The sequence below is a fragment of the Apostichopus japonicus genome, chromosome 1 (genome assembly GCF_037975245.1).
Source record: "Apostichopus japonicus isolate 1M-3 chromosome 1, ASM3797524v1, whole genome shotgun sequence".
NCBI lineage: Eukaryota > Metazoa > Echinodermata > Holothuroidea > Aspidochirotida > Stichopodidae > Apostichopus > Apostichopus japonicus.
Window position 1 is genome coordinate 782501 of NC_092561.1, and position 53736 is coordinate 836236.

General features: G+C 37.6%; 4 protein-coding genes across 7 annotated transcripts in view; 2 read left to right on the forward strand and 2 right to left on the reverse strand.

The window, feature by feature from the left end:
- Positions 1 to 9653, forward strand: part of LOC139970420 (cytochrome P450 2C30-like) — a 10123-nt gene extending 470 nt beyond the window's left edge. The window contains exons 2-7 of the mRNA XM_071976109.1: positions 181 to 513; positions 1179 to 1326; positions 3325 to 3740; positions 4363 to 4590; positions 5141 to 5338; positions 8376 to 9653. Coding sequence (XP_071832210.1) covers positions 189 to 513; positions 1179 to 1326; positions 3325 to 3740; positions 4363 to 4590; positions 5141 to 5338; positions 8376 to 8566 — 1506 coding nt within the window. The 5' untranslated portion in view covers positions 181 to 188 and the 3' untranslated portion in view covers positions 8567 to 9653. The remainder of the gene's footprint in view (positions 1 to 180; positions 514 to 1178; positions 1327 to 3324; positions 3741 to 4362; positions 4591 to 5140; positions 5339 to 8375) is intronic.
- Positions 9654 to 14116: 4463 nt separating this feature from the next.
- Positions 14117 to 20170, reverse strand: LOC139970465 (sterile alpha motif domain-containing protein 3-like). The gene is made up of 3 exons (XM_071976243.1): positions 19799 to 20170; positions 17260 to 17712; positions 14117 to 16953 (listed from the first exon to the last, which is right to left on the reverse strand). Exons 2-3 carry the CDS (start codon positions 17629 to 17631, stop codon positions 16648 to 16650), a joined length of 678 nt encoding a protein of 225 aa, XP_071832344.1. The 5' UTR covers positions 17632 to 17712; positions 19799 to 20170; the 3' UTR covers positions 14117 to 16647.
- Positions 20171 to 23849: 3679 nt separating this feature from the next.
- Positions 23850 to 42669, reverse strand: LOC139970539 (prostatic acid phosphatase-like). 2 transcript variants are annotated; one of them, XM_071976358.1, is made up of 10 exons: positions 42436 to 42669; positions 38700 to 38795; positions 33377 to 33625; positions 32924 to 33019; positions 30017 to 30109; positions 29177 to 29303; positions 28410 to 28501; positions 27598 to 27713; positions 26682 to 26866; positions 23850 to 25385 (listed from the first exon to the last, which is right to left on the reverse strand). In XM_071976358.1, the coding sequence occupies exons 1-10, from the start codon at positions 42520 to 42522 to the stop codon at positions 25252 to 25254; spliced, it is 1275 nt and encodes a 424-aa protein (XP_071832459.1). In that variant the 5' UTR covers positions 42523 to 42669; the 3' UTR covers positions 23850 to 25251. The 2 variants fall into 2 exon arrangements, with proteins under 2 accessions (XP_071832459.1, XP_071832525.1); XM_071976424.1 differs by having other exon boundaries at positions 26682 to 26863; positions 42436 to 42668.
- A 2052-nt stretch (positions 42670 to 44721) lies between these two features.
- LOC139970646 (long-chain specific acyl-CoA dehydrogenase, mitochondrial-like) lies at positions 44722 to 53016 on the forward strand. Of its 3 annotated transcripts, none has more exons than XM_071976554.1 (10): positions 44723 to 44880; positions 45841 to 45894; positions 46277 to 46408; positions 47466 to 47603; positions 47941 to 48108; positions 48541 to 48607; positions 48994 to 49158; positions 49329 to 49553; positions 51327 to 51454; positions 52362 to 53016. In XM_071976554.1, the coding sequence occupies exons 1-10, from the start codon at positions 44798 to 44800 to the stop codon at positions 52537 to 52539; spliced, it is 1338 nt and encodes a 445-aa protein (XP_071832655.1). In that variant the 5' UTR covers positions 44723 to 44797; the 3' UTR covers positions 52540 to 53016. The 3 variants fall into 3 exon arrangements, with proteins under 3 accessions (XP_071832823.1, XP_071832655.1, XP_071832739.1); XM_071976638.1 differs by having other exon boundaries at positions 46280 to 46408; XM_071976722.1 differs by lacking the exon at positions 49329 to 49553 and having other exon boundaries at positions 44722 to 44880.
- Positions 53017 to 53736: the final 720 nt, after the last annotated feature.

Below are 53736 nucleotides of genomic sequence, written 5' to 3' on the forward strand. Positions count from 1 at the left end.
CGCTCATCTCAAATTCTTGATCCACAAGACAGTTCTCCACCCCTCCCCCACACACTTAGATTCCCTTATTTTCTTTCATAGGTCATATTTCGTTATTTCATAGTTTGTCTAAGAAAGAATTTTTCAAAAAGGAAACAAAAATTGATATTATTTTAATTGTTTCTCCGTGTTTTAACGAAGGGTAAGAAATGGCTCTGGTTAGTATATGCCTCGCCGTCCTATCCATTGGCATCACCTTGGTCCTCTATATACGAAGCAGAACTAAAAGATGCACCATACCAGGACCGAAGGGGTGGCCTTTTATCGGTATATACCCTTCAGTTAGCCACGAAGTTTTCAAAGATTTCGCGGAACTATCCAAGCAGCACGGTGACATATTTTGCTGCCGATTTGGTACAGCTGACGTGGTTGTGATGAATAAGCACGAGATTGTAGACGAATTGTTCCGGAAAAGACAGGGAACGTTTAATGATCGGTTCATCAGCATTCCAGAAGATTTAGATATTCCAATTGGTTAGTATTCTGTTATTATTAGTTGCTGAAAATCATGGATAGTGGGCAATCTAAATTTCATTTTGGTTAAGGGGAATTGGGAAGGGGAAGTTGGAGGAAGCAGGGGGGGGGGGGAGCGGAGAGGAGAGAAACCTCCAAGCCTTTCCACCAAATTGAAACTTTGTATATTCCGTACCACACATTCATGCTACCGATGTGTGTTTGTCTTTTAAACAAATGCAGGGTACTCTCTTAATGATACTGTTTAAAGCAACAAGGTAATTTTTAATTGCATTATGTTGTCAATTTTTCATACTTTTAAAATACAAAAGGGTATGACGGGTTTTACTTTTATACCCAAAATGGGGCACTTGATTGTAAACATCTAGAGAGACATCTCACGTAATACTTTGAAATACTGCTCTCTGTTTGTCGTTCGTTACTGTGTTGAAACAAATAAAAATTAAAATACTTCCACTACAGTTAATTGATCAGTTTGTGTTTGTGCAGAAAAATGCTGCAATGGGCAACAAATCAGATTTTCCGTGTAAGAAGGACAACGAAGTTAAAAAATAATTTAAATATGTCTGACCTGCCAAAAAAAAAAGCCTTTATAAAGACTCAAAAGTTTTACAGTGTGTGCAACGATAAACTTTTATTTTTTGTATTTTTACGTATCTTCAAAGGATTTGGCGAATTGCAATATGGTGAGAAATGGAAAGAACTTCGTTCTTTTACGATTGGTGTAATTAATAACAAAAATCTAGGTGACAGGACGTTTGAAGATCTGCTAAACGACGAAGTGTCTCGGTTCTACGACCACGTTAAAGACGGGTGAGTACCTAACTCAAACAGCAATAAGTTACCATGGTAACACGGTACGGTTTGCCCATCTCAGTCAGTGAAATGACTTTCTAAGATGAAAAGATTCCAAATTTTGAGTTAAAATGTTGAATTTTTTTTTGGAAGCAACCCGGCGACGTGAAAGTTTCTACCCACATTTGTGGTCGCTTAAGCGTTGTACAAATAACTGCTGGTTATTAATATTATTTTAAGTTCCATTTTTTATGTACTTCATTATCCTATATTTTTACATCATCATCGTATGCATTGGATGCGTTGGAAGGTTAACAAGGTCACCGGTAAGAAGTAGCCTAGGCTTACACTATCACATTGCCGATCATCAAAATAAGGAATTCTTTTCTAGCCTTATTTGACAATGACAATGAAACTGTTTATTTCCAACACAAAAAGTAAGTACATTTTCAACAAAAATTCAATACATATAATCAAATAATCATGGTATTATATATAATTCAATGAAAACTACCAAAGATCTAATGTGTGGAAAAGGAGAAAAACTGAAGTGCAATACTTATGAATCGTTTTCCTCCAAATATGTGTTGAAAAGTATAGACAAAAGAATTAGTCAAGACAGGTTAACATACATAAAGTTACAAAAATAACAGAAAATCGAAGGAAAAAAAGAAAAGATTGAGAGAAAAAAGAAAAGAAAGAAAGAAAAAATTGGGCATTTATACATATTTGACATTAATGGAGATAATCAATTTGAAATAGCAGTAGATAACAACATTTGTTTGTACATTTTCTCAAATAATGACTGGGATCCATTGTTCTTCAGTTTATCATCAAATGAATTCCAGAGTTTAACACCAGAGATGGAGATGCACATCTGTTTTTTGGTTGTTCTTGCAAAAATTTGTTTAAAATTATAATTCTTGTGTCTTATATTATAAGTATCACTAGATGCAAAAGAAAAATAGCTTTGTAGAGTGGGTGGTAATAACTTATGAAAAACCTTATACATGAATACACCTGTATAGAAATCAATTAGTTTGGGTACAGTTAAGATTTTTAAATTGTAAAACAGTTATTTCGCAAAATAAGCATTAATTAAAGAAATAATGTCTAACTCATGCATATAATTAACTTAATTTTAGATATTTCGTTGTTCAGCCACATGATTTTGCATACCGCGTGCCATTAACAGCATATATCTCATTCCTACTACAAACATATCGAACTAATTTCAACATGTCCTTCGAACTAGTGTAGCCTAATTCGAAATGAAGCACGTCATTTGTCCATGTCGATGGCCTGTACTGCTATTGTAGTTTAGTATTTTGGTATCAACTGGCATCAAACGTTCAGTACCGGATTCAATGTAAATAAAGTGACAGCTTAAAAGATTTGTTTATCACGCGTATAGAAACTGATCTATATCAGGTTGTTTTGTCTCGTGAAACTGCTACACACATCATACCATACCTGATCCAATCCTCTCTTCAATTCTATTCTTGCCTGCCTATTGGTTGTTATCAGTTAGCCTTCATGCACCCGATACACACAGAGAACACAGTTACTACTGTAAATCTTAATGTTTTGTACCAAGTAAATAACTGGATCGTGCTATAAACTGTAGCATGTGCTATTTAGGATTACAGTAAGAACTGAGGATATGTGTAATCCCAATAAATCCAGTTAATGCATGCATTTGTCGGAATTACACATATCCTCAATTTGTACTGTAAACCTAAATAGCACATGCTACCGATTTTATTATATATGTGTCAGCACAATTCCAGTTTTTACTGTGAATACAAAGTTGTACGATTTTACAGTATAGTTACTGCACTAATCTCTGTATGAAACGGTGGTTGCTTCATAACAATTAGGATAGTTACTGTACTAATCTGTGTATGAACGGCGGTTGCTTCATAACAATTAGAATAGTTACTGTACTAATCTGTGTATGAATGGCGGTTGCTTCATAACAATTAGTCTAAATTATACCTTCCTCGTTTCTGACAGATATGGAGACAAAGCTTTCAATCCCAAGCAACTTTTACTTCACTGCATGGGTAACATCATCCTTAGCCTAGCCTTTAGGAAGCGGATTGAATATACTGATAGTCACATGCAAGACTTACTCAACGCTGCTCATAATCTTCCCCAATGCCTCGATCCTGCTATCTTCTTCGGGGTACCCACTGTAGTTCAGATTTTAGCTCGGTTTAATATCGTCCCAATTAAAAAGTTTCGTTTGAGCCAGCTAGCAATGTACAAAATTACGGATGAATGCCATGGAGAGATTGCTAAACATTCAAAGGAGAACCTTAGTACAGACGAAGAATCAGCTAGAGATCTTGTCGACCTATACCTATCAGCTGCAGAATCGAGAAAGAAGGCTGACAAGAAAACATTCCTGACCGAAAATACACTCAAAGGTAGGTTATAGGTAGGTCGGTATATTTTTCAAGAAATAATACCGGGCCCGTTGGAAAGCTGCGAGTATATTGCAATTGCGTTCTCATTTTTCACGCAATGTTCAACTGAGTTCTTACAGCCATTACACGAATAAGCTTTCTGTTCGTGCATACGTACGTACGTTCGTGTGTTTGTTCTTGGTGTATATTTGTAGGTATCATATTTCGTGTGTGTAAGGAATTTGGCCACATTTGTGAGACTCTTTTCATATACTCTATCCCGTTTTGTAATACGGGATTGAATAAGATTCCGACCTGCGCTGTCTTGAAAGCCACAAAGTACGACGATGCGAAACTACGCCAGTCGAAAATGTTAGTAATGGTTAAGTCAGAACCACCTTGAGAAATATCATTATAGCCCTCCCTCTATATGCAGTATAATGAAGCAACATATTTTGCGATAAATCGAACACGTTTTAGGTCATCCGCGCGTTAGTATGTCTTGATTTGATTTTTTGTCTTTAGAGTTTTCTTGAATTTGATAATGAACCGTAATGTATAACAGTTTTACTTTGGTTATTTTACTTTGGTTATACTCTACCTTAACTATTGATTTTAATTATTCCACTTCTGACACCAATAGGTGTTGCTACCAATGTGTTTGCGGCAGGACTCGACAGTACGGCCACAATGCTGATCTGGTTCGTCCTGTTACTAACCAAGTATCAAGATGTTCAGAAGAAATTGCGTGAAGAGGTTATCAATGTTATTGGCACTGGAAGGCTACCCACTCTCAAGGATAGAGACGCAATGCAGTATGTACATGCGGTCATGCAGGAAACTCACCGCTTTGTGAGTGTTGCACCTATGGGTAAGTCACCGTCCATTTACAGATAATTCGTGGTTTGTAAAGACAAAACTTTGTTGCAAACTCAGAGCATTCAGAAGAAGTGTCTTACAATGCAAGCACCCTCATTTGATCCTTCTTTTTGCCTCTACTTTCCCTCTCCTCGCTCTCTCATCACCTTTGCCTCCCGGCCCCTCCAATCACCCTCCACTCACCGTCCTCTCACAATCCCCATCTCTGATTCTTTCCTTCCCTCATCTGTCCCGCCCATCCCAATCCCTTCTTACATTCTCGTCTCCTCTTATAAATCCCTCCCTCTGTAAATACAGGTCCAGGTTTAAGGAGAAGATGCTCCCGGCCCTACACCCAACCTCCACAAACACATGGGAAGTGTCAGCTACAACGATCCTATTGGATAGCTGAAACCGACTTTCAGGGCCACATCCCCTTTATAAAAATCCTCAATACCCCTCCCACTCCCTCCCCTATTACTAAACGTTATAGTCAGTTACCATGCATGTCTTGCAAAGCCTTACCTTGTTTCGTTTGTTACTTTTTTTCCTTTATCTGACAGCGATGTTCCACATGGTGAAAGAAGATGCAGAATACGAAGGCTATTTTATTCCTAAGAACACGTACATGATTTCAAACCTTTGGGGAATGCATCACGACGAAAGAATATTCCCAAAACCATTTGAGTATCAACCAGAAAGATTCATCAACGATGCAGGGGAATTTGTGAAGAGTAAATACGTAACACCATATGGCATTGGTAAGCAATTAGAACAGTGACATAACCAGGCAAGCGACTCGGGCATCGTCCCCGTCGCCCCACCCCCACACCCCCTTGAAGCTTTAGCCCACTAAAATATAGCATCAAACGTTTTTTCAGTGGAAATTTGATTATAAATATAAATCTATGAGAATAGTTGTGTCTGGGGGATCAGGGGCCGATCCAGGATTTAAACATGGGGAGGGGGCGTGGCCGTACGGTGTTTGAAGTCGACTCCCATGTAGGTGTAGGAAGGGGGTGGGAGGGGGGCGTGAGGTTCCCACTGCCCCCAAATTAAATTATTAACAATTGAAATGGTGCTAGTAAGTACTTATAACGTTTAGTGTCACCCAGTATGGTGACGAAATGTTGAAAAACTGAATGAAGTTAATTATTATGCCCTAATGCCGTAACTGTCCCTAATAAGCGAGTTCAGAGTTTGCATTGCGCAATGGAGGTCAAGAGGTCAAATAAGAATACTCTCGTTGCGACGAGAGTTGTATGCTTGCGTACCCACGTTAACTTAATGAGCACTTACAGTAAACATTAGAAATCGCATAATTTACGTCTAAATTTACTCTGTTTTTTCGCTTTGGGATGGATATTCCTACAAGTTTGGAAGAGTTTAAACTTTGGAAAGTTGACAGACTGAAGGAATTTTTAAAGAAACGAAAGTTGAAGATGAATGGCCGGAAAGAAGAGTTGGTTGCTTTAGCGTATGCTGCCGTTCAGATGAACATTGCTGAAGTTAATAAAGCAGATGCGCGAAATGAAAAGGCAGATGACTACGCATCGGTACTTCAGGTTGAAGGAAAGACCATGCCCGATCCTCTTTCGGATTTACCACTTGCATAGGAGGGCGAAATTGAAATGAAAAAATGGCCGCCTTGCATGTACATTGATATTGCGCATTATTTTACCAGTATTGATAACATTGAACTGAAGCAAAGACTGATGACGGACTATAAAGATGGTAAAGTCTTCAGCTATCATAGAGTCTGGGTGGCTCAGGGAAATATTTTACAATGTCATTTCTGCCGAGTCAAGGTTGTGCTCTCTAAAGGCAGAGTGTACACCATCGCAGCGTATTAATAATATTCCTTGGAATAACCCCTGGAAATCCCCCCACCCACTATTATTTTTTTATAATGTTCTTCGCCAAATAAAATAAATATTTTTATTTATTTTTTTCGAACAAATTGAACCCACCCTATAAGAGGACAAACAAAAACGAATGACAGCGAATGACCGAATGACAATTGACTTTGTACAAGGTTAATTATCATTCGCGAATGACAGCGAATGACAACGAATAACAACGAAGGACGGTGGTGAGTGGATATAAGAGGGATAAGAGCAAGGGCGTAGGAACCGGGGGGCTGGGGGGGCGCCAGCCCCCCAGTGAAAAATGTGGAGGGGCGGAAGTATCATTCCGCCCCCCCGCTTTGCAAGTCAGAAAACCCCTTTTTCATTTCCAAATGAGAAAAAAAATCTCATTTGGAGCACCAAATTGCATCTAAGGCCTGGTGAAAATACAAAATTAAGTTTACAAAATGGAGTGGGTGTTGAAGTGTGCTATATTGCACCAAATTGCATCTGAGGCTACCTGGAAATGCAAAAAATTCCAAAGGGGAGGGGGACACCCCCTCCCCTTAGACCCCTCCCCCAGGCCGGCCATCAGTCTTCAGCCCCCCACTCAAAAGTACCTTCCTACGCCACTGGATAAGAGAGAAGAGGTCCCACCTTTATGATCAGTCTGGGAAAAGAACCTCCGCCAGGGAGGCGACCGTCCCCTTGCCCTGGAGGGGGGGGGGGGTAATAAAAACAATAATTTTTATACAGCAATATTTTTTTTCAATTCCCCTAAGTTCACGGGGTAAAATCCCACAGGACAAGTCAAACATCTTGCTCAAGAATTTACCGAAAACACCGGTCACAGTCGCAAAATGTCAACTCGAATTTTTGCGATTTAAACCACAATTTTCCGATTTTTTTGCGTGGCTTTAATATACCCACAAAGTCTGAACTGTGATATCCGGTTGAAGCAAATGTCTGTGCTGTCATTTACTTTCATTCGTTTTAGTCAACGCAATTTTTTAGTGTGTAGGCCTACAACATATCGTCATTCGTTATGTGTAACGCAATTGTCATTCGTTTTAGTAACACCCCCCTATAAGTAGTAGGAATATGCCAAGAATAAGACTAAGCTTATTTTAAATCACGCATAAAAATGAAGAGAACTAATATTTCTTAACATGAAAAACCATGTAGTTGCAACTACAAGATACCAATGCCTCTACTATGCAGTGTTCGTTGATGGACGTAAAAGCAACGAGTATGAGGATAGGTATATGTAGGCCTATTTAGATCTACAGTTCTGTCAGTGTCACTGTTAGTATTTTAGACTCGAGTTGCTTACGATATTCTCTAAAAAACAGTTCAGGCTCATAATGACAAACAAAAGGGCAAAATAGTTTGTTCCATGCTATATTTTAAATTCATTTCCGAAAATTATCAGTTAGAACTTCCGCGAAGCATTAAGACACCCGCAACCACGTAAGGTCGCGTAACCCATACGAAGGATACAGTCACATATACTCCTTTTTCCCGTTCGTAGGCCTATATCAGACTAACTATTTCACGTGCGATACGGACCTGTGTTCCATTATATTATTATGAAGTAGTTTCAGTCAATTTATACACGTTTTTAAGTCGTAAACACACCGAAATATGCACTAGAAATAAATTCCGAATGTCGCAGTAACCCATTCTTAGTGCGATTATCGTTATGAAAAGCTGTCATTGTTTACGTTTTCCGAGGATTCAATTCTCAGTTGACCTGACCCCAAGTGAGAATCGGGCATGCGCACTCGTAACTCTGAACTCGCTTATTAATATTCATTTCATAAAAATCTAAGGATTTATTGATTGATATTGACAAACTACAATTTTATTTCGAGTAGATTCACACTTGACATAGGTTTCTCAAAAAAACAAAAAACAATTTGTTTACAAACGTTTTGTTCTATTTCGACAGGCAAACGAGTGTGTCCAGGTGAAGTTCTTGCTCAGAGGGAATTATTTCTGTTCGTGACACAGTTAGTGCAGCGATTTGAACTCTTGCCTGCAGAGGGGACTGGTACAGACAGTATTTCAACAGACGGAGTGTATGATGGCGTCGGTTTCTTCCCTCCGGAATTCCAGACTCGTTTTATACCATTCGATTAACAAATGTTCATGATGGACTTGGATAGAAGGGGTGGAGAGGGGGGGGGGGTTGCGATAGGTAAATATGATGGGAGGGGGAATGGGGAGGACAATATTAAACCGATAATAAACGTATATATCATAGATATATGCAGATATTTCTACGCATATATCGCCGGCCTCCCCTAGGAGATATGAAGCAGGGCTTGGGAGGGGTGGGGGGGGGGGGGTGATAGGGCTTCAGAGAAACTAAAAGGGGTATATGATCTATGTAATGGGCTTCTATCAAATTTCCGTGACCTTAACATTCCAAGAGAGCATTGCTTCATATAATGTAGCCTACCCACTTTATGTCGAATGTATATTGGCATTTGAAGATTTACGACCGTGGTGCCACTGTCTGCCTTCGGCGGGGTAGGGTTATACTTGGGGTGGGGGAAGTTGACAGGGAGCGTCAGGTGGATTTTCTCAAAAGAATATTTTAAGACAGACCTCTTTTTAGTCATTCGCATAGTCCTCTAAATTTATAATTGGGAGAGAGATTATTGCTCCAAATCAGTGTACATATGCCATGTGACGTATACTAGTAGTTTATACGAACTGCAGCGATATATAGCGCTATGAGTTAGGTTATGTGGCAGTGTGTCTTACGTATATATATAATACGGTGAGATGGATGGGGCGGTGTAGAGAGTGAAAGAGAGCTCGGGGAGGAGGGGGGGGGGGAAGGTGTCCATGAAAAGCATAATAGCGTCACATCTGGGTGACAATTCCAGAAAACGAGGTATAACATCATTTCGTTACATATATACGTTTGAAAAAAATATGAGAAATTGCTCATATTTTGTATTGCCATTTTGTGTTTTCAGTGAAGGAGTATTCATTTGTTAAGCTCTTAATTAAAATGTTACTATGTGGTACTCATCTTATTACTGTAGACGTGTCTTTTTGTGAATAAACTAATAATTGAATTAAGATACAATTTGAGGAATTCTTTTATCGCCTTACTTCCAACGAATTTGTCAAATTCTTTAAGTTAGCTAAAGACATGTCAAAGGTCAGGTTTGTTGGATGACATCCTAATAAAACTCATATGGAAAGAACTCAATGTAATGTGTATCTGAGTGTGTCTGTGTGTGCATGGCTGTCCTTTCCTTTTCATGCCTAGGCTATTACACTATTAATCATGTTATGTTTGTTATGATGTATTAATTATCATCTGCAATGCTATAGCCATTATGCTAAATACATTTAAAAAGGGGAGGGGTTTTAAACTCTTATCAAAATATTACATTTTCATTACTGCTTCCGACACAGAATCTTACTTCACGAATATTCTATCAGGCGGGTACCGGTATATAAACTTCTGCAGGGGCAAAGAGAAACGCAGAATCCATGGAAACTAGCAATTTTAGACAGATTGGGGACATGACCAAAATGTCGTGAATCCTTCTTCAACCACACATAAAAATTCGAAAGTATAGTTCTTGTCAAAATGAACACCAAGGTTACGAACAATTTAGTCAAAACGTACACAATCAAGAGTGTTAAGAATAACACCCTTGATACGAATCAGTTTTAATATAGGAGGGGGACCAAAATACAATTATTAAGGTCTTGCCAGGGTTGATCAGTTGCAAATAGTATTTTCGCATCCAACGTTGGATACAACCAAAGCAGGACTGCTGAGAATCAACCAGAACAGATCCTTGATTATGGTGCCTGAAGTGTTTATAAACCTGGTGATCCCAAAAATAAGTCAATGAGTACTCATAAGTCATTAGTCACCCTCAAAAGAAAGGTTTCCGAACTATGGTGTTCTTTGTAAGCAGATTGGAAGTATTGAGGCTATTAGAATGCATGTGATTTTCAACCGTTCAAGCACAACTCTTTCAAACAATTTACCCCAAAAAAGATAGATTGGAGATTGGTCTATAATTTTTAAAATTGTTATGATCAAAGCCATTCCCTTTGATGACAGGAGAAATATCAGCAAGTTTTAGACCATCCATACTGCCAGTAATGAGCGACATATCAAGGATCAAGGAATTTATCCACAAATTTGTAAAGGGCTTTGAAACTTGGTTCCAAAGAAATCCCTCGAAAGAAAGCCATCGTCGCAGTGTCCTTTCTAACATAATCAGGCGCGTAGCCAAGGGGGGGGGGGGCGAAGGGGGCAGCCGCCCCCCTTGAGCATATTTAAAAAAAAAATTAATGTTTTTATGATATAGTATTTTCAAAAGAGAAAATGATAAGATGCAACTTACAAGGCCTGGGAAGTGCCATTTCCAGCGATCTGGGAGGCATTTTCAGTCAAAATTTTCTTCTACGCTTCGCGCCAACATGGTGGCGCTACGCTTCGCGCCAATCATGGTGGCGCTACGCTTAGATAGTTTGCAATGCCAAATCTACAGTTTCGCCCCTCCCTTGACAAATTCCTGGCTACGCGCCTGAACATAATTGAAGATAGACGTCTTTGTCAACAGTTAGACCAAATTTGTGCCATTTCCTTTCAGCTTTCTTGCGCAGATGCCATTGATTTACATAATCAGTGTCAAACCAAGTTGCTTTGTTAACAACTTTAATTCTTTTGGTCACTATAGTGGCGCGCATGCATGTTTATCTATGTCACAACTCGTTCTGGGATAACCCCCCAAGAATTTTATTGATTACTTTACGTGTTTAGTTAATTGGATGCTAATTATTTAGCCATGGTTTTGTGCATCCTTAAGCATTACGTAATCATTCATTTTTAACGAGTATCGGAATTCCGTCGGCATGAGGGTATAAGTAAAGCCACGTGTGCTCTCTCTTTTCTATCTCGAGATCGGGCTTGAACCGAAAACAAGCAAAACCATGGCAAAAGAGGCAGGGAAGGAGATAAATTAAAGCTGAACGAGGAAGAAAGAAATAGAACGGGAAACTAAGAAAATGAAAAGACATATGAAGCCTACACGAAATGAAGCAATATACGACGCCATGGACAAATGGCGTTGTATGCTTCATAAAACATATCTTGGATAGTTTCAGGGTCAATGCCACAAAAAGTACGAAGACTATTGTCTATGACATTTATATTATTAAGGTATTTATTAGTAGGGATGATCCTGTGAAGTACCGTATTCCAGGGCGGCGATTTGTTTCAAATATTGGGGGGACATTTGCTTGGGTGCAGGCGCGTAGTAACTTCATCCCCAAAATTGTTCGCGCGCTTCGTGATATTTTGTATATATACCAAATTTCATTACGGATGCGGTCCGTCTCATGGGGCGCAGATCAGTCTTGGATAATGATGGGGACGCGTATCTGTTACTGATACTATCTAAGCGGAGCGCGACCATTTTTTTTTGTGGCAAATTTACCTCCCAGATCGCCGGAAATAACACTTCCCAGACCCAATAATGCTCCAAAACCTCCTTTAATTTGAGATCTCATGGCTTAGAAATTTAAGTTGGGGGAGACATATGGGCGTCTGCAGAAAAAAAGGGGGAAATAATCCAAGTAGACTTTTGTATACGATGGGTCTGGGGTCCTCTCCCAGAAAACAATTATAGACTGCCGCAAATGCGATTTCCTTCCAAAATTTAACTACTGTGGATAAATGTTACAAAGTGAGAACTGCTGCATGTCATTGCGCAATGCTGGATCAAACTGCGCCAAAGTTCAATACAGGGAAATTTGCAATGCAGCGTTTGGTCTAGACAAATTGGTGGGGACACGGTATATAATGTCCCCACCACTGAAAAAGTTGGTGGGGACACGTCCCGCTGTCCCCACCAAGATCTGCGCCCATGGTCCGTCTAGCTAATTCATTTCGAAAATAAGTAAAAACTACTAAAAACTACTAAGAAATTGAAATTGTTTAAATTTATTTATTTACAACATTGAAGTAACTTGAGAAACGAAAACTGAGCAATTATAACCAAACACGAAAAGTGCAACGATTATTTTTGACTAATACGGGAATTCGAAGAAGACATAATACAAATAAAAAAATTGTAAAAAATTATTCCAACATCAACATGGCATCACAGCAACTCCGTATAATTGAAAGACACGCTCAGTAGGTGGGACAAGCAAGAAGAAATGGCACATGTGCACGTGGATCGTTCTGTCAATTGGGCGTTAATCTTGGGGCGTTCGAGTGTTAATCTATAAAGAATGTCAAGTTCTATTGTTCTTTACCAAGGCTATTCGTCTGAAGGTGGTTGAACGGTTTTGCATTGCATCGTGTGTTGCGTTGTTTAAAAAGTAAGTATGCAGTTTACACTATGTAAATTTCTTGTGTGGAAGCTCTTAGATTTTGGCCTAGATTTTCCCGTTACTTTTTTTATATTTTTTTATCAGGCTATTTTGTATTTTATAATTTGGCTTTAAAACAAAAACAGTTCATAAATTATCCCTGTTTATATTATTAAATTATTGCAGCTAGTTTAGTGGTAACAGCTATGATAACGTTTCATAAAGTAATGATTTTCGAGTGCGGGGCGGTATGAACATGTTCCAAATATTTACATGCAAAAGAGTGAATACTGCATGGAGACTGAGTTGGGGATGGATGGTGGTGGGGAGGGGTGGGTGGGAAGAGGTGGGTCCGGGGAAAAGATGCTGCCCTGTTACTTTGGAATGCTCTTACGAATACTGTTTGGTCGATCGAAGTAAAAACGAGAACCAAATAAACAAAGAACTTGTACAATAACACGGGAAATCATGTAGAGTGGTTGAGGTTTGGATCAAAACATGACAGAATGGTGTCAGTTGGTATTATTTCTTCCGGTCGGGTCACGTTTACGGGTGAGTTCTTATTTTTAGTGGTTGACGGTGTTGTGAAGGTGGGTGGGGGTGGGCCGGCGATCTTCTCTACAACAATTCACTTTTCATATCATTGGACTTGCAGTTCGCTGCATGCGTGCCCAACGGTGCCCCCTTTTTACTTTGTTGTGTTCACCCGTTGTGTACTTAACGTATGTTTATTGTATGTACTTTTCCTTAATTCTTACTTCAAGCTTGTTCTCTCCATTTTTTCTGTTTATCTATCCATCACTTCTCCTAGAAATGGAAGCGTTTGGCTCTTACATCCCAGTTTTCCTTGTTGTTGTAATAATTTGGTTATTCATAAGAACCAATCGTCGACGTTGTACTCTGCCAGGACCGAAAGGGTGGCCATTGCTTGGCACAGGGCCGGATTTAGACAAGTGGAGGCCCGTGGGCAACCTTCAGTGGTGGAGGCCCCCCCTCCAGTGATCGCCGTCCTGGGGGAGGTGTGTAAGGGGAGGGGTATTGGATTTTTTTCCAATAATTAAGGGTTCTTGGATGCGAAATGCACTGTAAAAAAAAAAGGGTCAGGTTACCCCAAAAAGTGGGTGCAACCAGGCTACCACCAGTTTTTGGGGTAACCAGGTTTCCGCACCCGAAGGGAAACCTTGACGTTTCCTTCAAACTTGGGGTTTTCGTCAAAATTAGATTTCCTCAAGTTAAGTAGTATTGTTTCCTTCGGTATTGGGGAAACCTAACATTTCGTCACATCCAAGGGTTTTTTGCTTTCCTCAAGTTTAGGGGTAACGTATCCTAAAACCAGAGGTTTCCCGGCTTGGGGGGTAACATACATTCCTTAAAAAGCTGGGGACTATTACACCAGTATCTGAGGTAACTAAAGGTTTCCTCACTTTCTGGTGGTAGCAAAAGTTGCAACCGAGGAAGTGGTGTAACCTACAGGTTACACCAAAATCTGGGGTAAACTACACCAGGATGTACTATCCCAGTGTTGCTGAATAAGTAACAAAGAGTATATTTTCAAAAAACAACTATTTATTGTTACAACTTCAAAGAACGATTTAAACAAGCTTTGATAAAAAGAAAAACAGTAGGATTACTATAACAAAATAATAAGTATATATGTTTAATAAATACACATGTAATACATACCCCCCCCCCCTTCCACCCCCTTATTTCAATTTGTCGTTCTTAAATATATAGTGGGTTAGGCCTTGAGCATGAAATGTTAGGAACTTATAGTCGAAATATTAATAATATGCAAGTGAAATATTACATGTTACTACCTGATCAAGATATGTGAAAGAGAATGTAACTTTTAACTAGTCACCAGTTAGAGAAGAGCAATAACAATATCATACATTTAATATTTTGATGACCTCAACCAATGGGACCATGTGCTAGGAATAAAAATCACAAATAGCCATGGGCATATGCTGTACTGTGTAAATCCCTTACACATGCATGTGTGTATTCCTTTTAAAGACCATTTAAAGATTATAAATAGACTGTGGTTTCGGAGTGTGCGCCTGTCCCCTACCCCCCTCCTCTACATTAAATACTAAATTTGACAGGAGTTACTTGTAATGTAATAAATTGATACAAATAATGAACTTGTAATTAACCCCCCCCCCCCTGACCAACATGAATTAAAATTATTTATTACATTATTTTGAAAGATCCATTTTTCTCGCCCACAAGAGAATTTTACATCCCGGGGTGGATAATTCTGTATATGACCTAAAGTGCCATACAATACATCAATTAAGCTGACCAGTTAAGTCAATTTCTGGTAGACTTGCTGTGAAAGATTAGGATCTTTATTATGAACAATCAAGTTGTCAATAGTTAGTAAAATGTAAAAACAGGTTGAATAATAACTGATTAAGAATTTAACAAAGTTTCTGATTTGCAGCAAAAGTTGTCTTGTTACAACAAAAGTAGTCCTAAGTTTTTATTTATATTTAATCATCACTTTGCCTCCCAATATTTCGTCCTATTACATGCAAGACCATTTTTTCAATATATGTTTATAGTGGCACATTGCATTTTTCTTAGAACCTCGTCTTGTCAGGAAAACGTGATAATTTTGCATATTTCCAAAAATGTTTAATTTAATCACTCACATTAAATGTCTGGTAAGCACAATCACACAAAACGCTGTAAGATTGTGACATAATCCGGGCCGTAACATGTAAAAGGTTGGAACAGCAAGTTTGTTTTGCATGTTATTTATGCAATTAATCCTTAAAATTGGGTAAAACTGCCAGAGTAAGAAATGAATATATTCTACTATAAGCTATCAGATGATGGTCTGTTATAAATTAGTTGCAAAATTGCCAAAACGCAATGTGCCACAAGTATAGTGATAAATCTTTGTCAAGTAAAATGTAAATACGTAACACAACTAATTAGGTTTAGGAAAACTGATGAGGAAAATAACATTCTGATTTGCTTAAACCATTATCTTGCTGTAGGCGACATGTTTTTTAAACGCTATATCAATGTCGAATGAGTGCCCCCCATTTGCATTCCTAGCTTAAATTCTAGATTATAGTAGCGGTAGGCTAGAACGACTGTTTTTTCCCCTTTTGGTCGAACCCACGTGGCTGCTCCTGCAGAGCTCTATTGAAGCCAACATGGAGCCTGCCCTCTAACAAAATTCAGCATGATTAGGGTTAATCATGGATTCGATAGATATGACATTATACGTATACTCAGGCACATACATGTACAGAATCTGCCATAGATTTGATTTACCTATGGCAACAAATGATAAGGATTGATAAAGCTTTTTTATACCAACGACGTGCATGCAAACATTTATCAATTTAAATAAAGCCGTCCCAATCAATATAAACTGAACGATTAAAAATGAATATCACAGGTCACCAGAATACTTATTGTAATGTGCATACAAAACTCATTTGTCACATTAATAAATCTCCACTCTATACTGTAGAATTGTTTAGGAATCATGCTGATTTATTGAAAAGTATTTTGTGATGTTATTTGGATAGGAAGACAGTCAGTCAACAACCAGGAGGCTATAGCACATGTCATTTGATACTAAGTTTGCATTGAGACGTACAGTATCACACAAGAAAGATGCTGCTACAGTATAGTACAGTAGTAAGGTAGCACACAAGAACTCCAGTCATGATGAAAGACTAACACTAATCTTTTATCTTCTCATCAAATGTCCTTACTCTCCATGGGGTCTTCAGTTTGTCACTCAGTTTCATGCAGAATTTCTGAATTGCTGCGACAGTATAGTACGACAGTACAGTAGCACACAAGTACTCCAGTCATGATAAAGAAAGACCAACTCACTCTCTAATCTTTTCAACAAATGTCCTTACTCTCCTTGGGGTCTTCAGTTTGTCACTCAATTTCATACAGAATTTCTGAATGAAGGTGTATGTTTCAAGCGTAGTCGTGGTGTAGTGAATGTTGCAGGCGTACAGGAGTCCGAACAAAGAGCTGGCCGCAGAAATAATATTTGCAGTGTCAAATACAATGTGTTTTTCAACAACGATATAACAGCACTTTGGCTTCATTACGTCCCCAATAACTGCAACAAATGGATCCGCATTTTCTGCTGCGTCCACAACACAATCTCGAGATGTCTCTTCCTGCGAATAGAAAAGCAAAACCACAAGTTATAAACACTCAGTGAGTTTGTTTATCAGAGCTGGGGATAGGAAAATGTTAGCAGGATTTTTGTTGTTTTTTATTGATTTTTCTTTTTTAGGTGGTTCACCGGCTTCATCCCCCCCCCCTCTCCCCCCTTCAAATTTTCTGGCAGAAACGTTGCCTAAGATACTATTTTGAATGTTTTGTCCTTAGATTGTAACAAGCCAACATGAGTGCGTTAGTTCCTTGCAACTTCTCAACAAGTCTAGAAATTAGAGATTGCAATGATTTTGTTGATCACTTACCTCGTAGAGTTTGAAGAAACTCTCGTTTCCGAAGACAACTGGAAGGACTAAAAGTGCAGCAACAGTCTTGTCCTCAATTTGCAGGTGCTTCATCACTATTGGCAAAAGTTGTGGCTTTAGTTTTACTTCTGATAAGATTTTACTTGCAGCCTTGCTTAAAGAGCTTTCAAAGGTTTTGTGAAGTTCTGTATCTGTTAGACGTTTGAATTCATTGCCAATTTCGCATGGCGAAAACAATGCAGGGTAATTCTCTTGAACTTCAATAATAAGTGGTTTGGAGTTAATTAATTTACGCCTTTGAGCATAAGTTATTTCCATTCGTTCTTTGATTAGATCAACGTTTGGAGTGTTTTTTTTAAATTCCTTCTTCATAACCTCTGTATGTTCTTTAAGGGTTTTGTCGTCTTCTCCATCAGGAATGATTGGACTCCAGTTGACTTCTCCTCGTTTTGCCTGATCATACAAAAAGTGAAAACAAAAGGTTTTGAGATATTTGGTAATACTGGACATTGTACTCACTACCATATGGCATAAAACTAAGCTGCCAACACTGTTGAGCTACTGGGTCAGTGAATAACTGGGTCAGTTTTGACAGAGGATAACAAATGAATCTGAAAGAGAATGCAAATATATCCAGAAAACCAAGGTTTTGTGATTTACTTGCCTCTTTGAAGTGCATAGTTTCAGTCTGGTATGACCATTAATTTATTACTTGTTTCATGCTGCCACATCTAACTAGGCAGAAAACACTGCATTGTTAACTCAGTACCAGGTTTCAGTGTTTGGCACCTGTTGACTTGCTAAAAATATATCCCAATACAGACCTAAATCAGACATACAGTATGGTTGCCAAGTTTGATATTGACATTTGAAGAATTAAGCTATTATGTAATAATTTTTCTTTAATTTAGGAACCAACATCGTGGCATATTTGTGTGTTCAAACATTGATCACATATTGGTGTTAAAACAGTACTAATACAGCTAGTGTGTATTTCCCATATAGTGGTTGAATACTGCAATGTAAATTTAGTTCTAGTTCCAGAACATGACCAACCCCAGATCTCATGTACTTGAATCAATTTATAATTTATGCCTTAATGAAAGTGTTCAATAATTTCACATTAAATAGTAGCAGTCGGAAAATCCAAAAGATTTCAGTTACTTTTACATATTTTCCACATTTTAATATTAGTGTGAAATCCTTAAAGGTCTTTTCAAGAAAACAGAATTTTCCCAAAAAGATCTCATGTACTTCAATGAATTTATAATTTATGCCTTAATTAAAGTGTTCAATAATTTCACATTAAATAGCAGCAGTCAGAAAATCCAAAAGATTTCAGTTATTTTTACATATTTACCACATTTTAATTAGTGTGAAATCCTTAAAGGTCTTTTCAAGAAAACAGAATTTTCCCCCAAAAAATTCAGTTCCATTTTTGAATGTATGTATTTTACCAGTATTCAATAAAAATCAAAATGGCTAAAATATTGGTCTTTATCATCAGCAACAAATGTGAAAAATATAGTGGAATACATAAATCACATAAATGTATAAGGTTTGTTCAATTAATTGTTATTTATTAATTAGCGGTCAGGTTCTGGGTGGCGGTCAAGTTCTGGGTACTCTACCCTAGGCCTATCATGCTTTTTCTGGGCTAAAAATGAATTTGGCCTGACTCAGTTATGCATACCTGTCTCCAGATTAACCTTGAAAACATCAAATTAGATATTCATTAAATTATAGGCCTTTCACATGGTTAAGGCTAGGGTGAGCCATGAATTTTTCCAAACAAAAGTTAAAGCTATGACTAACACTTAACAGTTAGGCTATTACAATTTTGTCGTTTTTGGAGAAAAAAAACTGACGGCCTCCAAAAAGGAAGCAAGCGGAGACGCTAAACAATTAAAAAAATTATTTGGCCTTACAATGCCTAACTTAGGCCTAGCAGCCTAGTCTTTCCATGTTTGATAAACCCTAACAAATTACACACAACCTGAAGAATGTGATATCTCCAACATTATCATTATCAATTACTAGTATTTAGGCTAGGCTGGCCTAGTTTGCTAGCCTAATGTTGACATTAATACTCCCGAGTATTATTACTCATAGGCCTAGGCTAATACTATAGTTGGCCTAATTAGCCTAGGCCAAGGCCCACATTCCTTAGTTGACCACAAAGTCAATGAGTTGGCCTAGGCTCGGCACCATGTTTTTTTTAAATTTTTAGCCTGATTTGAGAATGCAGGTCTGTCTTTACAATTAGGCTAGGCCTAAGCTAACTCAGGCTATGCTAGTAGCAATTATCACTAGCCTTAGTTAGCTTAGGCATAGCCTGGCTAGCCTAACGTTGACATGAATAATTTAGTCGATTTGCAATTGATCGCATCTCTCAGTGGCAAGTTTGTGATAATGCGGCTTGCTAAACAAGATATAACACAACCAGTGTATGACACCACATTTCAATGTGTTGACAGTTTAGAATTTTAACTACGATTTCATTTTTTAGGGTAAATTATTAAGATTCAAATGATCTTACCTTTTCGTGCGAGCTTCTTGTACATCGTCACGTCTATAGTCTACGTACGTTTCGGTACGGTATACGTACGTACGTATGTATGACTTCAACGTGCAGTCTGTTCATTCCCCCGCGCGCAAAGCAAGAAATATTAACAAGGGGCGGAGCTAGTGTTATGTTAGAAGCCGTGTCATTGCTCGAGAATCGTTGTCGTGATGACGTTTCGTGCAGAGTATATAAGAATCACCATCATTGGACCTCTCGGTTTCCCTTCATTTGGGTCATCGACAGAAGATATTACCTTAACGCTCTTTCTGGTGTAACACCAAAGTAACCCACACCGGGAAACCAGAATTCCTCACATTTTGGGTGTAAGGTTTCCCATTTTTTTTACAGTGTGGTGCAGTATTTTGTGATTTCTGAAGTAAATTTTGTGATTTCTGAAGAATTTTCATTACGGTATGTAGGCCTGTTTGCCTGCAAAATTTTCAGTACAAGTAAAAAGGTTGCTACAACCTCTCTCACTCTCTGGAAACTGCAAAATGTTTTCAAAATCAAGGTTAGGGTTAGAATATCAGGTCAGGGTCCATTATAAGGGGATATGGAGCATTTTCTTTCATAATCCGACGTCAAAAATGACTAAAGTTATCTAGAAATTGGGTTCTGGAGAAAGGGGGTGTTGTCCCATTTCCAAGAATTTGATCGGCCTACATATGCTAATTATCCCGGACAACCGAAAAAAACTCAAACCCAGGGCCTAAACTTGCTTTTAGCTGGACTGGACTAACATGATTCATGACGAACATGTTAATGCCAATTGCCAACTGCCCAGACGCGCACGGGCCTGTGTATGTGTGTGTAGAGGGGGTGAGAAGACAGTTGTTTCATCATTGCACATGAAAAGAATCAATTAGCAATACCTGTCTGAGATCTAGAGGGAGGTGATGACAGGCGCACTGTCAGGGTGTACTGAAATGTCTCAACCAAAACCATTAACCTAGTCAAGGGCGGCGGAAGCACTTTTAATCTGGGGGGGGGGGGGCACCGACATCAAAGGGCACTTTGCAGAAATTCGATTGGACTGATGCTGCCTTATATTTAGTACCCTTTATAACTCTTATTGTATTATCTTATTTGCGTATACACATCACTCCATCAACGCCCCCCCCCCCTCTCAAGGAAAATATGCATACTACCACTGCAATATCCAGTGTGCAAATTGGGAAACAAGGAACAAGTCTTCTTTTGATCGACAAAATGAGGTGAAATCATGCTAGTTGCACGTGGGAATCTTCCGAATTAGAGTTTATTTCTTGTTAATACCTTAACAAATTTTTCCATTTGAAATAGCTTTGAGTTTGACCCACAGAAATTCATTAAAGGTCAGGGGCGTAGCCAGGAACCGCAAGGTTGTATACACGACTATCTGAGCGGAGCGCCACCATCGGTTGGCGCGGAGCGTACAAGAAAATTTTTGGTTTTACAAAACCCTCAGATGGTCGGAAACGGCCCTTCCCGAGTGGTCATTTTGGTTCCCTGGCCTCTTGCTTACTTGAGACACCTCAATTTTTATGTAGAAAAAGGGCACATTTTTAACCTGAGGAAAAGTGGGGGGGGGGGCACGTGCCCCCCCCGGTTCCATGGCCCTTGAACCTAGTTTTAAAGAAAATAGACGCTGAGATTGATGACTTTGGATATTAGGCCAATCATGTTTGTCTGCCGACGTGTGATTTGCAATAACGGGAAAACAACCACTTAGCTGTTTCTACCATTCACAAAGAGATACAATTAAAATTGAATATGACTTCAAGCGTATGCATGGTGTAAGCCGCGCGCAATATGATTTTGATTGATGATATTTGTCAGCCTACATTTAATTTGTTTTCTTCAAATTTCCCCTTATATATATATTTTTTTTCATGAAGTATGTGGAGGCCCCTTGTTGTGGAGGCCCGTGGGCAGCTGCCCACGTTGCCCATTGGTAAATCCGGCCCTGCTACTGTATGTTATAACCTCAGATATATAATAATAATAATAAGAATATAACCAGACCTATTTCCCTTGCAAGAGCGTACGTATTTGACCCTTTCCACGATTGGAATTGAGTGGCGTCTTTTATAAGGCCATCTTTATGATATATCAAACGTTAGATTTGTGTCATGCTTACATAATATAGGTAAGCTAAAACAGCTAACAAAGTTAATCCATTGCATTTTTGACTTCCCACCAGGATTTGATGTGTGAATGTTGGGGAGAACCCAGGGGGAGGGGGAACCCTGGGGTCTAATGGGATCGAAGGGGGTGACCCTCTTCTGGATTTTATAAGCTCATAGATTCATAGGCGTACGAGGCGGGGCAGACTGCCCCCAAATTTCCAGAGGACAAGAAATTCGGGCAAAAGTCCTGAAAAATTCGGACAGCCTTAGAGGAGAAAAATATATATATATATATAAATATGCAGTAGCTTGACCGAATCTTTTTCAAATTTTTGTCCGACAATTCCATGGGGAGCGTTTTGTGTTATTTGTTTTGTGACATTAATTTTAATATAGGCCTAATGATTTTCTTCATTTAGCATCATGATGCCCGAATATTTCCGTGTTAACACCACGCTTCTTTCACTACCGCCCAAAATTAACTGTATACCTGGACATCCCCGACATGAGTGTATATTAGAAACATTTTATTTTTCATGGATGGTGGGGGGGGGGGGGAGGAAGTGCCTACAAGCCTAGAAGTACAGGTTTATCATATTCTTTGTTATTTTTTTATACTTTTTTGTGAGGCAAATTGCAGTCTCACCCGACCCAGCGACATTATCCCGCCTACGTGTCGTTGAACAATGTATGTGTTTTTTTGGAAGTATAGCTGAGTATTGTGTTAAAATAATAAATACGGTAGCTAAATAGGAGCTTAACAATATACTGTCCTCTTTTTCCCTTCAAAGTCATGTAACCATTTTGTCTTCTTTTAAATTACCAAATTTTTGGGGAAGTGTAAATTTCTAAAACGCGAGATTATAAAATAAAGAATGTTTAGATGCAACTTGCAAGGCATCAGAAGTGCCATTTCCGGCAATCTGAGAGGCATATTTTGCCAAAAAAATTCTTGTGCGCTACGCGCCAACTTACGGTGGCGCTCCGCTTAGATAGTGTCACGGGACTTTCGGGCAGAAAAGTTTCTGCCCCCCCCAAAAAAAAAAACCTGAAATGGTCCCGTACGCTTATGCATAGATGAATATATGGTGCGATATTGATCGGTTATTTTCAAGGACTAGTTCTTGTATTTGAAAATATAATCATGCTATCTGCATAAAAGTGTTGCCAGATCCAATTAAGCGACATAAAAGTAACAAATGGAATTTAAAAATAGAATCGTCACAATGGGTCGATCTTTTTATAGCCTATGTAATGACATTATGAAATAAGAATAAAAGTATGGCAGTTTTCAGTATTGTTGTGGCATAACCAAACATACCACCCACCCCCCCCCCACTGTCTTCTAATATTATTTACAAAACTGATGACCACGAGGAAATGGGAAATATAAATTTCACAAACAGAAACGGTCTTCTGCTCCTCTTCTTCTCCGACTTTGGATCTCTTGTGATCTCAAATGATATTATTTTTGGAGTTATCATATTGACAAGCATGCGGAATTTTACCTCTCGCAAGCAGCCAATGGACCTATCTGTGCAGTACTGGTGTTACCAGCCTTCTTCATCTGAGATGGGAGAGGGGGTAAGGGGGCTGTGACAGGGCAGAGTCACAGGGCGTTGGCATATTCATTTTCAAATTATTCCATTACTTTCATTTTCACATTTTCCCCAATCTCTCATATTTATTCGGGGGAGGAGGGGGAGGACGCAAGAGTTCTAACCGAGGGCCTATGTCGTCTGACTCCCCCTCCCCTTCCCCCACCCCAGCTGGTTACACAACTGCCGCTATGGAAAAGAGGAACCCACCCATGAAACAGCAGAATTCCTCCATGTACCTACACAAATTTCCCTCAGGGGTGTAAGTTATACAAGTAAGGAGTAGGCATTATGAGAAGAAAGTATCAACAAAAGATCTATAGTTTTCCATAAACTTTGTAATTGAAAGAATAGGATAATAATTCACACTTTAGAATAATCAGAAGGATAGACAAGAACTTTGAGACTGTATAAAGGTAAGCGTTTTCAACAATATGCGACAGACACATCCAAACTTAACACTCTCTGAAAATTGATTTAACAAACAAAAAACCAAAAAAAATAATAATAAAAATAAAAATGAAAAAAAAAAGAACAACAATAAAACAATTAAAATCGAAATATATTCCAGTGAAAATGATTCCTGAATTTATCTCAACGAATATTAGAAACATCCCTCACATTAAATATCATCAAACTTAATAATGATATCATCAAAAGTTTGTATTCTGAAATATATTCATAGCTAAGAAAAGGCTTAATAGACATCCAAACAACTACTTCCTCTTTACTATACAAGCCTTCTAAATATATATATTTTATTGATTTCCTCAAAAGATTCATACAAAAAATTTTTTTGGAGGGTAAACCATTTAATGCATTGTAACTTTATAAAACGAGATGAGATGTTTACATAACATCCCTGTGGCCGAAATAGATTTACACCCATAAAAATGAGCAAGGGCAGCTCTTATTGTTATTGCAACCTTTGTGTTTAATATAAATGACTGTTAAAATACAAATTTGTTATTTAGGACAGTGCTAGCTGGACGCTGTCACTACTTCTGACGCTTGACTCCCTACCCAACTATCATCACACACCCCCTCCCCCTCCCACCATCTTGTTCCAATTTTTAAAATACCATGAATAATGATCCAAAACTGATGCACATAGATTTATGAATTTTATCAATGATCTTCAATAATATTTAACAGCAGTGCAGACAACCCTCACCCACTACATTTAATCTCTCTCCCTCCTCCCACCATCCCCCCCCCCTCAACCCATTCCTCCTTACCTGTTACCTTATCACCCCTCCCATTGTTTATTAAGGTTTATCACTTGGTATGTATAAAGCCAACAACGCGCTAATTGACCAACAGAAGGTCGACAACATCAAACTCACCTTAATGAGAATACAGCGACTTAGCTTTCTAAAGTCATCAGGACTTATATCAATAGGCCTGGCTGCAACACACTAAATGACGGAACATCAAACGACTTTTTTTCAGTAAAGAAATGACAAATCTTTCCCCTTATCGCTTGTGTTTGTTCAAACTGGGGCGGCTGTAATCGTGAACATCACCATCGTTTCTGACGTCCGATCTGGAAAAAAGGCTATGAGTTGAGTTTCCCAAGCGACAGCCGACGTGACTTAAAACTGGCTGAATATTGATCAATCATATTTGAAAGCTCTCGATCATCCACAATTATCCATATTATACCGGTGGAGTCCAGTGGGTTCATGTTCGGTCCAGGCAGCGTGCCGCCTGGCTTAAATCACCATGGGTCTTCGATCACCTCCTCTAGCAGTTTATGACCCGCCTTCAACTTCCTGTTGATCGTAATTAGATATATGACCACAAACACAACGATCATGACTCCGAGAGCAATACCAACGATTGTGGGTATCCCTAAAATGAGAAAAAATATATATTAATTAATTAAAAAATATTAATTAATAGAAAACTAGTAGGTCTACAGATAGTTAAAGGCAATATGAAATGTTTTCAGGGTAATTTATAATGTAGGACTAAGGGCAATTTTTGATGTAGGCGAGAGGGTATATATATATATATATATATATATATATATATATATATATATATATATATATATATATATATATATATATATATATATGGGTGTGTGTGTGTGTGTGTGTTCCTGCCTATATTTACGTAATGGAAGTTGGGTTACTGAGTGTTCCCGTATGTGCCTACAGGGTAACATTCCCAAATGTGTATTACAGCCCAGGGTAACTTGGTGTTCCCAAACGTGTGTCACAGCCCAGGGTAACTTGGTGTTCCCAACTGTGTTTTACAGTCTAGGGTAACTTGGTGTTCCCAATCGTGAGTTACAGCCCAGGGTAACTTGGTGTTCCCAACTGTGTTTTACAGTCTAGGGTAACTTGGTGTTCCCAAACGTGTGTCACAGCCCAGGGTAACTTGGTGTTCCCAACTGTGTTTTACAGTCTAGGGTAACTTGGTGTTCCCAATAGTGAGTTACAGCCCAGGGTAAATTGGTGTTCACAACCATGTGTTACAGTCTAGGGTTACTTCGTTTTCCCAATTGCGTCACAGCCCAGGGTACCTTCATGTTCCCAAAATGTGTTACAGTTCAGGGTAACTTCGTGTTCCCAGTTACCACATGTTTTGGTGCCAACTGAAGAACCAGGAGTTGCTGTAACAATGGTCCTGTAAGTTATTGCATACTTGTTGTCATTACGTTAAGTTAAGGATCCAATTAGTATTATGCTGTATTTCTTGTGCAAAGAGTTGCTTAATATTATATTAAGTGGACTCTGATGAAATTCTCGCACATATGTTAATGAGAGAATATTAAATTCATTTAATGTATGAATGTAGCACTGTGTCAGTCTGATACTTTATAAACTCATATTATTCATGTGTAAGGGTTTGTGGTGTTATGTGTACAATCTAAAGTGTTAAGAACATGCTAACATTATTATTAATTCTATTATAATTCTATTATTCCTCTTGCAGGTTTTTTTTCGTTTTATCTTATAAATAAATTAGAAACTCTACCACTGAATCTTATCGTCCTTGTACTTACAGTAGTTATCTGTCACCACCAGCCCACAGACCTGAGTTTACTTACAGTAGTTATCTGTTACCACCAGCCCACAGACCTGAGTTTACTTACTAATTTATCTGTCACCACCAGCCCACAGACCTGAGTTTACTTACAGTAGTTATCTGTCACCACCAGCCCACAGGCTTTCCGTATATCCCCTTCAGCTAAAGTTCTGTCCTTTGTTAACTCGACAAATTTGTCGAACGGGCAGTCTAACTCGCATCCTGGCAGTATCAGATTGTAAGGGTCCACCTGCTGTGTGTTGTTTCTATACCATATTCTCACGGAAAAGGGGCTACTAGGGAGAAGGGAAACAGGAATAAAAACAAAAGAAACTCTGTAATAAGGAATTCCCAATTTCCTAGTGTTGTCGTTGCTGTAAATCTTATCTTTACCTCGTCGATATTTTATACGTTGGTGTAATGGACTGTATCAAATTTATCTAGTGGCAACAAGTATTTCTTTATCTTCTTATACACACACACACACCCACTAAGATGAAGGTGCAATGCTGAAAGAAAGCTAGAGCTAGAAAAAAAAAAATTCAAAATCTGACATTACACATTAGATGAGTGTATCAATTTAGAGGAACGAAACAACCCATTTGACAAGTGTAAAACAACTACCACAAACATAATTTACGTTGAAATCAACTAAGCAATGAATTAGTCAATCAATCGAGTCCCAGGCTCTATAAGTGGCAATCCCAACATTCGTGTGAGCTCTTGTGACACTTAATATTTGCTTTCTTGTATTGAATTGATTTAAATACAAAAATGTTCATATTTTGATAGACAATCTAGGGCAACTTTAATTTGCTCTATTATGTGTGCTTACAATTAGTAATCGTGCTTACAATTAGTAATCTTTGTCCTTCTTGATGGAAATCTACTTCAATCTTCCCTCTAGTCATAATAATATGCCCTTTATAAAAGATTCTCCTAGGTGATATCAACCTATTGGGGTTAATAGATTATTTGTAGCCTCAGTTCACACTAGATTTAAAGCTTCCGCCAAATGTACACGTACCTTTTTTTGGTATCTTTATTCTTCCACAGTTCGACTCCGACGGCCGACGCATATGGTGGCTGAAGGTCATTAAATATTTGAAGGGCAGTGAGTAGACTAGTGACTGTAACATCATGCTGTGAAAATCAATAAAGGAAAACATCAAATCAAAATACATAATATATATGCAATGAAATCCAAAGTATGCGCAATTAGTTTCTAATTCATCTCAGATCAACATCAATAAACTAGAGTTTAACCTTCAATTTGCTTATTTTTATTAAAATAATTACAATTGAAATACAGTTATAGTCAATATTCATACAGAAGTTGCAGAAGACTAGGCCAGCAGTTTCCTATTTCCTTGTACGACACATCCTCAAAAATAGGAGATTGAGATCAAATATTTGTCCTATCTGTCATATCCAGCGTTGTGACAGAGGGCGCTTATCATTTTGCCATTTTTGTCCCAATTTTGCGTAATCTGTACTGATCTCTGAACCAAAGAAACACAATCGCATGAAAGTGCTAGCGAACATGCCAACACGCAAGATGAACTTGCATAAAGACCCGCAGGGTGATTGACTAATTCAAGGTTCCTCTTGTACAATCTGACTGACCGCCCCCCCAAAAAACAACATATATATATTAGATAGAACCGATGTGACAGCGCATACAGGGGGGGATGGGGTGGATGAGGGGGCAGCCCAGTGTGACGAATTGGAGATGGGTTTGAACCATATACTGCAATAAAATATGCGGGAGAGCTAAGAATTGCAATACATCTGTCTGAAGGTTATCAGAACGAAACAAGCCGAGCAATTAATACTCACCGCGGAATACATGTGGAACTTGAGCTTGTGACCCGTCTGCGATGTATTCATGAAATCTCTCATATTATTAATCATCTGGCCCAGTAACGGACCTGTTTAAGACATGAAAATAGGTCATTACTTAAGGCAATGACATCCTTTTCAAAAATATACCATGAACAGTTCCATGTTTTAATTTGATGATATTTTCTGAGATAGAGAGAGCAAAACGACAATATGTTCTAAATTTGGCACTCTGCAAGACATATAATGATCACATTTGCAGCATGAAATCTATAGTCTTCCTTTAACTGTGTACCTAGCTCCTACAGCGCATCTGAGCAATTTCCAATGGGATAAAATCATATTGATTTATTTATTATTATTATTATTATTACAGCAGCTTGCACTTGTTTTACTTGTAATGTTACATTGTCCTGATCAAATTATGCTTAACCAATGCATATAAGAATAGCTGCTGAGTTGGTGATGTTAAAGGGCAACTTCTGATACACTGGAAAAGTGAATGAACAAACGAACGAATGAACGAAAAGTAACAAACAAACAAATAAATACATAAATAATTAGTGGGAAAAAAACATGTTTATTTAATTTCTGCATGATAGTTTCAAGATAATAACATTTGAAGTTGATAAACATTATACCAAAAGTGAAAGTGAATTTCAAATTTCATCCAAATAAGTGAGATGGTGTTTCTCTTTCATAAGTCCTAACAAAAACAAACGCACTTAAAAGCTGAACTATTCTCTGTAGAGATCAACACAAACCTCCCCTAAGTCTAGATTTAGCCGTAGAGTCAAACATTTGTCCCATTGCATAGGTGCTGAGAAAGTCAAGGGTCTCCCAAAATTTATCCTCTTTCGTCCAATCTGGCAGTGTTAAATTCTTCAGTTTCTGAAAGTAGGGAAAGAAAATTGAATTGTATTATCCTTGCACTGTTCATGTATTGAAGGGCTTGTTTCTTCTTAGACATGGAATTATCTCACTACCATCTCATAGCAATATACACGCACACCACAGGAGTTCAAAAACAACAACAACAAAACTTTCAAGAATATGTAACTTATTTTCTTGCCATTAGAAAAGACTAGTTTGTGTGGCATTAGTGACTAGCATTGGCTACACAAAACTAAAGGGAAATCACCACTGCTATATTAGCATTAGCGTTATTAGGCGACTTCCTAAAAATATGGTTATAAATTTCCATGGCTTACCACAGAGACTTTATTCATTGACAGTTTCGGCTTCCCACAATCAGCCTACCTGAACATGACCTAACCAAACGCGGCCAACGGAACATGAAAAACGTTTGATAGTCGAGCACAGGCAACTTTGGACTATGCCTGATCATAGAGATTTAGGTTACTTTTGGTTACAGTTCAACATGTAGCCGTCTCCAGACTGGCATTCCGCATTGTGTGTGATAGTTGCTGTAACCAATCACCTTAAAGTACAAAGGTCATTCATAGAAAACCATCGTCGCGTGTGCTCATCGGATGTTCTGTGTGCAGTGGTACAGTGGTTAGACTGTGACTCTGCAGAACTGTCCAAAATCTAGGTCGCAACAGTTGAGCGGGAGTCGGGTCCCGATCGGTCGAGTCACTTACCTCTATTTTCAAAGGGTCCGACACTTTATAGATATTGTTTATAGTTATTGATCCATTAAATCCAGAGTCAGTGTTCAATTTCTTCAGAAATCCCTGGAATGAGAAAAGAAAAAGTCAGTAAGAAAACACATTCTATGTTACTGTGGATGTAATTAGTAAATTGAAAAAAAAAATGAAAAAAAAAAATGTGAGACTGCCTTTTACCAGGTGATTTCTGTTCAATTTATGCAGTCATTTTCATCCTTTATGAAAACAGAAATGATCTTTTTTTTTCTTAATCAAAACTGTAAAAATATACAAATAAGCTTAACAGAACTCATTGCTTATCTTCTTGAAGACTTTCCCTACAATTTCCCATTTTTCTTGTAATCCCGGCTCACCTAAGCTACTAAACGCATTATTGTTTTCAGTTGCCTTATTTTTCTTCTTACCTGATTCTTTTTGTCTGTCACCAGATTTTGAGAAATTCCACCCAAATTTTTAAATCTTTAAGCTGCCTATGTTTGGAGTATTGTGACTTACTACTGTTCCTACTACAATTTGTTCCCCTTTTGGCTGGAATTTTTCATCTTGACACACTTTCTTGTTTATTAAATGAAATTGTGATTCTTACATTAGCATTAAACTCTGCAGTGTTTTTTGTGTGTGTTATACATCGAGATGCTGTTGATAATTTACTGTAGTGGAGAGATGAAATGTTATGCTACACTACCAACATTTCATACTTGTTTGACAAAGAGACTTAATGACCTCAAATTCAAGTTACTACCAACTTCTTCTTTCAAATCGATCATTCTGAGCAGAAACAGAAAACATCTGGCCGGACTTTTTTTTGGTAGATCCCATCAGAAATGCATAAATGGGCAAAGTGCTGTTGCCGCCCACGTGGAGATTCTTTGCCGCCAGCAAGAACATTTTCAAATCCCTAACAATGCTATTGAAAGTTTACTCTGGTGGCTCCATCTAATTCCAGTAACCATTTAATAATCAAAACTAAAACATGAACTAATTCTGGGTTTATTATTCTTCCTTTTTTTATGGCTTAATACTGGGATTACATTATGAAACACCTAAGGTATCATAACTACAACTTTTTTGACTAAACAGTTCCTCTTCTACTCTACGGTATCTGTGGGACTATCTGCTACATAAAAGCAACGTGTCACAAAGTAGGATGCTGAGGAAAGCAGTACTAGCTATTCTGGATTTATATAGGGAGAAAGCCTTTACCCAACATAAATAAACAGAGTTCAATGAAATTACCCAATAAACCAAAAGCATGACCAATTGTAAGCATGTACAAGGATTATTTGGGTTCAATAGGATTTCAACGTAACATATGGACATTTTGTATGTGAAAATTTCTGATCTCTCTTAGTTCACCTTTTAACTAACGCTAACTTTTAGGCAACTTTCCATATGAATGGTCAAAAGAGGAAGGAGGTGTTAGGAACTGGATGGATGGTAGCTCTCCCCCCCCCCCCCCCCCCCCGTTTATAGAATTGACCAATTTGAGCTTAGTATTATAGGGAATAGAGGATAATGTATATGTTTATGAGGTAAGTATTACAGTGCGTGTTATAAATTGCAATAATGCCAATTTTTGTGGTAATAGTCTAGATACAGTCCATCAAAAAGTGTTGCACTGCCCGTGGACTTGATACAAAATGGCACCATGGTTTGCAAGATTAACTTTCTTGCCCATTTGATCTATAGTATACACACATAATTTATGGCAAGTTATCCTTTCATGGAGTGTACTGTAACAGTAACTATAGCTAACATGTCCTGCCATCCTATCCAATAACATTTGTTTGTTTTGTGAGCATGTCATCTGAAGTTTTGATGTTAACAAAGTGAAGTAAAGTGAATTAAATATATATCTCTTCTGCAAATATATTATCAGCCCACTACTCTAGCTCAAATATGCTTAGTGTTAAACATACGACCCGTCCATTTTGGCCGGCCTTCTTTCTAGGAATCAACAGATGACTCCCTTTGACAACAGTTCCCTACCATGCAATAAATGAATGCAACATACTGTATGCAGGGAATAACTTAGTGATAACAATTTGTATAGGACTTTTGAAGGTCCCTTTAAATACACTACGGTTACTGTGTACAAAAACTGCCATACACATTTTGCACTTGTATAGCATTTTGCATAGCATTTTGCATAGCATTTTGCATAGCAGGATAAATTATTATTTTTATTATTTTCTTTATATATTTTTATATTAATTTTCAAGCTGCGTCCATTTTATTTTTCGTATTCATATTTTAAGGGATTTTGTCATTTTGTTACTTAAATTTACCTAAAACTCACTTTTCTCTTTTTAGGAATTTCACTGTAAATCTATATTTTTAAATTATTCCTTTGTTATATATATAGTTTTTTATATTAATATTTAAGCTGTGTCAATTTTATTCTTCATATTCATATTTTAAGGGTTTCGTCATTTTGTTGTCATTGTAAAGCGCTCTTGAAAATGCTTAAGCATGAAAAGGGCGCTATATAAATTTGGTAAAATAATAAAATAATAATAATAATCTTTAGTGAGGGTAGTTCTGCTCAGTGCAGAAGCACTGCTTTCCAGAGGTGCCCTCAAAATTATTCCCTGTGCATGGTACAGTTTGTTACACTGTGTGTCAGTATCAAGGGCCAGGTAGGGATGTGGGCAAGGGGCAGAGGATCTAGGGACCCTTCCCCATAAAAGAAAATTGAAAGGTTTAACATGAGAAGGTGCAATATGGGGCATATTTAGACTATAAATTAGGTCTAAATCCTAACGTGTGCTAATAACTTCTAACTTTTCCATAAGGTTGACAAAAGGGGGGCTGTTTACGACCCCCCCAAGGATCTCCCCCCCTAGATCCACAACTGAATATCTAGACGACATTACTCACAGCATACTTTTTCGACAGTGCCACGTAATCATCATCATTGAGGGATTCCTCCTGAAGTTGGGTGTACGTTGGACAGTTTGCAGAAAATGATAGGTACTGTGGAGAAGAGCATTGTAAAAATTAAAAAACTGTTTGCAGCATTTATGTTGGAACCTGAGAGAAGCAAGAGGGCATATTGGGAAGATGGAAGAGAGTGTATGCGGGAGATACAGGAGGACGCATTTGGAAATCAAATATATTACGAGTGAATAATTAGGAGCGGCACGCTAACCTGTCTCTTCGCAATCTCTTCGACATTCTCTATCTACCTTGCCTAGACTAAATAACTGGTTACCTCCCTCACACACTGCACACCCTAAGCTGACCGGCTACTACGGGTCAATGACCCTCCTTCTCAAGTGAATACTCTGCCTCAGTGAAAACCAATCAAGCGCTATATTAAACATCACTTACAAAATCTTCTGCCACAGGCATTGTGTGGACTGGAATGGGCTGCCATGGTATATCCTTATCCCATACTTGATGGCCCTGTGGGGGAAAAAACCCGGAGAGATCCACGGCAGCTGACATCAGAGTCCTGTCTACATCTGTGCTCCATATACTTATTTCATATCGGCTGTAGTTGGCATCTAAAAGCTCTGTATCTTCTACATATTTCTGCTGTAAAAATTTTCCAAGTTGGTAGTGTTGCTTCATGCCGACCTACCAAAGAGAACAAAAAATTTGTTTATGGCATAATTGGGTCCCACTTTAGAATCAGAAAAGGTAGTGTGGGTAGTAAGGTAGGAGTGAGACACACTTCCTGAAATATATAAAATTCAGAGTGAGATTTCATGTCATGGTTTAAAGGCTCATAGATTAGCGTGGCAGTAGAACCATACTCTGATGGTTTAAGGGCTAGTAGACTAGCCCAGCAGTAGAACCATACTCTGATGGTTTAAAGGCTAGTAGACTAGCCCAGCAGTAGAACTATACTCTGATGGTTTATAGGCTTGTAGACTAGCGCAGCAGTAGAACCATACTCTGATGGTTTAAAGGCTTGTAGATTAGCGCAGCAGTAGAACCATACTCTGATGGTTTAAGGGCTAGTAGACTAGCCCAGCAGTAGAACCATACTCTGATGGTTTAAAGGCTAGTAGACTAGCCCAGCAGTAGAACTATACTCTGATGGTTTATAGGCTAGTAGACTAGCGGAGCAGTAGAACCATACTCTGATGGTTTAAAGGCTTGTAGATTAGCGCAGCAGTAGAACCATACTTTGATGGTTTAAAGGCTAGTAGACTAGCGCAGCAGTAGAACCATACTCTGATGGTTTAAAGGCTAGTAGACTAGCGCAGCAGTAGAACCATACTCTGATCGTTTAACGGCTTGTAGAATAGCGTGGCAGTAGAACTATACCTTAAATTATTTTTGATGCTTTACATAAACAGCAAACAAGGCACAGTCAGCCCAACCTAAGGCATCGCACCATTAGTAGGGTAACTTTTGAGGGACACGGTGACATGCCGTTCAAGACAGGAGACAGCAACAGCTTTCGAAGGTGTTATCGGCCTGGTCAAGCCTTTCATCTTCTTCATCTGCATGACGGTAGATCGTTGTAATGTACAGACATCCACTGGCATAATTTGTTAGGCCAGTAAATAAAGAGCCGAATTGTCAAGGCCTGTCTTATTTTACAGTATTTATAGTGCACCATCCTTTCACATTATATAGAAACAAACACAATCAAGACTCACTGCATTCCTTAATGAGGATGTGTTAACATATGTTTTGCTCATTGACCTTTTTTTAAATGTTTTTTACTGTTCAATAAGTTGGAAGTTAAAGGTGTCATTTCTGAAATATTGAAAGTGTTATAGAAATACAAATGGACCGATAGTTCAGTACTTTTTTAACCATCCATGATATATGCAAGTTAATGTTGTTCAGAAAGTAGTTTTATAATGCCACTACTTGTGTTAAGGATTGTTCACAAGCATTATCAACTATAAAAAGCCAATCTGATGCAATAATTAATTAGAACTTGTCAAGTACACTTTGGTATGAAATTAATTGCTCAAGCTAAAGATAGAACAACATTTTTTACATGAACATTACAAATTTACTTCCTCCTGGTGCTACTCTATTGTTTAGCCGTCATGTGACAGTCTCCCCTTCAAGGTCTCTCGAGTACAGTCAATTAAAGGGATATTCTGGTGACAAAAACAATGTGAAACTTATATTGAAGAGAAAGAAATATTCCACACTGCTAGTTGAAAACCCCATCTCAATATCATGCCCGTAACTTGAGATATGTTTGATTGAATGTTACCTATTTTGACTGGCTGAACCTTCAACTACTCCAGGAAGCTGGATCACAGTAGGGGGTTTGTGATGTCATCTGGGCAAATGCTCTTCAAAAGATTTAATTAGGCTATTATAATCTTCTTGTTGATTTATCCTTGAATTTTGGTACATTTGGAATGTTTGTATAGTTGTTAAATTCTCTGTACTTAGAATTTCATCAAAATGTATCCTTTTTTTGTAGAAATATTCTTTTTGTTGATAAATAAATGAATTGGCTTATTATAAAAAAAAAAAAGATATTTGCAGCTCAAATGCCCTAATGACATCATACATTCTGTTGTTGCCCAGATGCATACAGTAAATACAAGATATCACTAAATTTAAACTTTAGTTCTTTGCAGTACAATATGCTATGAGCATGTGGTTTTCACAGTTAGTTAGGTTTAGAAAATTTCCAGTAATTTCCAGTAAAAATTTGTTAAGATATTAACAAGAAAAAAAAAAACTCTAATTCGGAAGATTCCTACATTAGCAACTAGCATGATTTCACCTCATTTTGTCTCAAAAGAAGACTTCCTTGTTTCCCAATTTGCGCTTTGGAAATTGCAGAGCTAGTATGCATAGTTTCCTTTCGGGGGGGGGGGGGGGGGTTGATGGAGTGATGTGTATACACAAATAAGATAATACAATAAGAGTTATAAAGGGTACTAAATATAAGGCTGCATCAGTCCAATCAAATTTCTGCAAAGTGCCCTTGGAGGTTGGTGCCCCCCAGATTAAAAGTGCTTCTGCCGCCCTTGACCTGGACATCCTGGTGTATATAAGAAACATTTTTCTTGTTCATGGATGGTTGGGGGGGGGGGCCTAGAAGCCTAGAAGTACCGGTTTATCATATTCTTTGTTATATTTTATACTTTTTTTGTGAGACAAATTGCAGTCTCACCCGAGACAGCGACATTATCCCGCCTACGTGTCGTTGAACAATGTATGTTTTTCTGGAGGTAGCTGAGTACTGTGTTAAAATAATAAATAAGGCAACTAAATATATGGAGCTTAAAAAATATACTGCCCTATTTTTCCCCTTCAAAGTGATGTTACCATTTTCTCTTCTTCTAATTTACCAAATTTTTTGGCAAGTGTAAATTTCTAAAAGGTGAGATTATAAAATAAAGAATGTTTAGATGCAACTTGCAAGGCCTCAGAAGTGCCGTTTCCGGCAATCTGAGAGGCATTGTTTGCCAAAAATTTTCTTGGACGCTACGCGCCAACCGATGGTGGCGCTCCGCTTAGATAGTGTCACGGGAACTTTCGGGCACAAAAAGTTCTGCCCCCCCAGACTGAAATGGTCCCGTACGCCTATGGCAATAAACTTTAACCACCAGAAGTGTTTGACTACAGTGTGTATAGAATAAAGTTCAAAGCATCTTCTCTGTTTTGGTTTGCAATTTTCCAACAGTACAGAGTAATTACTACTCAAATATTAAAATGAGATTGCACTAATACACTAGCTGAGAGTTCTTCTCCAAATGAAGGTTAATGAGTAGGTATTGAAGAAATTCATGGAATCCTCGAAATGTTAGATTAATATCGTCTGGACAGGCGGACACTAGAACTGCATTTGCCTTCAATTACACAGTATTGTAGGGCGCGTGGAGTGCTTGCAGTATTAGGAAGAACTTTTTCGGTTGTTCATGGTGTTATTTTTTGGGCTGACAACACACCAGGGAGTATGGTCATGTACTGTAGGTACGTACAAAGTTAGGGCGCTTGTGAGCACTATGACAGGCTCAGTAGAAGTTGGCTAAATGTACAGAGACAACTTTAAGTTTCAACGTCCAGTCATGTAGGTATCGTTCACTCGGCCAGTAATGCCAATATTGTAATGCACATGCGCACTACTCCATCCCCTTTTTGATATGAAATTTGGTTAATTAAACTCATGAATTTTACTGATACAAGATTTTAGTACAATACAATCCTGACCTGAAATATGGATCAGATTTTATGATGCCAAACACACAAGTTATCTAATAGGCTGGTCGGTTGGAGATACTGTAGATTATGAAACAAGTTTTCAATAATTTGACCTCTGGTGACTCCAAATGGACTTTGATCTCCACAAAAAATAGGCTTCTTGTACTTAACATATCACAATTACATACTCAATATGAGATTGGTCCAAGCTTCCCTTCTTGAGATTTTGTATTTACAAGGTTTTTATTTGACCCCTAGTGACCCCAAATAAACTTTGACCTCCACCAAATTCAAATGGCTATTTCTACTGAATGTGGTACATCTTCACACGAAATATGAGATTGGTCCAAGCTTTCCTTCTTGAGATTTTGTGTTTACAAGGTTTTTATTTGACCCCTAGTGACCCCAAATAAACTTTGACCTCCACCAAATTCAAATGGCTTTTCTACTGAATGTGGTACATCTTCACATAAATATGAGATTGGTCCAAGCTTTCCTTCATGAGATATTGTGTTTACAAGGTTTTCACAATTTGACCCCTGGTGACCCCAAATAAACTTTGACCTCCACCAAAATCAAATGGCTTTTTTCTACTGAATGTGGTACATCTTCACACGAAATATGAGATTGGTCCAAGCTTTCCTGGTTTTCACAATTTGACCCCTGGTGATCCCAAATGACCTTTAAACTCCTCTAAAAAGTAACAGGTTCTTCTACTCAAAGTGGTACTCCTACACAGGAAATATGAGATTGGTCGAGGCTTCCCTACTTGAGATATTGTGTTTACAAGCAACGTCTCACAAACACACACACGCCCATCCAACTGCATGACTACACAGGTTTCTATTATTATCGAAACCAAATATCAAAACAAGTCATCTGTTATAATTAATAGCCACATTTATGGATAATTTTAATTGGCAAAAGGAAAGAATCCTGGGAATAAGTATTTAAGAGATTGTCAAAACAAGCATGAACTGAAAATCCCCCAGTTGCATTGTTTCTTCCTAGATACACTCACCAGTAACTTTTAGCACTTTTCCCTGCTGACCCACTTCTGGGTCATTGTCTGTATCCCCTTTTCCTTCTGAATGTACCAGTCGCAAAAGTCATTGGTTTCTACCAATTTTATCATCTCCAAGAATCATTCAACTTTGTGTTTTCAAATCATTTCTTTTCTGAGAAAAGGTTTCCAACACACTGTTGAAATGCTGCATATAAGTATGTATAGGTCAACTTGTTCGGGTTCTTACCACTCCTATTTCGCGTAGGATTTTGTCATTCGTTAGGCAGTACGTTACATATGTCGGAGGGGGCCCGACGGTCTCTGATCAAAATCCCTTTTTTTACAAGTTTCTTAAAGCACCATACTGATAAAATGCAATTATATAACTGGAATATACCCTATGAGGACAATTAAGGATAGTCTGTATGAAGTGATGTAGTCAAATGGACTACCAAACACTCCTGCATGGAAACAAAAAACAATATGAATGATTTTGAGTTTTCACTGTACCTGAGTTAGTTGACCAAACCCTTGAGGCCAATCTTTTTCTTGATATTCATCTGTTGGGTAGGCATCTGCCGGAGTTCGGTCTCCATGTCGGAAGAGCTGAAAATCAGAAGAACAGAAGATTTATGTCTCCAGCCAAATGTTTGGAGTACACTTAAAGATGAACGATAGTGATTTTTCAGCATCGACGAAAAAATACGATTTTATTCAAGAGTATTCTAGTTGGTTTCCATATTACACATGTGAAAATTCAAGTCAATCCGATCTTGGGAAAGGCTTAAAAAAAATTCCTAAACTCGTTGATTTTTTAAACAAAAATTGGGCTTTTCGCGAACAGCGATATGATGATCACATGATCTACAGTGACATGTGACGTCATTATGATGATAACAAAGTGAGCTCGGCGTAGTGTACTTCAGCAGTGTGCACTTAGTGAGTAAGTTTAGTTGCAACCTACTCTATATTGGACTCGACAAACAACCTAAACCAGAGAGGAGATTTGATACACTACGTGAGACATTAAACGGTCTAATTTTAATAAGGTGTTATTGTTCCTGCTTTTTCTTGTCGTTTTAGTGAAGCCGACTGTCCCAATGTAAATTACGGAATAATCGGTCATAGAGCCATCTCAGGCCCAATTGAAATTTGCGTGTGGCAAGGTCACTAAAGTAAAAAAAGTTTGAAAGTTTGATGCTTTTATGCCGCATTATTTATATATATCCCGATAAATGCAACAGTAAATGTTGGAAATGGAAGACATGTCAGACGTGAACAACCTAATGACTATGTGAGGAGAGAATCCACGTGCAAATTTCAATTGGGGCATGGACGTCACTTAGGCAGAGTTTTTTTGGGCAGAGATGTGTTCATACCCTCCAAACCACTTTAAATGTAATACGAATAGGAAATGCGTGTATGCTCGAGCGAAACAAAACATCGTGTAAGTATTACTTACGGTAGCGCACACTGTCACTTATGTTTGCACCTGAGTGTGAAAGTACCGTTTGCGGACCTACGTGAAGTTGGGCTAGAATACGATTCCTCCTGAAGCCCAAACCACGAGGCATGCATGTGAATAAACGCAATAGGCATTGCATGTAGTGAGAAAATTGTTTGAGCTAGACTAACTACTCGATTGAGTTCAAATGCGGTTGTATTTCAAGCTCAATGAAACCTTTCTGTTGGATTTAATGACGCACGGAACAAAGAACGTTTATGTTTTACAGTAGGCCTAGTGCATACAAGCGAATCTACTTTGTTTAGAACTTTGGATTTTCTTTCGGATGTTATACTCAACTAAGTTTGAGACTATCATCACTATTGTTATTGTGCCAGTTTGACTGGTAAGTGAGCACATTCATACATCACTCTGTATAAAACCCGCCAAAAACGTGATCTTGAGATTTACGTTACTTTGGGTCAGCTTGCGAGTTACCTCTTCAGATATTGGGAAATCGTTGCGGAATCGCCGCAAATTTCGTAAAAAAACACTTGTAAACACGTGGTGAAGAAATCAAGAAACACCATGATATTCCTTATCTATTTATGTCTGGAACATTACGCCTGAAAATAACAGTTATGCTGACACGAAATGCACGCACAGCTCCGTACTGAACAGTTCACAACAGAAAAGATCATCACAGTGACGTCATTCACTGACCTGAGGGCTGTTCAAGGTGGTTGCAGTGTTTGCAAATTCCTAAATTACGGAGACGAAAATCTACATTATATATGAAAATGAGAGATTTTTTTTCTGTCACTATCGTTCTACTTTAAATGGAAGAAAAATTGTTGAGAATGTTTTTGTCATGTTTACAAACATGGTCTTTGTTTAAATCAAACTTTGACACCCTCTATGTATTTGTGTTGTTGCTGATTTTGCTTTTTTCCCACCAAATCAATGTACATATGTATCAGAAATATAGTGCATATCTTTCCATTACACTGGTCAACCGGAGTCAACCGCCACATAGACATACAGTAAGGTTAAGCTGTACAGGATAATGTAGGAGTCATCTGATCAGGAAGGAATCACATGATTTTACTAGGCTGCTGAACTTGTTACTGTACTGTACGTTGCTGGACCTCTGCATGTTGCAAACAGGAAGCTATACACACAGTACAGCCTTTGTTAATTGGCAACCCACCACTATCATCTAGCGTCACAAGCATCTAGTACTATGAATGTATATATGCAGAGAATCTATGTGAGGACTGTGTACAGTACTGGCATGGCAGTCAACACTGTGTTCTCAGTTTTAGGTTAGTCCAACATGCCCTTTTCATGTGTTGGTTCAGCAATTTCACCACAAAAAACAACCTATTATTACTCAAGATACTGATAAGACTGCTACTGATTCATGAAACTAAGCCAGTGCTCACTAATGATTTTGATGGGTTACCATCAACATGGCACCACTTAGATTAATTTTAATCTCACAGTAGTATTGATACATATTGATGTATATGTTTCCTGTTAAGGCAAATTTGGGGATATTTTTTATAATTTATTATTTATATATTTCACACACATTTAAGTAAACTTGACTAGGCAAGCTAATGAAAATATGATGATACTTTGGTATTGAATGGCACTGAGGAATTTATCAGTTATATTTGAATGATTACTTTTTAAAGGATTGTCAGGGGAGAGCTTGAATTTGGGAAATACGAAAGTTTGCATGCATGCCAAGTTGCGGTCCTTATAGGGTGCCTTAGGTCATTCTCTACATGGCCAGCTTACTGGCAGTATTATGCTATGCAGCAGTAGACTGGTAGCACTGATGATGCACACGAATCAATATCCTTCTTTTTTTTGGGGGGGGGGGGGTACGGCTATTATTTTTTAATAAGGATTTGAACTGTGATTCTTGTTTTGCCTGTTTTATATTGCTTGTTAGCATTGTTAATATAAATTAGTTTTTATAGAGTTGATCATTTCAACTGTCTGTACCACTCCACATTACAATTCATAGCTTACTCTGCACCTATCTGCCAACGTGATATTCTGCTTGGGATTTAATAAAGTATGACTTACTTAAACCAAAACGTAACTATCTTCCGTAGAAATTAAATCTTGTTACAAAACAACCTGTAATAAAACTAGATCATATAAGGCCTCCAGAAAAGTATTTCAATGCCAATCACAAAACTCGATATTAAAGTTAGCTTTGTGGCATTTCTTTTATTTTCTGTCAAAATTTCAGCGAAATTGGAAGAAATGTACACATCCTTCCCATCAACAAATACAGATGGAGCCAATAACATTTCTTGCTGATTTACATCAAAATGAGGAAGAAAATACAGTTCAATTTAAGGTACAATTTTTGAGCACATAAACTATAAAATATGCAAACTGGCAATTGCCGAAAACATTTTACGAAATTTTCTTTTTTGTTGCATACAGTACATGTAGTCTTTTAATACCTAAATCATTCTGACAGACTCTATCTTATGATTGAAATGATTAATGAAACTTGACATTAATATATGTGCCTTTTGTTGTTGCAAAGTGACTGAAATTAAATAAATAGGCCTTATGTGATTCAGTCATAAAAATGTTGGAATCAACTGTAGTCTTTCTTCTATGTCAATCCTAAGTTATATACCTAGGCCTTGCGTAACTAAGGGCGGCTAGTTATTTACAATTATTACTAGCTCTAACCTAGCCTACAGGCTACAGTAGGCTTTGCTACGCCTAACTTTGACGATGTCGTTCATAACTATGATTATACATTACCACTTGAACATGTTCCAAAGAGCTTTCGGAGAAGGTGCTACCAATAATGAGTGCTACACACAAGAAAGAAAAATCTAAGCCCAACATTTTAAGGGAAATGCATCAACTGTTCTGAGCTATTATATGTGGTCGGGAGCTTTTAGTGTTGCTGTTTCCATGAGTTATCGATCACATCATGTTAGTAAATTGTTGACGTCCAACTGGCCTGTGTTACCCTCTCTTTAGTCACACACGTGAATGGCAGCAGATGGTCACGCCCACCGCTTTGGGATAGCAAATGGAGATGCTCATTTTTAGCCCCTCCCACTCAAAGCTTGGCGTTTGGAACTATTGAAAATACTTTTGAGGAAACGACCGTGACTCATATTAATATTTCTGTTTCGACTCTACTACTAGTACTAGAGCGACAATTAACTAATTAGTAATAAAAACTAGCAACATAAAAAAGGGAATAATTTAGTGATTAGTGATTAACACACTGTTATCTAAAATCTCAGTATATGTAAACTGTACCGAAAGGCTCGTAATTAGTGGCGAACAAATATGCCTAGATATAAAACTTAATTTATAACTTGTTGGTAAGAAAAATATAGACTTATAACACGATTAACACATATACTAAATTGCAGTTTCCCATATGAGGTGAAACCTATTGCACGTTGAAACATAAACAGAAGGTTGTGTTCGGACGCTTATCAAATACAATAATTGAACGCGAACTACAGTGTCATCAATGTAAACAAAAGTAGTAGACCTACTTATCCAATATTAAAACTTGTATGTAAGAATAAACTGAACGTTTTCTGACAATATTGCTAAGCTTGTTACAACAGTTTGTTTACATAATTTTCACAGAAAAAAACATAAAAGCAAAAATAGCATTTTTTATGATAACAAATTGATCACGATTGATTTCCTGTTTACTATTTAATAATTTCCTTTTACAGGAGAATCTGTCAATCGTATGCAAGCCGTTTTGCTTTTAATCTTTTAATTTTGAAAGTTAATGATTAAATGCTTGTGATGATATCTTTAATGAGTTCAATATATCTTCAATTGGTGCTGGGATTTTTTGATATCATAAATTCTTTTCATGATATCACTAAATCAAAGTTATGATGTAATTTCATTTCTTGATATTTTAAAATAGAAAACATTTCAGATATCACCATAATACTTACAAATTATATCAAAAGTTCGTATACAGATATGAGTAAATGGATTGCAGATAGGCCTATCATTAAAAATGACATACATATCAAGAAGTACTCCATAATTAATGATATCATGAATACGATTTAACGATTTGTATATATCACTAATTCGGATTTAATGATATCATGGGTTCGAAATTAATGATAAGTACTGATCTTTAATTCGAATTAATGATATCAATAAATATGGCTGAACTCTTGACATGTACGCCATCTTTAAAGATATCTTGAATTGATTTGCGGACATCATGAAATGATTTAAAGACTATCAAGGATCCAATTTGTGATATCACAAATTCCATTTATTTGTTGATATCATTAATTATTTTACCGATAACTTGAAGATATCATGATGTTAGCCTATCTGTAATTATTAGCTGGTAACCTAAGTAGTGATTTTAGTGTAAAACGGATTGACGTGCACCCGCAGAGTTAGCGTGTATCACCATGTCAGTCATGGAGCTGAAAAAGATTAACCATTAATTAATCTAAGAAAGTAATATTCTTACAATCAAGTTCAATTGATGAAAGTTTAATTAGAATAAAACATAATTTACATTCACACCACTGGTTAGAATGAAGGCGTTCCTCCCATCTTAGGGAAGAACTAAAAAAAAATACCATTTTTATAAATCACAAGTGCCCCTGCTTTGATTATAAAAAAATCATTTTCCATTTTTGATTGCAAAAAAATGTGCGCTTTTGTTATTTAAAAAGTACACCTTTGTTGAAAGAGTAAAGCATGTAACTTAAACCGTGCCCAGTTATTGAAAAGTTTAGCCTTGGGGGAAATTAAAATTTCAGTGTTGACAATTAAAAACTTCCGTATACAAAGTTCTATAATTTACCAGTGCTACGTAATAGACTGCGGATATATATTGTTCGAAATTTCTGAGGTACCGTACCGTAACTTTCTAATTTGCCCCCACCCCGGGCGGACCCCTCATATCAAAGGCATATGGCGGACAGCTCCTCAATGGTTGTGCCCCCTCAGCCCGTCCCTCCCCCTATCTCTCTTTCAGATTGAACCCTGTTCCACCGTCCCTGGATAATAATGACCTCCAATGGCTACCGAAATACTCTGTAATTACGCGGCACAGACGATCAAAGTGCACTCATGTGATAAGCGTTACATTGTATATAACAAAATGTCGCTCAACATTTCTACACGCCGGATTTTTTCTGCCAAAACCAAGGTCTGTCAACTTTTCTCGGTTTCAAGAGGAGTTACGTAAGTCATAAAAGTGTATACGCCTAACATACTGAGACATGCATATCCTATTTGCAGAGCTACATCTGTAGATGGGAAGAGGGGGAGGTGGGAGGGTGGGCGGGAATTGCAGTAAAGCTATATAGCCGTATAAATGACACAGCAATCATGTTTTGCAATGCACTACAGGCTCGTGTTAAGTGTGCAATGTCCGAACCATTTGAATTGTACATTAATTCTCGCCAATCAATTTGTTATACCTCTCGCTTTGGAGTTACTATATTTATAGCTACACCATCAGCTAACGGCATAATACCTATATATCGGACCGATTCCTATTTTTATATAAAGTATACATTATGCTTTATAGGCCTAGCTAGGAACATATATTATTGGGCCAATGTTCTAAGAGCCACTCCAAATACTGTCCTCCCATATCATGCTTCAAAACACTATAGTACTGACAGTATGAACAATACCTATAGCATTTGCCGGTATCGCTTATAGGAGTTATAGGAACATGATATTTCATACTTTTGGGCGGCTATAGGAACATGGGATGGGAAATCATTGAGGTATGTAGATTACGTGGCCATATTTGTAATATAAAAAACAACGTGTATTCTCGTTAAGCACGTGCCTGTCAGGGGAAGGGAGAGGCATAAGAATGATACACATGACCCTTGATATATAATCAGATGAAGTTGCATCAAATATTTAGAGGGGTAACTATAAGGGGGTGGGGAGGGAAGGGTCATCATCATCATCATCATCATCATCATCATCATCATCATCATCATCATCATCATCATCATCATCATCATCATCATCATCATCATCATCATCATCATCATCATCATCATCATCATCATCATCATCATCATCATCATCATCATCATCATCATCATCATCATCATCATCATCATCATCATCATCATCATTAATTTTAATCTTTTTTTTTGTTTCTGTTGTTTTGCATAGGACAAGCCGCTTTTACAGAATTCAACATGATGTGAAACATACTTCTCCATCCAGGTAAGCCAGACATATGTGTGTATATATGTTTGTATGTATGTGTGTATATATGTATGTATGTATGACGTCACAATAAATAAAGCACTGTTATTAAAAGTAAAAATACAAGCTGTACAACAAATTAATAACATTTGACCGTCAATTTAACTTTGCTATATAGGCACACATTGTAGCTGTTTAGCGGTATGCTTTCTATTGCAGTTATCCAGCAAATACTAATAACTGTTATCTATATGCAATCATTTCGTCGGTAACACAAAGTTTTCAGTTAGCACATTCAAAATAATTTCGTGGTTCACCTCATCTGATCTATAGAAAATTAGAGTAACTGAAAATATATTTAACTAATTAATTAATTAATATATATATATATCTTTTTTAGAAGACCAGAGCCTTCCCAGGCTGATTTCCTTACGGAAATTGGTGTTCGGTCAATATTCAGTGAAGAACACGACATATTAAGAAGGAACGCCAGGAAGTTTTATACAGAAGAGGTCGTACCTAATCGTGAAAGGTAAATTGATACAAGATTTTGGTGGCAGACAATGTTAGGTTTAGTTTGTAGGATAAATATTATTCACACTTTTATTTAAGTTAAAGACCCGATCTCAATATAATTGGCCCTAATTCTAGGAGATGTTGTTGATTAAAATGTTTACAACTTGACGGGGAAAAAAACCTTCTCTTGCTTTAAAAACATCTCCACAATAGCATCAATAACTCCGGTGTTGTTGTATTTTACAAAATATCACTAAATTATATCTTCACCATTCAAAATTATATGAGAAGTTTGTATTTTGGACCTTATAAGCTGCGGGAAATTTACAGGATTTTTGTTGTTGTTACCGTGAACTTATCAACGTCAACCGGCGGTATATCCCTAATGGCCAATATCCACAGTTTGTTACTTATTGAGCGAGCCTGAATTTAATAAAAGCAGCTTATTTGAGCTCAAATGTTTCCATGAAGTTATCTGTCCCTGTACGTCATTTCAAACCGTAAATAGGTGTCTTAATTGAATGATATTTACCACGAACGAGGAAAGACTGTGTATAGCAAGCAGCAGTAAGGTTCGCACGTCATATTTGTATTAGGATTTAAAGTTGGCCTACACAGTGTTGGTAGAAGTTCTTTGCAGTTCGATTAATAAACAAAATTCAATATGTAGCATTTCTTTACATATTTCACACGCAAATATATCATCGTCTGGCACTTATGATCTACCGTAACCCTGATGTACCCTTATCTGTCTGTCTGTTTGTGTAAGTTAGTCTGCATATATGCTTTCTCAATGTAAGAATAGTTCATTAGACTGTGTGTTCTATTAATAGTAAACAAAATGCCATGCCGAGAGATAATGAGTTCAAAGTATTTTGACATATCAACTAACATTGAATTTGACTTTGCAAACTGAATATAACCGAACAAGATACATCGGTCCCTGTTCCGTTCTATACAATAAATCAATATATTTAACTGTTCTTGTTGTGTTCTAACTGTGTCCTCGAATTAAACCACCATTAATCTATTTTCTGTATTTTTTTATATTTAAATATATATGTTTTTTTCAGATGGGAGAAAGATGGAAGGGTCGACAGAGAATTTTGGAAGAAGATCGGGGCAGCTGGCCTACTCGGTGTCGGCACAAGGGCTGAGGCAGGGGGTTGGGGAGGGGACTACAAAAGTGCATGTGTCATGGAAGAAGAACAGTGAGTTTTCTTACCATTAGGTGTGCTCCCTTCTTCGGCTTCCATATGATAACGTTGTGCAATCGAGACAGCAAGTTTGATTCAAATTTGTAATCAAAGCTGATTGCGGAGCAACTCACAATTTTGCATAATTAATCTAATTCTTATTACCGGTATTATCTATCTGAACACTTTCTTCACAAATATTGGAAAAGAAATGTAATAAATATTTTCTCAGTTTTTCTAGCTTATTAATACTTGTTTTCATACAAGTATTATTACTATTTACAAGTAAAATGCAAATTACATATTCATAAATTCCTTTCATTGTCTTTCTCCTGCACGTTTCTGTGTACAGCGCGTACGTCAACTGGCTTGCAGGTGCTACATTCGGAGGACATAGCGAAGTAACGTTGCCTTATTTGGATAATTACGGCACCAAAAGTCAACACGAACAATTTGTCCCTCAGATGGTGAGGGGAGAAAAAATAGGAGCGATCGCCATGACTGAGCCTTCGTCTGGAAGGTTATACAGAATTCACTCCAAAAAATGTCTTCATGTTGATTTTCAAATTTTCAATTTAAAAAAAAAAAAAAAACATATATGGAGGCCTATTTTCACAAAGTTATACATTTAGTTTATAAAAATAAAAACCATTAGATTTGCACTTTGCAGTTAAGTAGATGTGATTTGTGTTTGCCTAAGTTGTCATTTGACCCAAACCTAATATCATTTTCTTTGTTTTTCTCTCACATGAGAATATAGAACAGTCATTTATCTAATCAACTAATATGGATAGTCGTGAGGAAGCAAAGATATGCTACGTTGTGGCAATTAAAGTTCAATGTACTATCTAATTAAGGTATATAAAATCTTACGTGAATATAAGAACATTTGCCCAATGGATGGAGTGACTAACAACTTTTCTGATCAGGTATATATGTGTTTGTTTTGCAGTGATCTCCAAGGGATTAAGACATATGCTAAACAAGATGGAGATGATTGGATACTTAACGGCAGCAAGGTATACCACACCACACCACACCACACCACCCTACCCTACCCCACCCCTACCCTACCCGACCCTATCTCATCCCACCATTACTACCTATATATTATCACTTTCGTTTTTTTTTACCTCAAGAGTTACTTTTTTTCCATGTGAAAGAATGAATGAAGAAACAGCATCAAAATTGATATGTTTTAAACCTTCATGTGTTGTCATAATATATTAAGAAAGCATAAATAAAGCATAAAATGTAAAATATAATTTTCCTTTACGGTAAGAATGAACTTTTCGACAGTGGTCCATGCACGGTTGAACCAGATAAATTATTATAGGCTACTATGTAGAAGCGACGCAATGAAGAGATTTGCAATTTTTTTTTAACTTCTTAACCTGATACACAGGTTTTCATTACGAATGGAATCAGTGCTGACGTCACAGTAGTCGTTGCGGTAACTGATCTAAACGCAAAACATAAAGCCCGGGGTATCTCATTGTTTCTAGTAGAAGACGGAACTCCTGGATTCAATAAAGGGAGGATATTGAAGAAACTAGGCATGCGAGCATCGGTGAGAGAAAACTAAATTATCATCTTTCACTTTGTGATTGAAAAATACCATTCTTACCATGTGTTGACATATATAATCATATATATTTAGCAAATTTGACCCAAAAAAAATGTTATGTCATTGAACAAAGTTTGATTCTCCATTTGTTCTCGCCGACATTCTCGTGGCAGGAAACCGGGGAGCTGTTTTTCGATGACGTAAGGCTACCAAAGAGCGCTATGCTCGGTGGCGAAGAGAGACTTAATCAGGGCTTTTACTGTCTCATGCAACAGCTTCCGCGTGAACGTTTAGGTATCGGGGTAGTGTGTACTGCGCATGCGGAATACATATTCGAGACAACCAGAGAATACATCAAACAGAGAAAGGCTTTTGGATCATGTCTGTCGAAACTTCAGGTGAGAACACACCTAGCTTGCAGTGCCACGACAAACCAATGGCGCCATATAAAAACACTGTTTACCACGCGTGCTCGGAACAGCCAATCAGTGCAACGTATTCAACCATCGGCGCGTATACGTGTGTCAAACCTAAACAGAATTCCTAAGAACTCTTCATATAAACTCGACGGCGCTTTCCAGAATCCACAAGAAAGCGTTCTATATAACTTGGTAATTTGAAGCAAATGTAGTTTTTTTATTATTATTATTGTGTGTATGTGTATGTAGCAAGTCCAGTTTTTGTGTAAATGTTAGTTACAGACCTTTTACAAATTGAAGATCTACTTGATATTTCCAGCCAGATCATGTGGAAATATTCTTGGAACTAATAACCGGTTAGCATTATTACATTAATCTCGCAGTGATGAATTTCGACCACCTTTGCTGATTTTATTAGAGGACGTATTGTATGAAAGCAGTGAACTGATTGGCTGTTTCGAGCACCTGCATAAGACAGCCGTTATCTTGTCCTGTTAGCTTTGTCATCCGTTATGACCCAGTTGGCTTGCCATAAAATTCGTGTCGTTATGGCTCAGCTGGCTTGCCATAAAGGACGTGTCGTGACGCAATTAATAATTGCTCTGTATATATACGGCTCTGAATTGCTCCATTGACTGACACACCAAACTTTCCTCTTTCCAATCATATAGAGAGAAGTGTTCAACTGGCATAGAGAAACAAGTCTAGTCTCTATAGCCAACGTACTTGTAAATTGTAATGTCCTTTACACCAACTCAATTCCGGTATAACGTTCCCAAGAACAATCAAAGTACCGGGAAAAAACGGCAGTCCAATGACTTAATTAAGTCGCCATATGCAATTATCCCAATTAACTTCTTATTCTGGGCCGATTGCAGATACCATGAAACATGCAGAAAACCCGCATAAAAACAAAAACAAAAAAGGAAAATTTTTGTTTTGTTGGCGCTATTCTTAAATGGACAGCAATCATGTTTGTATTGACCACAGACGACGCTCTTATAGCTATTCACGTATACCGTACATTGCAAAGCATACAATTAGATAAAGCATGTTACAGTGCGGAGGATAACAGTTCTAAGAACTCAGTAAAACTTTGCGCACGAGTGACTATTATTGAAATTTCTAGCATAACCGTTAAACTAAATGTAAACAGTATAGTCTCGACTTAGCATGTAAGTTCTATTCTAAAACAAAGTAGGCCTTTTCGAGGAATCCACACCTTACATACAGACAACGATTAGCACACATAGATCATCACTGGCCGCACACCGAAAATAACTTACTCCGAAATTGATTATTGACCTTGAAGCTAGCAAACAATATAATTTATGAAATAACGACCTACACGTGCGGGTTATTGTGAAAAATATGAACGAATATATGTTTTTTACTTATTAGTTTTCGTATCTTTAATTAATTGGGCTGTTGTATTGTGTTCTTGTAAAGCGCTTTGAGCCTTTTTGGGGGGGGGGGGTGGTTGGGTGGGAGTGGGCGGGGGGGGGAGCGCTATATAAATATCTTCAATGTATTTATGTATTTATTTTTACAGTTGTAATAGGGGAACATTATGAATGCTGGCGGTTCGATTCCTTTAATATACATGATGCCGTATACGGTATTTACTCGTCTTTGTTTTAAAGTATTAGGAGAATCTACTATAGGGAATTAGAAATAGATGTACTATTTAAGGTGGAATAAAAATTAACACCGTAATTGATAATTATTAAATTTCGCTGTCATTTCTTTCAGACGGTACAGCATCGCATGGCGGAAATGAAAACGAAGATATGTACAACGAGAGCGTTTATTGATCAATGCATTCAGTTAATGGATGAAGGAAGACTTGACGCAAGCACAGCTTCGATGGCTAAGATTTGGTAGGTACTTATCTGAAAATTAACATGGTTAATTAACTGAAAATAGTCCAGGATAGTGACAAGCACTTCCACATTGCTTCTAATCGGTACGGTAGCTTAAAGGTGTCCAATACCCCCCCCCCCCCCAGCGTCACCCAGTCGCACCAGTTTATTAAATGGGAACCAATGAAGTAACCTGTGGATATATTGTTGAGAGCTCATGATAAGGGTGTCTATACAGAACCGTAGATTGAGATATACGTTGCTGGTTTCACCCCTTCAAATGTCTATAATAGGGGACGCATAAATGTTACGCATTGTAGTGCCCAGGGCGTAACTGAACTGTGCAGATTTGGGGTGTATACGGTAGTGACAAGTTACTATAGTGACCAGGGCTTACTTAGCAAAGCAACCATGGGTTAAATTATAAAGCGACCAAGGGTTAAATTATATATAGCGACCAGGGGTAAATTATATATAGCGACCAGGGGTTAAATTATAAAGCGATCAGGGGTTAAATTATAAAGCGACGAGGGCCTATAAATTATATATAGCGACCAGGGCTTAAATTACAAAGGGATCGGGGGTTAAATTATACATAGCGACCGGTGGTAAATTATAGATAGCGACCAGGGGTTTAATTACAAAGCGACCACTGGGTTAAATTATAAAGCGACTAGGGGTTAAATTTTAAAGCTACCAGAGGTTATATATAGCGACCGGGTGTCAAATTATTAATAGCGACCAAGGGTTAAATTATAAATAGCGACCAGGGGTTAAATTATATATAGCGACCAGGGGTTAAATTATAAAGCGCTGTTTATTATTCATTTTATGTTTTTATATTTAACTCTTTAATTGTTTAATTTAACTGAAATTGTATGTTTTTTTTCTCATTTCTTCTTCTTCTTCAATATTTCCAATGCAGGGCAAGCGACATGGCGTTTAAAGTGATTAATGAGTGTTTGCAGCTGCATGGCGGATGGGGTTATATGTGGGAATACCCCGTAGCTAGGGCCTTTGTGGATTCTCGTGTAGCCCCAATATACGGGGGCAGTAACGACATCATGAACGAACTCATAGCCAGGGATATAGTTGCGGAATAAGAGCAAGACAATCTTTGAAAAAGAACTTTGTTATGAGTTGTGAGTTGCGCACTGTTGCACGACTAAGGTCCCCTATCATGTTGGGTCTGAAAAAGCTCAAATTTAACAATTATCAAACATCGATACGAAATGGAAAATTATGTGATTAGACAGTTGAAAGAAGACGTCAAGTTGTTGATAGTCTCTGTCTGGAGGGGTAACAGAGTTGGGGGGGGGGGTGGTCAGTGTCTTCGAGGGCCAGCTTGGTCCTCGGGGGAAAGCAAGTTACCGGGCGCTCTTTATGAATTTCTTACATTTTCCTTAAATATATCTTGAATATGAGAATATAGTATTCATTATCCCACACCCCCTCCCCTATAATTGATTCTGATCCCGGGAATGTTTCCCCTTCTGACCCCCACTCGCCAGGCCTGGAGGAGGGGGGGGGGGTAGACAGAGGTTGTCAAGTCAATACCAATTGAGGTTATTTGAGGAAAACTAACTACAGAACTATGGAACATGGGCGGTATGAGTGATGTTCTATATCAAGTAAACCCTCAACGTCTGTGTTGTATGATCCTCAGCGTTGCAAGTACGACACCCTTGATAAATGAAATTCAAAGGTTAAGTGAGTCTACTACTCAGCTGCATTTAGTTCATAAAGTATAACTTTAAGTAAACAGGGTAAATACAAAGAATTACTTCAAAGTATCATATATAAATTTGATATCCGTGTATAAGAATTCAACTGTATAGAAATTCGTTCATATATCGTGCAGCAATGTTTATACAATTTGATAGTTTAGAACCTTTATTATAGTTTCAGTAATGACTATTTCATCATTTTATGTTTAAACCATTTAACAATCTTATTTTCTTTCACTTACCATATCATTTGTTTAATCTGAACAAGAACTGTTTCTTGATGTACGCCTATTTATAAATATTTTATATTTATACTGGTTTAAAATAAATCAAAATTGAAATTAAAGTACAGTTACGTTGTTTGTAAACTTACTGGACAATTACCATACGTCATATATAGAGGAGCTTCTTTTTTGTTGTTAAATACATGGCGCGTTTTATAAACAATATTAGCAAACGTTCTGTGAATTGCTCAAAATATGAGATTGAAATTGATCAACTTAATAGACATTTTGATTTTTTTTTTTTTAACTTAACGAAGGTTGATGAGTATGTGCCATAATTAATTATCTC

Excerpts from the sequence above, each read along its gene's own strand:
- LOC139970646 (XM_071976554.1), top strand. The coding sequence starts at position 44,798 with ATGTCGCTCAACATTTCTACACGCCGGATTTTTTCTGCCAAAACCAAG. Across the intron at positions 47,604-47,940 it reads TGTGTCATGGAAGAAGAACA|CGCGTACGTCAACTGGCTTG; the intron begins GTGAGTTTTCTT and ends TTCTGTGTACAG. Across the intron at positions 48,608-48,993 it reads GGATACTTAACGGCAGCAAG|GTTTTCATTACGAATGGAAT; the intron begins GTATACCACACC and ends CCTGATACACAG.
- LOC139970539 (XM_071976358.1), bottom strand. The coding sequence starts at position 42,522 with ATGTTGGGCTTAGATTTTTCTTTCTTGTGTGTAGCACTCATTATTGGT. Across the intron at positions 33,626-38,699 it reads GGTTTGGTCAACTAACTCAG|GTCGGCATGAAGCAACACTA; the intron begins GTACAGTGAAAA and ends TCTCTTTGGTAG. Across the intron at positions 30,110-32,923 it reads CACTGTCGAAAAAGTATGCT|GGATTTCTGAAGAAATTGAA; the intron begins GTGAGTAATGTC and ends TTCTCATTCCAG.
- LOC139970465 (XM_071976243.1), bottom strand. The coding sequence starts at position 17,631 with ATGAAGAAGGAATTTAAAAAAAACACTCCAAACGTTGATCTAATCAAA. Across the intron at positions 16,954-17,259 it reads GTTTCTTCAAACTCTACGAG|GAAGAGACATCTCGAGATTG; the intron begins GTAAGTGATCAA and ends TTCTATTCGCAG.